This window comes from Elephas maximus, chromosome 6, assembly GCF_024166365.1.
Source record: "Elephas maximus indicus isolate mEleMax1 chromosome 6, mEleMax1 primary haplotype, whole genome shotgun sequence".
Classification (NCBI taxonomy): Eukaryota; Metazoa; Chordata; class Mammalia; order Proboscidea; family Elephantidae; genus Elephas; species Elephas maximus.
Window position 1 is genome coordinate 119,445,168 of NC_064824.1, and position 72,089 is coordinate 119,517,256.

Sequence of the window (72,089 nt, forward strand, 5' to 3'; positions counted from 1 at the left end):
TTGACTGGGTTGCGCTTAAAGTTTTATAAGACTATGTAAAATTTTCTATTCTACTTACTGTTCAAGAGTACAGAGAAATGACTTAATTATTCACATATTTACAGAGTTGACCCTATTTTGTAATTCACCAAGAAATATTAAAGCCAAGTGTTTGTTATCATCTATTAAAATTTTGTGTTTGTGTGTGTAAAAGATGGTTCTCTTGATTTCTTTAGATGTTCTCCTAACATTTAATGAGCCAATTGGTATACTAGTGCTGTAGAAACTGGTGTTAAGCACTCCACATAAAAAAAATCTATTGATAACCTTAAAATATTATTATAAAACCGTTTCTCCCAGTTTTGAACTAAAATACCAATATGGTCAATAAGTTGTCATTATATGTTACAAAGTTGGAAAATATAGTTGAACAAACACATTTTAATAGGCTATACTTACTTATTTGAAATAAACAACTGCCTATATTTTTTTTTATATATGTTATGAGTGATGAGGCCACAAGGATATTTGGTTCCCCAAAATATAATTAATTTGCAGCAGCCAGGGAGATAGCATTCATTTTAAAGTTTCTTTTTAAGAATAGAGCAGAGTGCAAGAGCCAAGGACAAAAAGACAATTATGTTTGGAAGACAGAGGCTTTGAAAAATATGATTCCAGGGTATGTGAGAAAGAAGAGAAGGTGGGTATGCAGGAGGCCGTTGCCTGCCTCTCAGTTTTGTCAATGCTGATCTTACCTTTTACAATATTTAGGAGCCACTTAATTTTTTAGTCATCACTTACCTTCAAGGGTTCAATTGCCTTGATGGGGTTCAATTTCTTCTTAAAGATGTTATCGTTATGGCGAAACATTTTCATGTACATTTCATGGCTCTCCATCAGGCAACATGTGACTTGTTTAGAAATTAAAGCCATCATTTTCATGTGAGTTAAACTTGGTGACATCTCAAACTAATTTTGAAGATTCATTGAAAGGACTCGAGATCATAGCAAATTTCCACACTTATTTTGTAAATCACAAATGTATTTATAGGTATTATCAAGAATATTTGGGCAGACAAAGTTATGAGATTAAAACAAAAGGTTAGAGTATTTTCTTACCGGGTATTATCTGTATTTTCAAATTAGAGTCTAGAATGATTTAGAAAATGCATGAACTGTTTTTTATTTCTTAAATAAATTTAGTGAAAACTGAGTATAAATCTACAATTGGGATGTGTTTTTGTTTGTGATCTTTTCTCTTCATTCAAAATCATATGATTAAGGATAGGACTGAAATTGGAACCAAAAATATATCACATAGAATTCTAAACTAATATATTTTTGGTTCCAATTTCAGTCCTATTCATTTCCTTTATTACAAATAATGTAGGTGTTCTTGGTTAACATGAAAATGTTGCCCTTTCCTACACAACATGGTACAAAAGAGAATTTATTAATTATGTTTGTTCTTGGCACTTCGAAGAATACTAACCACTAGCAATGAATGAATGTGCTTTATTTTGGGAAGGTGAGCTTTTTCCTCTTCACTATTTTCTGGATGCTAAAGCATTACAAGTTCAAATGGCAGGGGTTTCAAGAGCCCCATCACAGACATTTTACACAGCCACTGCAGATGAAAATTGTATAAGCTTTCTATTGTTGCATAAAAAGTTACCCCAAAACTTAGCAGCTTAAAATAAGAAACATCTATTATATCACACACTTTCTGAAGTTCAGGAATCCAGGTGCAACTTAGCTGGATGGTTCTGACTTTGAGCCTCTCATGGTGCTGCAGTGAAGATATTAGCCAGAGCTGCAGTCATTTGAAGGTTTGCCTGGGGCTGGAACACTCGCTTCTAAGAGGCTAACTCACGGGACTGTCTGGAGACCTCAGCTCCTCACTGACTGTTGGCTGCAGGTCTCAGTTCCCGGTCACATGGGTTTCTCCACAGAGATACTTGAGTGTCCTCAAGACATGACCACTAGCTTCTCCTAGCCCTCCCAGAGAGAGGAAGGCAAGTGGCACAAAGTCTTTTATGACCTATCCTCAGAAACACCCATGCCATCACTTATGCCAGGTTGTACTGGTCACTCAACAAATCCTGATACAATGTGGGAAAGAACTACACAAAGGCATGAATACCAGGAGATAGAGATCATTCGATGTCATCTTGGAGGCTGGGCACCAAAAAACTAAGGATAAACTCAGTGTGAAAGCATTGGCCTGGCATATAATTTCTTCTTCTCCTTCTCCTCCTCCTCCTCATTTGTCTTCTTTTTCTTCTAATTTATAAGACACACAGATGTTGTAATCACCATCAGTCATGCCCTAACCACAAACCTAATGACACATATACATACCTGTATGTAGAAATGGGCCAAGAGGTAAATGGACCTATTCACCTGCAATTTAGCCTGTGGAAGTTTCCCATGCACAAAACAATTAAAAAAAGAGACAAGAAAACTTGATTCAGAGTCAAAAAGAATCCCTATGTAAAAAAATATCACATAATTTTACGGAATAAAAATCAGTCTGGCAATCTTTTTTAAATTAGTAGTAACTTTTTCCTTAATCGTTCTAATATTTATTCATTTGGTTAACTTAATAGTTTCTGAATGCCATAAATGACTTTAAAATTTGTTTTAAGAAAATAAAGATTTCTTTGCATTTGTGCAAGTCTTTTCTGCTAACTTGCAAATGAATAAGCTCATTTTAAAAAGGCCAAACCTGTTTCTATCGAGTCAATTTTGACTCATGTCAACCTCATGGGTGTCAGAGTAGAACCATGCTCCATAACATGTTCAGTGGCTGTGGCCTTTTGGAAGCAGATTTCCGGGCCTTTCTTCTGAGGTGCCTCTGGGTGGGCTCTAACCACCGACCTCTCTGTTAGTAGCTGATTAGTAGCTGAGTGCTTAAACGTTTGTTCCACCAGGGAGTCCTGCATAAATAAGCTCATAGTAGATAATAAAGGAGGAGCCCTGGTGGCAAAGATTGAATGAAGTCATTCTATATTCTTCATATAGAAACTTCCACACGTTTGTGTTTTGAAGGGTTCATAATGAAACGGGTATTTCACATATTTTTCAAAGTGTGACTCATGAATCAATGGCATCAGAGTCACTCAGAGTGCTTATAACAAATGTGGGATTCTTGGGCCTCACCCAGTGCCTACTGAATCAGAATTTCTGGAGTTGGGCTTGATAAGTCTTATGCATATTAAAGTGGCCAACCTGCTGTTCTTCCTTATACATGTTCCAGATTTTGCAAAACCCAGACCCGTTCCTCGCATTTGCTCTAGGCATACCCTTTGGGTACTAGATTTTCCTCTCCTATGCTGGGGCCCCGTTTTACTGTGTAACCATAACATGGAATCCCAGTATAGAAAAACAGGATGTGTTTCCCCACCTGGGCAGGATCTCAGGATCACAGGCCTGTCTATCCCATATGAACCCTGGTCGGTCGGTGAGAGGGGGACAACTGAAAGCTGGGACTCTGTTGCTGGTCTAAATCCAATGCAAGCCTCAGTGTTATGTGTCCTTTTAAAATATTCTTACATTGTAAGATTTTTTTTTTTTAATTTTTCTTTAGTGGAAATAATAAAGTGCCTTTGAATACACAGTTTTCTCTGTTTCAGAAAGTTGTGTGTTTATCTGAGTGTGGCAAATCAATGGATTCCAAAAGGTTTATAATTTTTTTTAACTCCTATGGGGCAATCAAAGGCTAAATTCTAAAGGATTTGGAAATGTCAACTTGTAATACAAACTAGAGTGGCCCAGGGCCTGGGATCAGAACCATAACTCACCGTGTTTACAAATTATATCATCTGGTCTAGCGTGCTAACTATAAACTCAGCGATAATTATAGTACACAATGAATTACAGTCAGCTGCTTTTCTTTTTTTTCCTGGTGTCTGAACTGTCATGACATATGGATTCTTCATCAGCCCTCAGATCACCCAGAGGGCCTCCCTAGAAGCTAGTCTTGAAATCAATAGGCGGCGAGGCTTTCAAATGAAATACGGAATTGCTATAGACTTTTTAAGGGGGACAGCAAAGGGTTTTACTAAATGAATCCCTTGTATTATTCCAGGCAGATGTACACATATCTGTAATCTTTCATAGGAAGGATACAAATATTACATTCTGTGAGGTAACGTACACATTTGAAAAGTCACCCTTTTCTTCAGGCTATTGGCTTTCTCTTTGTTCCTTCTCAGCCAGTTCTCTCCCTTTGTGCTCAGAAAGGCACCTTTGTGCACCCTTCTGAGAAAAGAAGGAAGATACTTTGCTTCTCAATTCCATCTTCCCCCTTCTCTGTCTCTGCCATCCTCCCTCACCTCCTTTTTTCCATCTGTCCGTTTTCTCTCCCAACTAGTTTAGCTTCCAAAGTTGTGTTATATGTATATATATTTTCCCCTTTGGTCAAAACAAGACATGCTGACTTTAAGACCTTGAAACCAAGAGGAAGCTGAGTATCTTGTGGTTCTTCCTGATTGGCTGCTGTCCATTGCCAAGCTGAGAAGCCCAGGAAATGCATAAGTCTTTAGTCACTTCAACATAGTAAAGGATCACCCCTTATCCACTAAGAGCCCAACAGCCTAAAAGAGGCAATAGATTTACTTTGGACATTTGCTTTGGATTATATTGGCACAGATACACACATAGATATGAGTACCTCCATTTTTGGAATTAAGAGAAATTATTAAGTTATTAAGAGAAATTCAGGGATAAAGAGAAACAAGGATAAATCAGATACATATACTTTTATTCTAATGACTATGTTAGCAAACATGTTAGAAAGTCCTCGCATGTGTGTTAGTGCCTACCTTTGAAAACTTGCTTTTTTGCCAATAGGTGTGGAGAAGCACCTCTCATCATTTTTCTGGGTAGCCACAATTGATCTATACCTGCCATTATGGGCAAAGTCCTGTTAGACATTGTAAACCCTGTTTACAAAGAAAAAAAAAAAAGCAAGGAGGACATAAAAAATGGTGAGAGTTTGGGGAAAAATGCTCTTACATTTTAAAGTATAAGTAATGTTCACCTTGTTAAAAGTTCTTGGAAAGTCATACACTATGGGGGTCATTTGAATAATATGTAATATTTAGAAAGTGGGGAAACAAGTTATTGCAAGGAACCAAGTTTCAAATTTTTTCTTCCTGTAATCCCAAAATTCTGTGGACTTGCTCATCAGTTGATGAGACGGTCGGAGCCATCTGGGAAAAGTCAATAGGGAGGGCAGCCATTCTTAGGACCTAGCAAGTCAGATTTCTCGGAGTTCCTTCTTTCTTTATCCAGCTGCCATAGGAGCTAAAGGGTTAACAGTGGCCCAGGAAAGCAGCCAGATGGGAAAAAACAGCTCCTGTCAGGTTTTGCTTTGGAGCTCAAACACATAGTCCTAAACATTGACCATTTGCCACGGCCGAGAGCTGAGTTCTGCTCCCTCACTTCTAGACATACATTTTATGATTTATTTTCTTCCTCAGGGAACCCACCTAGTATTCATTATAATTTGACATAATATACAAAAATTGTGATAGTTCTTGGCCCCAAACATTTTCCAAAAGTGTGGTAATTGTCCTATAGGGTCGCTATGAGTCGGAATCGACTCAACGGCACTGGGTTTTTTTTTTTATATGTAACATAAGTAAAAGAATGGTGACATCATCACATTTTAGAATGGCATTTATTTATGTGAGGGGCAATGCTGATACGCATTATTAAAATAATTTATCTCAAGGTTACCCACTGGTAAATTTTCTTTCTCAGGCTGACACTATTTCTTATTTGATTATCAGCTTGGTTTTTTAAAATACTACAAATCTCCCTGAATTCAATTTTGCTCTATTACTTTGGCTTCCTTTTTTCATCTACTGAAATAAAAAACGAGATGGCAATTCTCTATCAGAACATTCTATGAATATTGATATTTCTTAAAAGTATGCTCTTATTCTCCAGGCCTACTGTAATGAAAATATGGAAAGAGCTTCTGGTTTCTTTGGAAAAAAAAAAAAATCAATGGAAATATCAAGACAAGGCATAATGTCAAGCAAGTCCAATAATCAGACAACAGCTAATGGCTGAAAAAATCATGAGGCGGCAAAAATGAAGTTTTATGTCTATTCAGGTTAGTAAACAAAGGGTTGACTGATCTTTCACCAAAGTGAAAATAATCTAGAATTTATTGTACACTCCATCATGCTTCCTGAAAGGTCAACTAATTAACATTTTGCATTAACTCTACTCTTCACCTTGACCCCAAAACACCAAAAATATGCTGCGGCGTAGTTTACTTGAGATTCATAGTGATTGTGAATACAAATGAAAGCTTGAAAACTCAGTAAGCAGGGGAAACCTCTTTCTTTTACATTAGGGACAACAAGAAAGACAAGGACACTGAGACGATAGCTGGACATTGAGGTGAGGACAAGGCAGAGGCTAGAGAGTGAGCCACATACCTTGATAGAAAGACAGATTAGTTCTAGAGTATTTAAACAGGAATCATCAGACACCCAAAGCTGGGCTACTCTCAGGACAAATGCAATCCTAAATCTTGATTATATGAAATCTCTTTAGGCCTGTTTTAAGAGTTGGCTGCACAAATGGATTGGAAAAAAAAATGATTATATTAGAGAATATAGATACCCAGATGAAATATATTCTCAAGTCTGCTTATTGTGGTGGTCCGGATTCCACCACTATTGATTACTTTCTGAAATGCTGAGTTGCTACAAATAGTAAGAGGCTGGGTGGGGTGTACAGAAAGGGGAAGATACATAAAAGGTTGATTAAAAAGTCAGTGGAATATTTAATAAGCACCTACTACTTCAACATATTTGTGTTGAAGGAGGAGGGGGAGATATAATGTTGAATTTATTTATTCTTCCAGCAAACACTTGCTGAGTACCCAGTATGCACCATGCATTGTGTTAGTGGCTGGAGTGATCAAACGATAAGACATAACTCCAGCCTTAGAAAGCTTGAAGCTTCAGAATTCTTTTCCAATTTCCATACTGAGATGACAAATGAGCACAATATATGATTCCTCTATAATCACTAATTACTTTCTCAAATGTTAGCAGAAGGGCCCCATTTCCTGCCCCTCTCTCCCCATCAGCCCCTCACACACATATTCCTTTGAGTCTGAAGAAGCAAAGCATGTGCCTTCCAGTATTCCCAGTGGCCACCTGCTCACTACTTTGAGACTTTTATCAAGATTTTCTTCTAAGATCTGTATCTATCTTTATTATAGAAAGGGATAGAGGGTAGGGTTTGAACAAAGATGGAAGTGAGGTGTGCCACTAGCTTTCCCCTTCAGCATCTCCTCCCTTTGGGCTGCTATCTCTTAACCTTTCTGCTGTCATTTCTATGTGGTTACACCCATCCACCGCTTTCAATGTGGAAGCAGCATTACAGAAGAGAATCTATTCTGAGCCAGAGTCCACCTTCTAAATATTTAGAAAGTAGAATCATTATCATGCCTTCCCATCCCCAACCATACAATGCACCACCTAGGCAGCAATTTCACTGACAGACGCTTGAAGCTTCCTAGGAGGAGAGAGGGGGTAATGATGAGTCAAGAGCAGCTTAATAGTGTCCTTCCAGGCAGAGTAGAAAGTTACGTACCTTATTAGGTATAACAGTAGAAGTGTTGATTTCAAAGTCTACACATGGCCAATTGATGAGCAGAGTTACTTCATCAGTGATCATCCCACACTCCTCACGAACCGCTACCACAAAGAGGGTCGCTTGTAACATCAATGTAAGTTACCAATCAACCATGGGCATCCAGTACAGTGTAAGTGCCTTGTAAATTGTAAAGTTGTACCAAAAGATTAACATGGTTATTAAATTCACAGAAGGAACCAAGAAGAATTTTTACCCTGTAGAGAGGAGACATAACCACTTCAAAAAAACAATTGTTCCCTTGCAAATAATAGAATACAGGGTTAGAGACACAACATAATGGATTGAACTTAAAAAAAAATAATAAAAAGAAACCAAACTCTATGAGCCATCATACAAAAGTGAAGATGACCAAAGACTTGCCCTCTAGGTAACTGTGCTGAGTCATTCTTCAATCTCCATGACAAAAACCTTGCAATTCAATAGGGGACAGTCTTCATCCCTTATGTGCAAAGGAGTTAATCCCAATTAAAATTAAGATCCACCTGAGAAAATGTAATTCATTCACATATTAGCCAAGGTGAACAATGGGGAAGTGTGGCCCTTGCACTTGGCCTTTCTTCCCAGGTCAGTGCAAGACCTCTATGTACAGGGATAGCGTGGGCAGGGATAAAGAGGAATGTGCATGGAAATGTTTGTTAGTTTCTCATGAGTGGGCTCTGATTTATGGAGACCCCATGTACAACAGAATGAAATGTTGCCCAGTCCTGTGCTAGCTTCATGATCATTGGTATGTCCCAGTCCTTTGTTGTGGCCACTGTGTACTTGGAGTGCCTTCCAGCCTAGTGGACTGATCTTTTAGCCCTGTATTCTGTTATGGTTCATAGGGTTTTAATTGGCTACTTTTCAGAAGTATATCACCAGGCCTTTCTTCCTAGTGTGTCTTAGTCTGGAAGCTCCACTGAAACCTGTCCACCGTAGGTGCTCCTGCTGGTATTTGAAATACCAGTGGCATAGCTTCTGATTTCATAACAACATGCAAGCCACCAATGTACAACAAACTGACAGAGGAGTTGTAGACAGGTATATTGAAAAAATAAAATAAAAAATTTATTTATTTATTATTTAAAAAAAATAATAATAAATAATATTGAGGCTCCTACAAATGCAGAGAAGAGTGTGGGGACTTAAAAAGGACAGGGGACATGAAGGATAGGATAATTTCTGCATAAAAAGAACACAGTGTCTTAGGGGATATGGACCCAGAAAAATTGGACAATGATATTTTATGTTGTCACTGCGTTTTCTTGTGAATGTTAGCAAATGATGAATGAGGAAATAAGTCAATGAGTGTTAGCATTTATATAATTTCTTGGTCCCAGAAGCTCTTCTTCTAGAATTTGTTTTTATATTAGTCAGTCCATTTGCAAAATTCAATGTGTCAAGTGTTTTGGCATTTTTCTTAGTGGGCTCTTTATCACCTTTAATTTTTTTCATTTGGCAAGTACTTCTGTAAGCTACCTGTGGTAGAAATGGTCACTTGCCCTTTCCTAGTGAAGAGCTTTGCCAGGAAGTGGCTCTCCTCTCAGGGACTACATGTCCAATCCCCACACCTTGCAGCTGATAGGGCTATGTGACTGAGTTTTGGTCAATGAAATGTGGGCAGAATCAATGTTCATCATTTATAGGCCTGGACCATGTGAAAAACAACTACCTATACAATGCTGGAGCCCTTGTGGTACAGTGATTAAGAGCTCGGTTGCTAACCAAAACATTGGTAGTTTGAATCCATCAGCTGCTCCTTGGAAGCCCTAGGAGGCAGTTCTACTCTGTCCTGTAGGGTCTCTATGAGTTGGAATCAACTCACCTACAAAGGGTTTTTTTTTTGGCTACGCAATGCTCTATGCTCTTCCTTGCCTTCCAACTGTGTGTTACCTTCAGGGCATCTAACAGGTTTGTTCAGGTTTGAGCCCCTCCTGAGAATTTGCATTTCTAACAAGTTTCCTGGAGATGCTAATACTGCTGGTTACGGAACAATTCTGAGAACCACTAGTAAAGCAGTGGTTCTCAAAATTTATTATACATAAAAATCATCTGGGCATCTTGTTAAACTGTAGACTCTCATTCAGTATATCTAGAGTGGAAATGCAAATTCTCAGCAGGGGTTTGAACTAAAACGAACCAGTTCAAAGCCTGATTACCTCCCAGGATAACCTCTGGAACCATGCCTTGATGATTATGTTTCAATCAGCCAGAATTCCTCTGTCCCCCACTCAAGCTGCCAACAGGACTTTGTGTCAGCAAGGAATAAATCTCTATTTGAAACCATTTTGGACCTGCATGTGATATGACATTTTATCTTATACAAGCTGATAGTGCCTTAGCCCACAATGGAATCTATTTCTATTTCTTCACTTTTTTAGGGAAATGGGAGGGAAATCTTCAGGGTCTAAATCTTCCATCAGGGCTTCTAGTATCATTCTTCCCTCCCCAAATATTCAACCCAGCTCTTCGTGATCTGAAGAGCTAACACGTTCTGTTTTGTCTGCTAAGAAACGTGGAAATAGCTTCCAGTGAATTGTATGCATCTGGTCTCAGATTCCTTCACAGAGGTAGGAGGCTGATAGACTTTGAAAGAGGATCTTAACAAACTCGGCACTCATATGATGAGATCTGGTCCTTAATAGAGAATGGGGAATTCAGCTTCAAGAAGATCCTGACTATAATAAATGTTTTCTAATTGTCAGGCACAGAAGGTGGTGGTACTCATGATGAAATTATACCGTAACTATAATGGGACTCTAAGGGAAGCATGAAATCACTGGGTGGTGCCAAGAGTTAAGGCACTTGACTGCTGACCTAAAGGTTGAAGATTTGAGCCCACCCACAGGTGCCTCAGAAGAAAGGCCTGGTGATCTGCTGCCCAAAAAATCAGCTACCAAAAACCCTATGGAGCACAGTTCTGCCAGACACACATGGGGTGGCCAGGAGTTGGAGTCAATTCAATGGCAACTGGTTTTAAGACAAACACACAAATGAAGCAGTGTTTTTGTTTTTGTTTTTTAATATTACATATTTTTCCCCCTAAGCTTTAAAGAAAGAGCAAGGGCTTGCACTTATCTGAATATTCTGAACAGCATGGGTCATGGCAACAGCATGAACTGGCATAGCTGAAAAGAAAGGTTTTACTCAAATAAGTATCTATTGCAAAAAGATACACCACCAACAAATACTGCCAGCCACAGCTTGTTTTCTGATCACGAACAATGAAATACATTTAGGAGAAGATATTGAAATCATCAACTTCATAGCGACTGAATGACAATGTTCAGTCAAATAGAATAAATGTAAACTAAGGGATTGCTCAAATCAAGAAGAAATTGCATAAATCACTGCTGAGGTTCTATTTTTGCAAGGTAATTAAACCAGTTTAAGGAAATGATGAGATTAAAAGACAGAAATTGGAGGTCATCTAATCCAACAATTTTTCAAAAGCCAGTCCTCTGATCTGTGCTGATTTAAGATAATGTTTTCACAGCTAATGGCCAAATGAAATAAATTAGGAACATGAGCGAGATCTTTAATAAAGTATTCAACATAAACTATTGTCCTTTATTATACAACCACATGCTTCCTAATTTTTATGTAGAAACATTGTTTCTTTAAAGGAATTTTAGTTGTGATACATTTTGTTTCTTGGTTTTGTTTTTTAGTATCTTTAACCAAACAATAAAGCAAGTCTTTGTCCTTCGATTTTTTTTTTATTTAAATTTTATTGGTTTCTGAAACTCTAGAAGCCATTCATCTAATTCCCTCCCTCTAAAACATAGGGGCCTACATCATATTTTTCCAGAAATGGAAACAATTTTATAACATCCCTGGGTAATACTTGTCTATACTAAAGAAATTATGCCGTTACAAATACTTTCTTACATCTTATTTATCCCCTCAAAGAAGGGTTAAATTACTCACAGATTTTTTTCTTTTTTTTTTCTGACCAATATTACAACTTTAAGGGAGCCCTGCTGGTGCAATGGTTACGTTCTCAGCCGCTAACCAAAAGGTTGGTGATTCAAACCCGTGCAGGTACCCCATGGGAGAAAGAAAGACCTGGCGATATGCTTCGGTGAAGATTACAGCCTAAGTAATCCTATGGGTCAGTTCTACGCTGTCACATGGGGTCATTATGATTCGAAAATTGACTCAGCTGCACCCCACAACATCAGAACATTAGAGCTAGCTAACCAAAACCAGACCAAACCAAACCTGTTGCCGTCGAGTTGATTTTGACTCATAGAGACAATAAAGGACAGGGTAGAACTGCACCATAGGCTTTCCAAGGAGCACGTGGGAGATTTGAACTGCTGACCTTTTGGTTACCAGTCATAGCTCTTAATCACTATGCCACCAGGGTTTCCTGGAGCTAGGTAGGATGCTTAAAAAATCTAGTTGAACTTCTTCCTTTATGTGGAAATGAAGAAGTGGAGGTACATAGCTGTGAAATGATTAGGCCGGTATTATATGACCAGGTAAATTGTAGAAATATGTCTTTTTGAACTCATCTACATGTTCCTCTTTATTCCATATGGGCTCCTAAATAAAAAAGATCCCACTTGCTGGGAAAAAACTTAGCAAATTTTGGCAACCCTTGGTTTAATCTGAGTTTTACCTATACCATGTCTGTGTTATAAATACAATAATGCCTAACAGAAACATCATGTCATTTAAACATTGAATTAATTGTGTGCTCAAAACATATCCAATGTAGAGAAAGCCTTCATATGGCAAAATGATTGCCAAAATGATTGTCTAACATGCCAATGAAGGTCTCCATGAGTCAGAATCGACTGTCTTGCAACTAACAACAACAGAGTTGTGACAGTTGTGTGTCTTAGTTATCTAGTGCTGCTATAACAGAAATACTACAAGTGGATAGCTTTAACAAACAGAAATTTATTCTCTCACAGTTTAGGAGGCTAGAGGTCTGCATTCAGTGTGCCAGCTCCAGGGGAAGGATTTCTCTTTTAGCTATGGGGGAAGGTTCTTGTCATCAATCTTCCCCTGATGTAGGAGCTTCTTACTGTAGGGACCCTGGGTCCAAAGGACATGCTCTGCTCCCAGCTCTTCTTCCCTGGTGGTAGGCTGTCCCCCATCTCTCTTTGCTTCTCTCTCCTTTTCTCTCTTATAAAATGAAAGGTGATACAGGCCACATACCGGAGAAACTTCTCGCACATTGGTTCAAGGATGGAACTTGAGTAAGGGTGTTGCATCGCACCCTAATCCCTTTAAACACAACCTAATCTTACCTCAATAACCATAGGCAGAGATTAGAATTTAAAATACGTAGGAAAATTACATCAGATCACAAAATGGAGGATAAACACATAATACCAGGAATCATGACCTAGCCAAGTTGACGCACATTTTTAGGGGATACTATTCAACCCATTGATTGAGGCTGTCAAGGATTTCATTTTACTTGGATCCACAATCAACACCCATGGAAGCAGGGGTCGAGAAATCAAAAGACACGTTGCTTTGGGCAAATCGGCTATAAGAGATCTCTTTAAAGTGTTAAAAAGCAAAGATGTCACCTTGAGGACTAAGGTGTGCCTGACACAAGCCATGGTGTTTTGCCATCACCTCATAGGTATTTGAAAGCTGGACGATGAATAAGGAAGACTGAAGAAGATTTGACACCTGTGAATTGTGGTGTTGGTGAAGAATATTGAATATACGATGGACTGCTAAAAGAACGAAAAAATATGTCTTGGAAGAAGTACAACCAGAATGCTCCTTAGAAGTGAGGATGGTAAGACCATGTCTCACATACTTTGGACATGTTATCAGAAGGCGATGGGCATCATGCTTGGTAGAGTAGAAGCTCACGGAAAAAGAGAAAGACCTTCAATGAAATAGATTGACACGGTGGCCGCAACCATGTGCTCAAGCATAAGAGCTGTTGTACCACTCCATCTCTGATACTGGCCTCTCCGCCTTCCCTCAGCACTCTTTCCTCCACCATTTTGGTTAGGTAATTCAATGTAATATCTCAGAGAACTCATGAACTGTATTTACAGTTAGGTGGTTTATTAAGGAACAGTGTATAACTCGGGGTCAGGATAAACAGGCTACAACTCAGGATCAAGGTCAGGAAGCATGTAGGCAAAGTCTCCCCTCTTCAGTGTAGGACGGCTCTCTCAGCTCCTCTGGACCATGTAGGCTTCTTCTCGGTCCCTTGAGGATAGGCTCCTCTCAGCCCCTTGAGGACAGTCTCATCTTGGTCCCCTCAGGATAGGCTCCTTTTGGCCTTGGCTTCTGTTACTGCCAGCTTTGCTGCTGGGCCTCTTCAGGCCTATTGTCGCCAGTATGCCTCTGTGCCCCTTCTGAGCCTGTTGCTGTCTTCAGTGTTACAGGCCTCGATTCATGTTACAGCTCTTTTAGAACCCTTGCCTCCTGTCTCTCTCTCTGTTTCTTCTTCCTGCTACTTCTCATCCTGCTTCTTTCTGTCTTCAACACTTCTGTGGAGTTAGCTGCTTATATACACAACTCCTTGTCAATTTTAAGGCATGTCCCCTCCCAGTGGGGGAGGGGCACAAACTGACCAATCCCCTCTTGGTAGGCCACAAATACTTCATTTGCATAGGAGGATATAGTCACCTCATTTGCATAGTCTATTGACCAATCCCTTCGGGGTACATACCAATCACAGGACAGGCTGTAGCCCACCCAGAACCAAACAAAAAGTATCAAACCAAGTTGCTTACAGCTTACCCAAGAAATATCTATCAACCTGAATAAAAGTAACAAACGCCCTAGAGTAGGAAACTAGGGCAAAGGTAACTCCTCAGGACTTAGGGGGAAAATCTCTCAAGCTGTTTTTCCAAAAAACCAAGGCAAAAGGCTACATAAAGGAATTCATTTCACCACAGGAGTCAATAAAAGTGAATAGATATTTTCCAAAGCTTATTCTTGTTGTGTGCCATCAAGTCAATTTCCACTCCTAGTGACCCTATAGGACAGAGTACAACTGCTCCATAGGGCTTCCAACGCTGTAATCTGTACAGAAGCAGACTGCCGCATGTTTCTCCGGAAGAGCAGCTGGTGGGTTTGAACCACCAATCTTCCCATTAGCAGCTGAGCACTTATCCTCTGCTCCACCACGGCTCTTTTTAAAACCTAAAGCTGATTAATGGCAGAACTCATACTTTAACCCAGATATCCTGACCTCTAGTCCAATTCTATTTCTCAACATCAGAATTAGAGATTTGATCCTTTAAAACAGACATTGTTTCCTCAGGATTCGTCATGGAAATGTTATTATTTACTTTAATGGCCATAATACTTATTAATTACAAACATCTTAAAGTCAATTAGTTTATTCCAGTCATAAGAATTGTTTCATTTAATTAACAAATAATGGTATGATTATGTATTATTTTTAGCCCTAGCCCTATTTTGCAGATTAGGAAACTATTAAAAATTTAGAGATAATATCGTCTCCAAACTTACAAAGGCAGTAAATTGGTCTGGAGTAAGTCCAGTTGGTCTCTAATTGGTCTTGTCTGACTTATGGTCTACCATATAATACAATTTCCTTTTTGTAAATTTATTTATATAAAATATTATAAATGTAATAAAAATAAGGTCATCTTTAGTGACCAAATCTTGTTTATTTAAAGGAATAATATTGCATGTTACACAATTCATCCTGGAATTTATGGGATGTGTTGTATACAGAAACCAAACTTCTTGCCTTAGAATTGATTTGGACTCGTGGTGACCCCATGCCTCACAGGGTAGAACTGTTCCATTGGGTTTCCTTGTCTGTAATCTTCCATGGCACCACTGGGTGGGTTTGAACTGCCAATCTTTAGGTTAGTAGCAGAGAACAAATATTTTGTGCCACCCAGGCACCTTGATATATACGTGTTGTTGTTGTTAGATTATGTCAAGTAGATTTCAACTCATTACAATCCCTTGTGACAGAGCAGAACTGCCCCCATAGGGTTTTCTAGGCTGTAATCTTTATGGAGAGAATCCTGGTGGTTAAGCTGCTAACTGAAAGGCCAGCTGTTGGAACTGCTCTGTCAAAGAAAGATGTGGTTATCTGCTTCCATAAAGATTACAGCCTAGGAAACCCTATAAGGCAGTTCTACCGTGTCCTATAGGGTCTCTATGAGTTGAAATGAACTCAATGAACAGAACATCAACAGGAGTCTTTATGGGAACAAATCACTAGGCCTCTCTCCTGTGGAGCCATTGGGTAGGTTGTTAACAGCTGAGCACTTAATTGCCACGCTACCAAGGCTCCTTGATAAGTACATTTGTTGTTTTTGTTGTTGTGTGCAGTCGAGTTGATTCCGACTCATAATGACCTTAAAGGACAGAGTAGAGCTGCCACATAAGGTTTGCAAGGCTGTAAATCTTTACAGGAGCAGATCACCAGGCCCTTTTCTCCTGTGGAGCAGCTAGTGGGTTTGAACCACTGACCTTTGGTTAGCAGCCAAGCACTTAACTACTACACCACCAAGGCTCCTTGATATATACATTAACAAACAAATGAAAAACCAAACCAGTTGCCAACTCCTATTCATAACGATTCTATGGCAGAGTAGAACTGCCCCGTAGGGTTTCTAAAGCTGTGAACCTTTACCAAAGCAGACTACTACATCTTTCTCCCTTGGAGCAGCTGGTAGGTTCGAACTGCCAACCTTTTGTTTATCACCTAGCACTTAACCACTGCACTACCAGGGCTCCTTGATATATACATAGGGACCCAATAAATATGCATGGAAAAAATGAGTGATACCATCATCTTTACCCTTATCCTCATCAGCACTAACATTTTTGAAACGTTTATTATGTGTCAGGGACTGTTCTAACCTCTTCCTGTGCATTTTCTTTTATAATTCTTACAGTGAGCTTTCTGTTTAATATAAGATGTGCAAATTGAGGCACGAAGAAATAGAGTAACTTTCCCAGCAAAATTAGTAAGTAGTGTAGCTGGGGCAGAAACCTAGGCAGCTATGGAACTGTTTTTAGAGGGTTTTGAAAGAAGAGCATATGTCAGTGCTTTTTCAGTGTAGTGAGGAAATATCTGTAAAGAGAGATTTCATTTAGTAACAGATCATTAGGGACCAGTTGACATTTGTTATCACTTCATTATTTAGTTTTTCAATTTCCACACTCCCACCTCCCGCCATCTTAGCTACAGTTACAAAAATGGCGGCAGCATGAGGACTCAATCCTAGCTTCTAACCTTTCTCACTTAATCATGAATATTTTTATTCTTTTTTTTTAATTTTAATTGAAAACAGAACTATTTTGAATAGATTAAATGAGCATTTAACAAGTGTTTTTAAAGATAGTTCAGGGAAGAAAAAAAACTTTTCAAAAACAAAATAGACATGGTAGAATTTTGTGTCCTTACATAGCATCCCCCATTTCCTTTACCAGTTTACCCAGCATCCGTCTCTCATGGCCAACATGAAGCCTAACCCAGAGTGAAAGCTTTTCTCTCAATAGCTGGGCTCTCTGCATTTCAAAATAAATGGCATATATCCTCTGCATTGGCCTTCCCAATTGTCCTGTTCTATGAAATTCTAGTTCCTTTTTTAAACAAATTAAAAAGAAAAAGAACCTTTTGAAGGTCTGAGGACTATGTGTTATTCCTCTTTGTATTCACTGTATATTTTACCCTCAATCCACTCAATGCATTTCTTGCTTAATGAATGAATGGAGTCCCTGGATGTTGCAAAAGGTTAACTTGTGCTTGCCTGCTAAGCGAAAGGTTGGAGGTTGAGAGTCCACCCAGAAATGCTTTGAAGAAAGGCTTGGAGACCCTGCTTCCAAAAAATCAGCCATTACTCCCTATGGAGCAGAGTTCTACTATGACACACACGGGGTAGCTAGAGGTTGCAATGGATTTGACAGCAACTTTTTTTTTAATGAATGAATGAAGAAAACCCCTAGCAGGGTTATCACAGCATCAATAAACATTCAACTAAAACAAAAGAGCTAGAGAAATTACAGAAAATATTCTACCTACTTTTCCTTACTCTTGTGCAAATTTTTTTCTTCTAAAGAGAGGAACTCTTCAGCTTTTCTCTTTCTAGTCCTCAGTTTCTCTCCTTTACTCGTAATATCTTCTTTAACTTGGCTCAGCAGGAAAATGAGTGGCATTTAACTCTTGTTTTCTTCTTTGTTGCCTCCCTTTGGCTTCCCATTGTCAAATACTTCTTCAAAATAATTCTCTCAAACAACCTCTTTCTTACAAGAACCAAATATTTTAAACAAACTTTAAACATGGCTTTTAACAGCTGTTTAGTTCAAGGTCATGATTATCTCAAGCGAATTTTGAGAAAGCAATACTTTGACGAGGAAAGTAACATGAACTATCTACTTGAGTAATTGCAGTTTCAGAAACAACAATTTGTTGCAAGTGAGACCATAATTTTGTTTATCATGATGTCTGTGGATATAAAAGAAAAACCGTTAACAGGTAAAGTAACACGTGAATTAATATCTTTCTTAAAATGAATTTATTTCATCGGCACTAAATGAAATAAAATTTAAAAGGCCTTCGTTTCTGAAAGCCTACATGCTCATTATACTAGCGAGATGCAATGTCTTATAAGCAATTATTTGCTGATTTATAAGACAGGTGTAAAGTTAACTTGGTTTGGACTCTGTGCCACTCTCCTCTGAATGTGTTTGGTGACATACGTGTGAGTTAAAGATGGGAAAGATTTTAAATGAGCCCCTTCAAGTCCTCTGAAACAATTCAACTCATTTCTGTATCTCATTTAAATTCATGTTGGGCTTGTGAGTGCTTAGACTTGAAAGCAGCTAGTTCCGGACAAAGTTGTCACCCTCTGTGGTGGGCTTCATGAAACAAAATAAATAGGGAAGTCCCCAGCTGTGTGCATGTCCCTGACAAACCAATTGCCCTCCAGTTGATTCCGATTTCTGGCAACATAGTTGCACTGCCACATAGGGTCTCCTAGGCTGTAATCTTAACAGAAGCAGACTGCCACATCTTTCTCCTTTGTAGCGACTGGTGGGTTGGAACCACCCACCTTCCAGTTAGCAGCTGAGAGCTTTAACCACTGCACCACCAGGGCTCCTCTGTCACGTGACTAGTGAACCTCGAAAGTAGAGTAACTGATGAGAAAGAAAGATGTAATTTCGTATGTTTAAAACAAAGTAGCCTGCACAGGGTAGAGAGTAGGGAAATGGTGAAATATAGGATAAAAAACAGGCTTACAGGTGTGGCGGAGGCTGGAAAGAAAATGCCTTGCTTGTTTCCCAAATAGAAAAAGGAGAGAGCACCAAGCAACAGAAGATTCTTAAAGGTCTGGATACAGGCCACAGATCCCTGAGGCTGGGACTATTTCAGGCCAATAATGAGCTTTTGGCCTTGTGGAGTCATTTATTGGGCTCTGCAGCCTGGAGCCCAAGGGTGCTTTTCATTAGGAAGCAGGAATTTTACCTAAGGGGTATATGTGTTGGTCTTTCTTGCCAGAATGAATAGTTCATTAGCATCTGAGAGAAATCCACCCTCTTACTCTCTGCAGATAAAGGGTTCAAAATAAAATTCGTTGATTGGGGTCACGGTGAGCAAAGGAAACAAGGATATTCAGTAGAGCTTGCTAAGCCCCTTTTATGATGGTTGAGGGAAAAATAAGTCGGTGTAGCATCAATAAATCCCAAACCATAGCATGACTAACCTCATTTTATCATTAAAATAGCAACTTAGTCCTATGTTATGGTTTGGAAACCCTAGTGGCATAGTGGTTAAGTGCTATGGCTACTAACCAAAAGGTTGGCAGTTCGAGTCCACCAGGCACTCCTTGGAAACTCTGTGAGGCAGTTCTACTCTGTCTTATAGGGTTGCTATGGGTCAGAATCAACTCGATAGCAACAGGCAAAATGTTGTGGTTCAGTTATTTGGGTTGACTTAATGACATACTTGGATCAAAAAAAAAAAAAAAAAAAACCAAGTGGTAATTCGACTGCCAACGCAAGCTATCCAACTGTTAGTCTCATTACGCCTCACCTCTGTTCCATGGACTGGTACCAGTTACCAGCTGCCATGAGTCCTCCCTGGTATTTCAGAAGTAGATGATCAGGTCCTTCTTCTAAGCGACTTCTGGGTGAACACAAACTACCAACCTTGGGTTAGCAGCAGAGCTTGTCAACCATTTGTGACCCCTAGGGGCTTCATACTATGAATCTAAGAAATTTTCTTGCACTGTGGACACACCTAGAGGTGGCTAAGTAGAGCAGAGAGTTCTGGGATTTGGAGTTCTAAAGTCCTTAGTAGATATAGCAGCTACGTGAGACGTCTTTCTTGTCCTGAGTGATGTTATAGTATACAGATCCTTTGATTTTTACTAGAGGAGTTAGGATTAATAGCATTTTAGGAGTGATGATTCCTTTTCTTTGAGGAACCTTTGTCAGTAGTGGCATGTAAATAAACATGTTTCTTTGTTTCTCAAGGATCCCTGCTGGTGCAGTGGTTAAAATGCTGGGCTACTAACCAAAAGATCAGCAGTTCGAACCCACCAGCCATCCACAGGAAAGAGACGTGACAGTCTGCTTCCATAAGTATTTACGGCCTTGGCAACCCAGTGGGGCAGTTCTACTCTGCCGATAGTGTCACTATGAGTCAGAATCGACTGCAGGGCAATGAGTTTGCTTTGGGCTTCTTTATTTCTCCCATTACTGAAATTCTCCAGAAAGCAATTTGGAGAGTAGAAAATGCATGTAGCCTGGAGACTATAATAAGAGAATTAAAAAAATAAAAAGAAACAAAATGAAATAACCAAAAATAAGCTTTCTTTCCAGATGGATATTTCATAGCCTGGAATGGGGTACACAGAAAGTTTTACATACCTGATTAGTGACAGGAACTCTCAGAAACAAAATCTGAGCTACGGGAAGGTTGCTGCCCGTGATACACGTGATATAAACTTGACTAACAGTTTCCTAAAGGGTGAAAGCAATTGGCTGCCGCAAATCAGAAAACCAACTTTGTCCCAAAGGTTCCTTTTAATTGAGGCTAACTGCTATGTTGCCTTAATTACTGTGTGTTTCCTTAGTACTTCTAGTAAAATACTCCATTGGCGCTGATTGTGATAATATCCACTGAAATGTAGTAAAATTAGCAGAGACTGAAAAATGGAGCAGCCCATTAAGATAGCCCCTTAAAGACTGGATAGTTCTTTAGAGGGCTTAATGTGAATGATTTCTCAGAAAACAGCTGTGGTCATTTAAGTAGAACACATCACCCCCTCCCCCGGTATAGTCAGCATATGTGGAAAGTATAGATGCTCTTATACCCTAACATGGCAAGTTAGTAACTGCTCGTTAGCTGCCCTCTGTTTCTCTCCCTGTCTACTATACTAAGGAGCCCAGGTGGCACAGTGGTTAAGGTGACTGCTAACCTAGCTGAGAGGTGGGTGGTTTGAAGCCACCAGAGGCTCTTCAGGAGGAAGGCAAGGCAGTCTGCTTCTGAAACCCGACCAGTGGGTCCATGCCCAGTGTGCAAGAAGCCAAACTCTCAGGCGCTGGTTTTGAGAGGAAAAAAAAGAGTTTATTTCGCAGGCTAGCAAGCGGGAACTCAGAGGTATCAACCTCAGACTGAGTTCTCCAATCTGAGTGAGCAATGCACAATTTATACTGCGGAGGAAAACGGTAGCAGGATCAGAGGTGTTACCTATTCATAGTTTCTACTGATTATTTATTACCAGGTGGGCTAAGACTCTGCAGGGAAGGGGCCGGAGGACCAAACGCTTTGAAATGGGCTCGACTATTGTCAGTGATGCATTTCCGGTGTTTTTGGTTCCTTGGCATGTGTCTTTTGGTTCCTTCACAAAAGTTCTCTTGCGTTACTGAGCATGTGTGGCGTTTGTCGGTCATCGTGGTCTGCTCTGCTCATGTCAGGCTCCTCAGAGCCAGTGAGATCTGGACTCTCCAGGGCTGTCCGGAGGGTCAGAAAAACAACTTAGAGGAAGTGAGTGACCTAGTGGGGAGGTGACCAGGAGTGGCCTGATACCTGGTGGAGTACTAATTAGTTAGGTGGCTTCAGTGTCTTCGGCCTCTAGAGTCCACTAATAATAATACTAATGCAGAGATTTATAGCCTTGAGAACCCTATGGGGTCACTAGGAGTCAGAATTGACTGGACAGCAGTGGGTTGGGTTTGGTTTTTGGTCTGCTATGTTGTCCCTTATTTTTAGGAAGAAAGTTCTCTCCCCACCAAATCTACCAGAGAATGAGAATCTCAAACCCTTAAGCTATTTGTGGATTTACTAAGAAATCAGGAGTGCCAATGTGAAAGTCCATGGTACCTACCAGCTGCATTAACATTTTGTAGGAGCATCTGCCGCTCTGGCTTTTGATGTTGATGTAGTCCAGTACCTTGCTTCAAGTGAAAAGTCCTCGGTCTGCCCCAGGTCCAAATGAATCTTTTCCAATGAACAATACAGCTATTATAAATCTCGGAAAGTGTGAAGATTTGTGAATGCACCATAGTCAATTATTTTTTGGTCAATTTTGCTATCCCTCATCTGTTTTACTTGGTTTAAAGGAAACCAAGCTACCAGTGCCAAGCTCAGCAATTGGGATTGAGCACCGACAGAGTTAGACTAAAGAAATGAGAAAACGATAGGCATTTCCTCCAAAGCGAATGTTTGATATCTGCTTCACAACTTTCCATGTCATGTATTAAATTAACTAATGAGCTATGACTCAGCAAGCCTTATTGTTTAACCTTGTTACTATTTTCAGTCACATATTTCCTGGACTAGGTTACGCCTTCCTGATATTGGCAGTACATAACTTTTGTTTGGATTTTCATTTTAAAAGACAGTGTTTCGATCATTTGAACGTGTTACAGGCTGGGGTTTCGCATTGATTTCTTTTCACCAGGGGCATTTTCTTAGAACACTGATTTCCCGACTACTTTATGTAGTCTCTGGGAAACTGCCATTTATTGATTTCATATGAGGTATTCAAAAACTGACAGTTTTGCAGCGAATTAATAAGGAATTCCCATAAAGAATATACCATCGAGCAAACCATGACTCTTCATCCGTCTACACCATTTTAATACTTACCAACGTAAGGAATGGAAGGAGGAGATAGCAGATTTATACATTTTTAATCTAGTAAACATGATAAAATATAAAAAGATGACGATAGTATTAAAATTCTCATCTACCCACTAACCAGTTTTAAAAATTATGAAATATCTTGTCATTGTTGCTTGTGTATATATTTTTAAAGGAAAAATAATATTAAAGAAACACAAGATACCATTTAGCCTCTTCCTCAAACACTTTCACCATTTTTCTTGCCCAGAAATGATACTACCAGATACTTGAATACTTGTCTGTCTTTCCAGTTCAATATTGTGTCTGTGAAACATTATACGTTTATTCTGCCAAAATGTTATCACACCACATATGACATCCTTTATCTTGCTTTTTCCTTTTTTCACTAAACATAGTGTTCTTGAGACCTATGTGCGGAAGCCTATAGATCTAACTTGTTCATTTTAACCACTATGTAGTATTTTATTATAGTCCACAACATATGTGTCTATTTTCTTATTGATGGATATTTACGTGATTTCTGTTCTCTTGGCCATCATAAGCCAAGCTTTAAGGGACGTTCTTGACAAGTGTCCTGGTGCACACATGTAAGAATTTCTCTGTAATGTGTATCTGGAATTGGAATTGTGAGTCCTAGACAAACACATTTTTAACTTACTAAATATTGCCAAATTCTTCTCCAATGTGGTAATAACAAGTTACTCTCATGGTACCAGTGAATGACGGCTCTTGGTTCTCAACATATTCGGCAACTTTTAGGATTTTTCTACTTAAAAATAAAAGTTTTGCCAAACGAATAGTTCTGAAATTTTTTTTTTTAAAAGTATGAATTTGCATTTTTCTTATACCTTGTGAGATTATTTATCCTTTCATCAATTATTTACCTTTGGGCTGCCTGTTTTTGTGAATTGCTTGTATGAGTCATTTACCATTTCCCTACAGGGTTATTTATTTTTTGCTGGTGGTGTATAGAATTTCTTGCAACTTTTGATACTAACCTTTCATTTTACTTATTGTAAGTATTTTCTTCCATTTTTTTTTTTGTGTGTGTTTTGTTAAACTTTTTCCATTCTCACTTTTTATGGGAAGGTTGTTTGCATTTTTATGCCATCCCAAGCATCTATTTTTTTTTTTCTGAGTTGTGCTTTTTAAGTTTTTATCTAAGAGATACTCTCTTATCAAGAGCTCATGAAGAGTTTCTATTAAACATTTCTCTAATGATAGTAAATTTGGTTTTTCATATTTTGGTCTTTAATCTCCTGTAATTAATTTTGGGGTATACTATGAAGCAGATATCTCATTTAACTTTTTTGCTATGTAGAAAATCAGTTGGCCTAATAGTATCCTTCACTGAGCTGTAACACTATGTGTTTGCTATGTTATATACCAAATTCTTTTTATGGGCTGTCAATTCTATTGCACTGAGTTCATCTCTTCCTTTGCTAGTACCACACTGTTTTAATTACTATATCTTTATAATAATTCTTGTTCTCAGGTAGAATACATCGCTCATTCTTATTGGCACTTTAAAACTCTTGGCCGCTCTTGGACCTTTATTCCTCAATACGAATTTCTATAACAGTTTTCCTAGTTCCATCAAAAACATGATTGAGATTTTTATGGAATATATGAATATGTAGATGAATATAGGGAGAGTTGGCATTTTATGACATTAAGTCTCTCTACCCACAAACACGATATTCCTCCCTATTTAGGCAAGGGTTCTTTAGAACCTTTCAATTACGTTTTATACTTTTCTCTGTTCTTGCTCATGTTTCATTTGGTTTATTGTTAGGTAGCTTTTAGTTTTTGTTGATATTGTTTAATTGTATTAGTTTAAACATATTTTAATCGATTGCTGTATAATTGACTTTTCTATGTTGATATTAAATCGACCAACCCTGATGAACAATCTTATTAAATTTTAATAATTTGGTTTAGTTTCTTTTGGATTTTCTTTGTAGACAATTTTCTGTGTGCCTGTAAAAATGTACTTGCTCATTTCTTTTATCTTATTATTACCTTGGTAAGCTTGTGCAGGAAAATATTGTCTAGTAGAGGTGATGGTAAGTGTCCTTATCTTATTCCTGATTTTATAGGAACTGCCTCTGATCTGCCACCATTGAGCACTATTTGATGTAGATAAAATGTACTAGGGAAAGGAAGTGTCTTTCTATTAATAACTTGCTAAGCATTTTATCAGGAGTGAGTACTGAATGGAGCAATTGCTTTTCCTACCACTATTGAGATGATGACCTTATGTTTTCTACTTCCTAATCTGCTAAAGTGGTGAATTACATTAATATAGTGCCATGTAATAACATTCTTTAAAAAAAAAAAATCCTACTTGGTTATAATGCATTATTCTTTTATAAGTGGTTGAATTTGATTTTCTAGTATTTTATTTCAATTTTTGCATTTATATTCATAATGAGATTGGTCTGTATTATACTGCCCTCATCTATATTCTACTGTCTGTATTTGATTTGGAGCCCTGGTGGCATAATAGTTAAAGTGCTTGGCTGTATTAACCAATCCAAAAGGTTGGCAGTTTGAACTCACCAGCTGCTACTGTAAAGATTTGCAGCCTTGGAGACCCTATGGGGCAGTTCTACTTTGTCCTATAGGGTCGCTATGAGTAAGAATCGACTCGATAGCAATGGATTTTTTTATTTTGGTACTTGATTTAGGTATCGAAGATATACTAGACTCATACTTTTGAAAGAATGGGTCTCTCTTATTTTCTCTTCTTTGAAGCAGCTTGAAGAAGGTAGAAATTATGTGCTCCTTGAAAGTTTAGTGAAAACTTGCCAGTAAAATAGTCTAAAATGGGTATTTTTTTGTAGCGTATGTGTGCATGTGTATGTGTGTGTGTGTATAGAAGAAATACGTACTATATGGGAGGTAACATTTTACTTTCAATTTAATTCCTCTTATGGTATTATTTATCTAAGAGGTTCTTATGTATATGTGGCTGCTACAATAGGCTTAAATATAGCAATGATTGTGAGGATGGTGAAGGATCTGGCAATGGTTTGTTCTCTTTCTCGACGATTTTTAACTTGTTTACATCACAGTCAGAAAACATAATATCAATTATTTGGACTTTTTGAGGCATTCTTTGGGGTCTCATACTAGGTTAATTTCTGTATGTTCCATATAGTCTTTAAAGATACATGAATATTCTTTATGCTGTCGACTTCAGATCAAGTTTGTCATTTTTGTAGCTAAAAATCTGGTTTATCCTAATTCTTTTACTGATTACCTTATAGTTTCTGAGGTGCTTTTCTTATAAGTATTTGGCCATTTTTACATCACATATCTTCTTGATTGAGCTTTCCTTTAGTCACTATGTTGTGTCCAATTTTATCACTATTAGTGTTTTTTTTTTTTCCGCCTTCAACTATGTGTTGTAGGATACTCATATTGTTTCATTAGTTTTCTTTCGGTGAATATTTTGCCTCCTATATCTGTATCTTTTGATTCTAGGCCTCTTGCAACCATATATGGTTGCATTTTCTTCTTTCCCATGTAATTGTTTCTCTTTTAAGCTGAATTTAATCCATTATAATTTATTGTGATTACTGATGCATTTAAACTTTTTGTTGCCATATTTTATTTTGTATTGTTCATGATTTTTATTGCTTTCCCCCTCCTTTTCTGCTTTATGCTGGATTATTCCGAATTACTTTTCATCTCTGTTTCTACAGTCTACTAATTTGAAAATTAAACTAGTATTCTATTCTTTTGATAGGCACTTAAATTTTTATTTTTTCTATTTTGAAACAATCCCAAGCTAACTTCAAATTTTCATGTATAGTACAAATAACTTTTTTTTCTGAACCATTTGAGAATAAGTTGCTGACCTGATATCTCATCACCACTGACTACATTAGTGTGTACTTCCTGCAAACAATGACATCCTTCTACATATATCAAATATAACCCTCACAATTATTCATGATTTGCCAATTGTCTCAATAATGTTCCTTATAGCAAGAGGATCCAGGAGAAGCTTTTCAGTTTCTTTTGACCTGGAACATTTCCTGGACTTTAATGACCTTGACAATTTTGAAGAGTACAGGCCAATTATTTTATAGAATGTGTCTCAATTTAGGTTTGCTTCATGAGGTAGACAAATTCTAATATGATCTCCAATTATCCTCACCTTCTGTTGTTCACAGCCATGTGTAACGCCCTTTCCTTTTCCGAGTGAGATCTTTGACTTGCTTCTAACCAAGAGAATGCAGCATAATTGATGAGATCTTACTTTTACGATTGTATTACCTAACAATATAGCTTCTATCTTGTTAGCAGACCCTTCCCCTTAATGGTTTTGATAAACTCAATTGCTATGTTGGAGAGGCCCACATGGGAAGGTACTATTGGTGGCCTCCAGCCAACAGCTAGCAAAGAATAGAAAGTTCTTCTCTCTTCCTTGTGTTCAAGGGTCCCCTACTCTACCCTTTCAAAATATGAGAGATCATGGAAGGTTTCTATGACCTTGTTCATGCTGACTGGAAATTACTCAACAGGATTAAAGCCATGGTTTTTCCTAGGGATACTTACAGTTGATGTGTCACACAAAAGGATGGATTAGAAGATTGGATTTGAAGTGGTAAGATTTTCAGCCCAGCCAGGTGATGACACATTTGTAGATTCAGACATATCTTAATAGCTTCCCTAAAAATATGTAATATAAATGATTGCCTCTGACCAAAGGCCAGCCTTACCACAAATAAATATAAAACTTTGTAACAAGTCTTATCTCCAAAAATATTTTGCTAATACATTTTGAGTTTTTATAGACTATGATTAAAATACTTGTCTGTCAGTTTGTCATAAAGTCCACAAGAACCAAAGTACAACCTTGAGTATACAGTGCCTGAATTTAGAGACTACCTCAAGAATAGATTTGATGCATTGAACACTAATGACCAAAGATCAGAAGAGTTGTGGGAGGACATCATACATGAAGAATGCAAAAGGTAACTAAAAGACAAGAAAGAAAGAGAAAAGACCAAAAGGGATGTCAGAAGAGATTCTGAAACTTTCTCTTGAACATAGCTAAAGCAAATGGAAGAAATGATTACATGAAAGAGTGGAACAGAAGACTTCAAGAGGTGGCTCAAGAAGACAAAGAAAAGTTTTATAATGAAATTTGCAAAGACCTGGACTTAGAAAACCAAAAGGGAAGAACATGTTTGGCATTTCTGAAGCTGAAAGAATTGAAGAAAAAATTCAAGGCTAGGGTTGTAATTTCGAAGGATTCTATAGGCAAAAAATTGAATGACGCAGAAAGCATCAAAAGAAGGTGGAAAGAATACACAGAGTGACTGAAACAAAAATAATTGGTTGATGTTCAACCATTTTAGGAGGTAGCATATGATCAAGAACCAATGGTATTGCAGGAAGATGTCCAAGCTGCACTGAAGGCATTGACCAAAAGCAAGGCTCAAGGAATTGACCAATTGGAACAAAATGGATGCAATACTAGAAGCACTCATTCATCAGTTCCAGGAAATCTGGAAGACAGCTGCCTGGCCACTGATTGGAAGAGTCCATATATGTACCCATTCCAGTGAGAGGTGATCCAAAAGAATGTGGAAATTATCGAAAAGAATCAATATTGTCACATGCAAGTATAATTTTGCTGAAGTTAATTCAAGAATAGCTGTAGCAGCACATTGACAGAAAACTGCCAGAAATTCAAGCTGAATTCAGAAGAGAACCTGGAATGAGGGATATTATTGTTGATGTCAGATGGATCTTGGCTGAACGCAGAGGATACCAGAAAGATGTTTACCTGTGCTTTATTGATGGCACAAAGGTTCTGTGGATCATAACAAGTTATGGATAGAATTGCAAAGAATGGGAATTCCAGAACACTTAATTGTGTCCACGAGGAGCCTTACATAGACCAAGAAGCAGTCACCGAAACAGAACAAGGGGATACTGTGTGGTTTAAAATCAGAAAAGGCGGGTATCATGGTTGTAGCCTTTCACCATACTTATTCATTCTACATTCTGAGCAAATAATCTGAGAAGCTGGACTATATGAAGAAGAATGCTGCATCAGGATTGGAGGAAAACTCATTAATGAACAGTGATATACAGATGACACAACTTTGCTTGCTGACAGTAAAGAAGACTTGAAGCATTTACAGATGAAGTTCAAAGACTACAGCCTTCAGTATGAATTGCACCTCAAAAAAAAAAAAAAAAATCCTTACAATTGCACCAATGAGTAACATCACGATAAATGGAGAAGATTTTGAAGTTGTCAATCAAGGATTTCGTTTTACTTGGATCCAGGATTAACACCCATGGAAGCAGCAGTCAAGAAATCAAACTACATATTGCATTGGGCAAATCTGCTTCAAAAGACCTCTTTAAAGTGTTAAAAAGCAAAGATGTCTCATTGAGAACTAAGGTGCACCTGATGAAGCCAGGGCATTTTTAATAGCCTCATATGCATGCAAAAGCTGGACTAGGAATTGGGAAAACCAAAGAAGAATAGATGCCTTTGAATTATGATGTTGGTGAAGAATAATGGATAGATCATGGATTGACAAAAGAACCAACAAATCTGTTTTGGAAGAAGTACCACCAGAATGCTCCTTAGAAGCAAGGATGGTGAGACTTCATCTCACATACTATGAATATGTTATTAGGAGGGACTAATCTCTGAAGAAGGATGTCATGGTTGGTAAATTAGAAGGTCAGCAAAAAAGAAGACGCTCAGAGAGATAGAATGACACAGTGGCTCCAACGGTGGGCTCAAATACAGCAGCAATTGGGGGAATGGCGCAGGACAGGGCAGCTTTTCTCTCCGTTGTAGGCAGGGTCACTATGAACCAACTTGACAGGACCTAAAAACAACAACAACATAACTTCATTGTGTATCTTCTAAGTAATCAAGTAGGTAGTAAAGAAACATAAATACTGAATTATACGGTGCAATCGTACAACAGAGATTCTTATCAGAGTTTCTTAACTTTGGTTGAGTTTATTACCTCTTTGTGAATCTAAGAAAATTTAGCAATTTTCCAAGATGAGGGTGGGGCGGAATGGGGGGCTTTACGTAAAGTTTGAAGATACTGATCCAAAAGACCAAATCAGAACCCAGTTCATAATCTCTGACTCTAAACCATCCAAATTTTTGTAGTATACACGTAAAACTCATATTGAACCATCTTGGGAATAGATTGGTTAACTTTCATTGTAAGGTAACAGTATCTTTTTCTTCCCATGCTTTCTGCAATCAGATGTGTGATATCAGTGGTATCAATTGTAATCCCAGGCCTCTCAGCTAAACGAAGAAATAAAAATAGCAGATGCCTTCTTTATACAAAACACAAAATTGCTAATTTATACTGGAGAGACAGTTTTCTTCCCTTGGTTTCCTTACCCTTATGTCTCTCACATAAATCCTTTTGCCACCCACTTGTACCCACAAGGATTAGATTCAACATTCTATGAGATTTTTTAAAAAAAATCCCTTTTTCACTATTGGATTCATGAAATTTTGGAGTCAAATAGACTGCAGGGACATAAAGTCATTCTGTAAAATAAACTTTAGATGTATTTCTGGTGACTAGTGACCCCAAAGCAAACTTAGCCCTTTTTTCTACTTTCCAAAACTTACACAGAAAAATATCCTATTTAGTCCATTCTCATTTTTAAAAATTAAAAGAGTAGGGTATGTTGTAGATTTGTTTTTTTAAAGGAAGAGTATAGGGAAGAATTTCTAGAAACCTTTTAAGATAACTGAAGATTGCTCATAGGTGGGGAGAATCACTGCTTTTCCTATGCATGTATTCCTATTGAACAAGGCCTTCTGGAATATTGTTTGTTGTAAATTAATACCATTTTGTAATCCCCTAATACTTCCAGAATAGTATGACATTTTTATAAATCAGAATAACCTATCTCTGAGTGGCGTCTGTGGTCTTAAAAGCTAGCAAGTGACCATCTTTTTCCCATTCCCACTGCCATCAAATCAATTCTGACTCATAGCGACCCTATAGGACAGAGTAGAACTGCCCTGTAGAGTTTCCAAGGAGTGTCTGGTGGATTCAAACTGCCGACCTTTTGGTTAGTAGCTATAGCACTTAACCATTATTCCACCAGGGTTTCCATCTAAGATGTATCAATTGTTCCCAACCCACCTGGAGCAAAGGAGAATGAAGAACACAAAAGACACAAGGTGATTATGAGCCCAAGAGACAGAAGGGGCCACATAATCCAGAGATTCCATCAGCCTGAGACTAGAGGAACTAGATGGCGCCCAGCTACCACCAATGACTGCCCTGACAGGGAACACTATACAGAGTCCCTGAAGGAGCAGGAGAAAATAGAATGCAGAACTCATATTCTAATAAAAGACCAGACTTAATGATCTGACTGAGACTGGAGGGACCCCAGAGGACATGGCCCCCAGACTCTCTGTTAGCCCAAAACTAAAACCATTCCCAAAGCCAACTCTTCAGACAAAGATTAGACTGGACTATAAGACACAAAATGATACTGGTGAGGAGTGTGCTTCTTAGCTCAAGTAGACACACGAGACTATGTGGGCAGCTCCTGTCTAGAGGTGAGATGAGAAGGCAGAGGGGGCAGGAGCTGGTTGAATGGACATGGGAAACACAGGGTGGAGAGGAGAGTGTGCTGTCATATCATGAGGAGAGCAACTAGGGTCATATAACAGTGTATGTATAAGATTTAGTATAAGAAGCTGACTTGAATTGTAAACTTTCACTTAAAGCACAATTAAAAAAAGGGGGGGGTGGAGAATAAACCCACCTCTATGTATTAGATAAGGTCCCCTGATGGTGTAGTGGTTAAAGAGATCGACTGCTAACCAAATGGTAGGCAGTTCAAAACCACCATCGGCTCTGCAGGAGAAAGATGTAGCAGTCTGATTCCACAGAGATTTACAGCCTTGGAAACCCTATGGGGTTGCTGTGAGTTGAATTCGACTTGACAACAGGGGTTTTGTTTTTTTTTAGGTGTGAATCAAATAGTTTATTTTATTCATTAAATAGTAACGATTAAGTTAAAAGTGATGTTCACTATAATCTAATCATTTGACTTAAAAAAGTTATTAAAACCTATGTAAGAAAGGGAGAAACAAACTTTGAAGTTTCCAAACAAAATTTTATTTAACTTAACGAGCTATGGAAATTAACGTTATCGTTCATGAGACATTCTTGAAGGATATTCTAATTCAAGGATATACTAGAGTTCATGAGTTTCAATTTAAGAGAAAGAAAGCTCTACTTTTCATATAAATATCTTGATAATCATTACAATAATCATTTAAATAATCTCCTAAATTGAAGGATTGTATTATAGTTAATGAAGCTTGTATTTAACAGTACATCATTAAGAAAAAGCAAATTTGTTCACTTACAAGATTTCCTAGGCTGGTAAGAGATGCGGCATTGATTAAACTGTTGAAGCTGCTTGCTGAGAAGTAGAGCCTGGCTTATGGCCATTGTCCAATGTGAAAGATGTATATGCATTATGTTAGTGCAGGTTCTAGAAGACCACCAACAGTTCCTTTTGGGGACTGAAATAAACTGAAATTTACTATATATTGATTCCGCCACCTGTCTCTCAGTTTGTTATACTGTGGTGGCTTGTGTGTTGCTGTGATGCTGGAAACCATGCCACCAATATTTCAAATACCACTAGGGTCATCCATGGTGGACAGGTTTCAGCTGAGCTTCCAGACTAAAGCAGGCTGGGAAGAAAGACCTGGAAATCTACTTCTGAAAATTAGTCCATGAGAACCCCTTGGATCACAGGATATTGTCTGAGACTCTGACTCACTTACTTGGGTGTGTAATCATCAGGAGAAACGGATCGCTGGAGAAGGACATCAGGTTTGGTAAAGTGAAGGGCCAACCAAAGTGAGGGAAACCGTCAATGAGTTGGGTTGATACAATGGTCACAACAACGGATTCAAACATACCAACAATTATAGAGATGGCACAGGACCAGGGGACGTTTTATTACGTTATACATGGAGTGGTCTCCGGTCAGAGCTGATTTGACGGCAACTAACGACAATATATTGGTTAGCTCAGCCTTGCTGGTATTGAGCTCAAAGTTTGAATAAAGCAAAGTAACTAGCTCAGGCAGGCTGTAGTTCATTCTGCCATATATTTAAAATATGCCTTAATTCTGCCAAAAGCACAGTAATTTTTCATAGTCTATGAAATGTGTTTGTGTGTTTGTGTCTGTGTCTTGTCTTATATGGTAGTTATTTATACTCATGACTGACCTTCTCTACCTGACCTCTGCTGCCATGAAGCTCACAGGCTGTGTAATAAAACTTCTCAGTCCTGTATGCAATTCTGCTACTTACTACCTGTGTGACCTTGGACAAGTTTCCTAAATTCTCTAAGCCTCAGCTTCCGCATATATACAAAGGGTAGGCTGACCAACTGTCTCAATTTTCCAAGGACTGAGAGGATTCTCTGGACACAAGTTTTTCACCAGTAGAACCAGGAAAGTCCCAGGAACCAGAATGAATTGATGAGCATAGCATAAAGAGCCTGGTGGCACAAATGTTTAAGCATGTGATTGCTAACCAAAAGTTTGGCAGTTCAAACCCACCCAGCAGCTCCTTAGGAGAAAGACCTGACAATCTGCTTCCATGAAGATTACAGCCAAGAAAACTCTGTGAGGAAGTTCTACTTGGTCACATGGGGTCACTATGACTTGGAATCAGTTCAACAGCACATAACAACAGCATAAACCTGTTGCCATAAAGACGATTCTAACTCATGGCAACCCTGTAGGATGGAGTAGAACTGCCCCATAGGGTTTTCTAGAGGTGGCTGATGGATTCAAACTGCTGACTTTTTGGTTGGCAGCTGAACTCTTAACTACTACCCCACCAGGTCTCCAACAAAAACACAGGGAAAAATAAAAGTACCTACCACCAGTGGGGAAACCCCGATGACATGGTTGTTAAGTGCTACAGCTGCTAACCAAAGGGTCTGTAGTTCGAATCTGCCAGGCGCTCCTTGGAAACTCTATGGGGCAGCTCTACTCTGTCCTATAGGGTTGCTATGAGTCGGAATCAACTCGATGGCACTGGGTTTGGTTTGGTTTTTGATTTGACCAACAGTGGTGTGCTGGGACTAGTTTCTAACAACTATGAGAGTCAAATGTTAAGTAGTCAGGTATGTGGTGAGCCAATTTTTATATTTCAAAAATTTTTTCAGTCCTTGGTAGCTAGAAATCATCCATGGTAGAAATATTTACACTAATGGTAATCAGCAAACGAGGGGCACTGGGTGGCAAAAATGATTAAGCACTTGACTACTAGTCAAAAAAGGTTAGCAGTTCGAACCTATCCAAAAGCACCTCAGAAGAAAGATGTAATGGTCTGCTTCCAAAAGTTCACAGCCTTGAAAGCCCTGTGGAGAGCAGCTCTTCTCTGCAAGACATGGGGCCGTCATGAGTTCAAATCGACTGGAAGGCAACTGGTTTGTTAATCAGCAAATACAGTAAATTACGGAATGTTTTTTAGGCCCCTAGAAAGCCAGTTGGAGGAGTTCCAGTGGTGCAATGGTTAAGGGCTCAGATGCTAACCAAAAGGTCAGAGGTTCGAATCCACCTTTACTCTGATCTCCAACATGCTAGAAATTTCTATTCTTTGTCTTTGAGTTAGAGAGTTTAAGACAGCTTTTAAGTACAAATCTGTTACTTGGGAAAGATAACACATTGACTCATCAACATAGTGCAAATTGGTTTATCGAGTTAGCTCTAGCAAAGATCCAGGCTTTAAGGAAGTTGGCCCAGGTGCATGGTGAGAGGAACATTTTGGAGCTTGGGAAGTTACACGAGAGGGCAGCTTTGGGTGGGGAAAAGACTATAGACAACTATAGGCAACACTGGAGAGTGCTGGTCCCTTGAAGAATAGAAATCCACATGGGGAGGGAGATCATGCAAGAACAAAGATAAAGGGAAATAAAGGCAAATTCACATCTCAGATTCTTGAGATCTAAGAAGGATTATTCAAGCAAACCTCTGCATTTTCCAGTAGGAGAGAGAAGCTTTTTAACTGGAGTCAAGTGAGGTAAAATAGTATCAACCCCATCATAGTGCTATTGGGGACAACGTAAATCTTCAAGCATAAAAAATGTATGCCTAATAGCGTCCCTGGCTGGTACAAACATTTAAGCATTCTTGGCTACTAACCAAAAGGTTGGTGGTTCAGATCTACCCCGAGGTACCTCTAGAGAAAGACTTGATGGTCTACTTTGAAAAGATCATAACTATTGGAAACTCTGTGGAGCACAGTTCTACTCTGAAACACCTGGGGTCCCCATGGCAACAACAGTAATTTTACTTCCGGTTCATTATGAAGCCTAAGGCACTCAAACGGAGACGCTTTGCTTGGACCAATGTAAGACAAAAGCATCCTAATCCCAATGTGTTAGCTTTATCACGGAGGGGAGGTGGTTGTTCTGTCTTTGGCTCCGACCAGTTGAAGCCAGTAGGCATTCTTTTCACTGGAGTAACAGATCAGTCTCTTAGGATGGGGAGGTGTGTTCGAGCTGAAGAGCCTACTGGTCTCCTCAGCCAGACGTTCCAAGGAGAAGCAGTGTGTGCACTTGCCCGTTCTCTCTAGGTGTTGGGGGACTTCCAGCTGATCTCGCTGATTGCTCTTGTATAGATAATATAACTTCATAAAAGGGGAGTGTCTGTAGCAATTTACTTGCAATCAAAGGCTGCCTGTGGCTCTCCAGTATTCCCTGATGTGATGCTAGTTTCGGTGCTCTGTCAAGTTTAAGAGAGAAAAGGAAAGGAGAACTGAAGGTACAGGGAAATTTCTGTACAGAGCAAGGCATTCAAAAACTGGAGTAGAAAAAGGGGCAGACTGGAAACAGGAGCAGCCAGGGCACCCCCAGAACACAGAGACTCATTAGACACTCTGGACCCACTTTTTCAAAGGTTCAACCTCTGTATTGAGCCAGATGTTCTTTCCTGTGTCTGTCTTTTCTCTCTCTCTTCAATGGTCCCTTAGCTTTTAAAACTATTGACTGAAAGCTTCCTCCTTTCTCAAGTCAATGCACTTTAGAAAAGTATATACTCCTGTGTACCCAGCAGCATACCCCCATACTACAGAGAAACCAGAAAGAGACCTAAAACTTAGTCTATGCACTTTAGGAACTTCTGTTACAGATGAGTATTCACAATACATTAAAAAAAAAAAAAAAGTAACAGACCTCTTTAAAGTGTTGAAGAGTAAAGATGTCATCTTGAAGACAAAGGTGCGCCTGACCCAAGCCATGGTATTTTCAATCACATCATACACATGTGAAAGCTGGACAATGAATAAGGAAGACCGAAGAAGAGTTGACGCCTTTGAATTGTGGTGTTCATGAAAAAATATTGAATATACCATGGACTGCCAAAAGAATGAACAAATCTGTCTTGGAAGAAGTACAACCAGAATGCTCCTTAGAGGCAAGGTTGGCGAGACTGCTTCTTACTTACTTTGGACATGTTGTCAGGAGGGACCAGTCTCTGGAGAAGGACATCATGCTTGGCAGAGTACAGGGTCAGCGGAAAAGAGGAAGACCCTCAATGAGGGGTATTAACATAGTGGCTGCAACAATGGGCTCAAGCATAACAATGATTATGAGTATGGTGCAGGACTGGGCAGTGTTTTGTTGTGCATAGGGTCACTATGAGTTGGAACCAACTTGATGGCATCTAACAAAAACAACAACAGTTGATTATTATTACAAAGTCATACATGACTTCAGTAAAGAGAGTTCACTGGGAGTAAATAGTTGATATGGGTGTTCCCTGTGGAAGTGCAGCTAACTATAAAATAAAAATAATAAAATAGGAGACCACAATTTTAGGCAAGGGAAACCAGATCATGAAAAGCAGAGTTTGGAATAGACAGTGTGTTGTGTTTGTGTGGAGTTTCTGGATGGTGCAAATGATTCACACACTGATTTGTTAACCGAAAGGTTGGAGGTTTGAGTCCACCCACAGTCACCTGGTAAGAAAGGCCTGGCAATCTACCGTATTTTTACTCAAATAATGCACATCTTCTACCTTTGTTTGCCTACTGTTCCCCCCCACAAGGCATTTTCATAGGTGTATTAAGCTAATTTTTATAGCAATATATAAAAAAAACTGGCATAGTGCACTTCTGAAAATACCTCGAGGGGAGATGGAGTGATTGGCAAACAAATGTAGAAGGTGTGTATTATTTGCACAAAAATACAGTACTGGCAAAAAATCAGACATTAAAACCTTATGGAACAGAGTTCTACTCTGACACACATGGGGTTGCCATTCGTAGGAACTGATTGACAACAACTGGTGTGTTTCTATAACGCTTGTTCTTTCACACAACAAATATTACAGAGCTCCTATTATAAGACCAACACTCCCAACACTGTTAGAGGAACTGGGGCTTCATCCTTGAAAACAATAATTACTACTTTCCTTTAATTGACATTCTAGTGAAGTCAATAATAAAATGAATAATTAAACAGAATAGTCTCAATTAGAGGTTAGTATAGTTGAGAAAATAATAGAAGATAAAGTGGTAGAAAGTGCCTGGAGATGAGGCTCTTGGAGTTAGGATGGTCAGGGAAGACCTCTCTGAGGGGGTGATGACTTTACTGTGACCTGAAGAATGAACAAAAACAGGCATGTATTATGGATTGATTTGTGTCCCCCTAAAAGTTATGTTTAAATCCTAACCCTTGTACCTGTGAATGTGACCTTGTTAGGAGGAAAGAGGGTCTTTGCAGACATTATCAGTTAACAAATTTATGCCAGACTAAAAAGGTGGGTATTAATCCCTTCTGAGTAGTGTCTTATAAAAGGGGAGAATAGACATGGAGAAATCAATAGTAGTCACTACTAAAATATTCCTGGTAATGACTTTAATCAAAATATAGAACAGTTCTTACAAGAACGATAATAGTTCAGCTGGGCTGTACTCAGCTTGGGACATTTCATATTAAAAATCGTTAGTATAGAATTGAATAGTGTCCTCCCAAAAATCCATGTCTACCCAGAACTTGTGAATGTGACTTGATTTGGAAATATGGCTTTTGAAGATGTAATCAAGTTAAGATGAGGTCATATTAGATTAGGGTGAGCCTTAAGTCCAATATGAATGATGCCTTTCTAAGAGGGGAATTTGGATGCAGAGACACAGACATACAGTGAGGAGAACACCATGTGAAGACAGAGATGGAATAAGGCATCTACAAACTAAGGGATGCCAAGGATTGCTGGCAACACCTGAAGGTAGAAGAAGGCAAGGTAGGCTTCTTTCCTAGGGCCTTTGGGAGGAGCATGTCCCTGTCAACATTTCAGACTTAGACTTCTGAGCTGTGGGAGAATATATTTTTGTTGTTTTAAGCCACCTGTTTGTGGTAATTTATTACAACGACTGTAGGAAACTAAGAGAGATATGCGAGAGGGCATTCAGAGAAGAATGACCAGGAAAGTGGGGTTCTTCTTTTCCCAAGTCTAAAGAGGAATGGTTGAATGATTCAGGAATAATTTTCTTAAGGGAGTGAGTACTCAGGCAGTCAGGGTAACTGTCTTCAAATTTTGAATCAATGCCATTTGGAAGAGGAATTTAATGTATTCCAACTAGCACAAATGAATAGAAGCTTTGTGATAGAATTTTCCTTCAGTCTAATAAAATCTTTCCATAGTCAGAACCATGTGAGATGGAGTAGACTACCCTAGGTAGTAGTGGACTTGCTATCCTCAGAGATGACCAGGCATAGAATGTACTGCCAGTTGGAAGGAATGGTGTTGAAGTGATTAAAATATGTAAAGGATTTTTGGTAAGATGACTGTTTACAGGCCTGGAGTCTATACTTTTGCTATCTTATGCCTTATTACAAATGAACAAATTTTTGGAGAGTTTTTGTGAAGTAAACCAAATTAGGTATCTCAAGGATTCTGTGGGTCTGGTTTGTAATCATTGCTTCCTCGGAAAACCCAATACGCCATAGGGCATGTGTGATTGCACTTTGGTGTCATGGTCAATCTGAACCCACTCCCAGATTCTACAGCACGTTTTTAACACCAAAGGAAGGGATCAGGAGATATTATCAGAGGTAGTATTTGAATAACCAAGCTTAAATTCTTTTACTGTTTTTACTGTTGCTGTTAGGTGCCATTGAGTCAGTTCCGACTCATGGTGCTTCGTACGTACAACAGAACAAAACACTACCCAGCCCTGTGCCATCCTCACAAGCGTTGTTATGCTTCAGCCCATTGTTGCAGCCACTGTGCCAATCCATCCCATTGACAGTCTTCCTGTTTTTCACTGACCCGCAGCTTTACCAAGCATGATGTCCTTCTCTAGTGACTGATCCCTCTGATAACACGTCCAAAGTATATGAGACATAATTTCGCCATCTTTGCTTCTAAAGAGCATTCTGGTTCTACTTCTTCCAAGACAGAGTTGTTTCTACTACTGTGCATTTATTAAGACCTTTTTAGCCTTTCCTTTGCAACTCATTTTATCCTCTTAACAACCCCATGAGGTGGTTACGCCTTCAACACCTACTTAACACTTGAGGAAAGGTTAAGTAAGGCCCCAAGTCAGAGCTAGAAAAGGAACATGGGTCTCTCTAAGACCCAAGAACCCTTGGGTGAATAGTTTAGCCCGTCTGAAAGTTACTTTTTGTGTTTGTGAAATGATACTACTTTGAATTTGGCAGTTCGTCCTGAGCCTCATCATGAAACGGGCACCCGTGTGTGAACTTCTTTGTAAATCGTTAAATGCATATAACACTATAAAAAACATATGAGGAATCATGGAAATAGACCCTCAATGTATTTTTCTATGGCTACATGAGAAAGAGGCAGAAGAAGACATCTTGTTTTTGAGTTGAGAGTGATTTAAAATCTTTCATATTTCTGTGCTACACTCTAGGAATAATGAAGTGGTGGATTAGAAGGGCAAACTGCTATGCAGGCAAATTTCAGTATTTAAAAATCAAGCCTGTAATGGGATAAGCAATTGTCTCCATGTGAGATCTGGCAATTTAAATGCTAAAGGTGTAAAGACTGAAAAAAATAATAATATTTACACTTTAAAGCAATAGTCAACCAAATGGCCCTTCATCTTTAAAATAACCAGGAGGTCTGATTTTTTTAAATATAAAAATACAAATTACATCTTATTTTTTCCAATAAGAGTGGTATGTATTAATAGTGAGAATGTACTAAAGCCACTGTTAACTCACAAATTCATTGTAACTAAAATTAACCAACTATTTACAGTCATTATTAAATATGTATGTTTCATTGAAAAACATCATATTCTGTTTTTCAGATACACATATCCTTTAACCAAGCTTCTTAGAAAATGAGGTCCTCATTTCATTTTATTTACACACAAACTAGACAGGTAATTCAAAGTAGTATTTGGGAGTTAAAATATCAAGCTGACAATGGTACACACACACACACACACACACACACACACACACACATATATACAAAAGGTCAGCAGTTCAAATCCACCAGGCGTTCCTTGGAAACTCTATGGGGCAGTTCTGCTCTGTTTTATAGGGTCACTATGAGTCGGAATTGACTCGACAGCAACAGATTTATTTATATATATATATAGTTTTTAAATTTTTATATATATATATAACCCAAACCCACTGCCGTCGAGTCTATTCTGACTCATAGCGACCCTATAGGACAGAATAGAACTGCCCCATAGAGTTTCCAAGCAGCGCCTGGTGGATTTGAACTTTATATATATATGTGTATGTATGTATACTGGAGCTCTGGTGGTGTAGTGGTGGTGTAGTGGTTAAAACCCCCATAGGGTTTCCAAGGAGTAGCTGGTGGATTTGAACTACCAACCTTTTGGTTAGCAGCCTGAGCTGTTAACCACTACACTACCAGAGCTCCAGTATACATGCATAAAAAAAATACATGCATATATATATAAAGTTCAAATCCGCCAGGCACTCCTTGGAAACTCTATGGGGCAGTTCTACTCTGTCTATAACGTCACTATGAGTTCGAATTGACTCAATGGCACAGAACAAGAAATCATATATACATACACAAATGTGTGTGTGTGTATATATATATATATATACACATATATATATAGAGAGGGAGAGAGTGCTTTGTCTGGGTGGTACAAATAATTAACTGAAAGGTTGGAAGGTTCAAGCCTACCCAGAAGCTCCTGGAAAGAAAGGCCTGTTTATTCCTTGGAAAATCAGCCACTGAAAACCCTATGGAGCACTGTTCTACTCTGACTTGGAATTGCTATGAGTTGGAACCAACTGGAGGGCGACTAGTTTTTGTGTGTGTGTGTGTGTGTGTGTTTGTGGGCATGCATATGAACATATTTTAGCATACTAGATTTATAAGATATCATGCTTGTTCCTTTTGTTGTACCCTTACTTATTTTATTTCCTTCCATCTTAAATTTTTTGCCTCTGTTCAGTCGTATCCATGGGTTAGTCTTATCCATGGGTCAGTTTATCTGTCCCCTTTACAAAGCCTGCATCAAACACTGGGGTTTGATTCCTGTCCTATTTTTACAGCAATTACTGTCTATGTTATTACTGAAACACTTGCTGTAAGTCAAGATACTCAACTTTTTTCCCCTTTCAGCAGAATACATTTGTGAAAGAGAAGGCTTAAATGGATGCCTGATGTGGTTAAGTGTTTGGCTGCTAACCAAAATGTCGGTAGTTTGTATATACCAGCGGCTCCTTGGAAACACTCTGGGCAGTTTTATTGTGTCCTGGAGGGTCACTATGAGTCAGAATCGACTCTACAGCAGCAAGTTTGGTAAGAATTTAGCAGAGGCTTAGTTTGCACCAGGGCTCAAACTGTTTCTTCCTGATTCAATCATAGCCAAGGAAGTGACACCAGAGCAGACCCAAAGTTTTAAAATTCGAGCGAACCGGAACTATAGCTGGTACAGGAAACATTACAGGTTGAAGCCCTGCTAGAAAATCTCCTCTTAGAAAACATTGGCAGCATACACATATAGCAACCAAATCTCTTGCCCGTCTGATTTTGCACAGTCAGAAACAGCTGTGCCTCATTCCAAGATGGCAGCCAACCACACAGCTTTGAATGTATGTCACTCTCTTTAGTCCTGGCAAAAATCCAGTCTGATGCAGCAGGCTCCTGAAAGGGCTCACTCTGCCTCTTCAGAGTCTCCCATTCCAGGGCTTTGACCCATAATCTTTCCTGTTCCTGTTATGGTTTCAGATCACCCAAATTAAAAAAAAAAAAAAATCGGGTCTGTTCTGGTTTCACGTTGTCAGTCCTGACTGAACTGGTTCAAACCGATTTGAAGCCCTGGGTAGAAGCCAGTGGACCTGACTTAAGAAGCCCTCTGTAACTCACCTGCTGAGACCTCCCATCAGAACTACTAAGATTACACATAGAATAAACTGATATGCACTAGGGAAGAGGTTGCAAACCCCAATTTTGACAGGGGTAAGGCAGGTAATATAAAAAGGGGAGATGGATTGGTGGTGCCTGGAGTGCATAGGGAGGTGTTTGCTTAGTCTAAAGGGGCAGCTACTTCTCAGCTCTTGAATATTGGTGTCAGGTGGAACTGAATGCCCAGCCTCTCCAGATTATATAATCATACAAGAGAATACAGACATCCAAATTTCTTAAGTTTTATATAAAACAATGGACAGGCCAAATAAAGCACATACGCTAGTAAAAGATGCCCTTAAAACTACCAGATAATAACCTCTTGTCTTAGTCATCTAGTGCTGCTATAACAGAAATACCACAAGTGGATGGCTTTAACAAAGAGAAATTTATTTTCTCACAGTCTTTTTTTTTTTTTTTAGTAGGCTAGATGTCCAAATTCAGGGCGTCAGCTCCGGGGGATGGCTTTCTCTCTGTTGGCTCAGGAGGAAGGTCTTTCTTGTCAATCTTCTCTTGGACTAGGAGCTTCTCTGCTCAGGAACCCTGGGTCTAAAGGATGTGCTCTGCTCCCAGTGCTTCTTTATTGGTGGTATGAAGTCCCCAACTCTCTGCTAGCTTCCCTTTCCTTTTATCTCTTGAGAGACAAAAGGTGGCGCAGGCCACACCCCAGAGAAACTCCCTTTGCATTGGATCAAGAATGTGACATGGGCAAGGGTGGTGTTACAATCCCACCCTAACGCTTTTTAACATAAAATTACAATCACAAAATGGAGGGCAACCACACAATACTGGGAATCGTAGCCTAACCAAGTTGACACATATTTTTGGGAGGACACAATTCAATCCGTGACACCTCTGCATCCTCGAATGTAGACCCCAGGGAGGAAAAGGTCACATTTATTAGATTATTGATCTTTAGAACCTAGCACAACCTCTGATACAGAGCAGGTATCCAATTTTTTTTTTTTTAATGAAAGAATAAATTATGAATGAATAGATTAAATAGTCTCCAATAGTATCATTGTTTCCCGAATTAAATAAAGCAATGTATTGTAACACAAAGCACCTGTCTAGAGGAGAGAAGGTATGTTTTGTAGGTCTAAATCTGCCTATTCCTGTCTATGAGGTCTTAGGCAATTTAGTTTTCTCATCTATAAAATACTGAGATTGGATTATACCGTTCATTTTCGAACACTGTCTTAAAAACCTTGAGGATTTTAGGGGAGGAATGATTCCAGGGGCTTCTGAGGGATGAGCTGGGTTACTAATAAGCAGTGAGTCTTCAGAACTTAGGAATTCAGAGTTAAGATTAACATTGACCTTTTGGTAAATGATGATAGAGTAAACATAAACAGAATTATTTGTCTGCCTCCTCCCAGAACCCTGCTAAAATATCAAGAAAGATTTTTTTTTTTAAGGTGTAAAAACTTGTGGACCAATAGACCAAAGAACAATACAAGAGCACAAAGAAATTAGAAACTGGGAAATTTAGCAGACTCAAGAATGCTTAATAGTAATCTACCTGCTATTTTTACACTAAATCTTACAGAACTATTTGAGTCTCCTGTCTATGTCCATGTACGACCTCTAAAATATATATTAAAAAGGATATATTTGAACAAAAAGGCCTAATGCTAAAAAGAATGTTTTTAAAAGGCCTTCCTAGTATTAACATTCAATGATTAGATGCTTGAAAGTAGGCTGTATTGTATAGAGCTGTGGCTATTGTACATTCCCCCAAGTCCTAGCACAATGGTGAACCCACAGCAGCTAATCCATAAAGGCTTCTTGTCTTGAATGAAATTCAAGACCACATTTCTCTGGCATCTTTACCACCAAAGTCAAAAGTGAAGTCAGGAAAGAAACATAGCGCCCTCTCTAGTAATGAGTTCCATGAAATTTGATGCTCTTTAAGTCCGATTTTGTCAAATCTTCCACTTATGCAATGTGGGCACAAGTTATTTGTCATAGTAATTCATTAATTAGCATTTCAGAGCTAAGGCAACAAGTATGTCCAAAGAACCATTTCCAATGAGATTAGCAAGAGCAGAGCTGAAGCAATCTCATTCTAGAAAACATCCACTTGGAGCACCCTCGTTGATATGTTTCAGATTTTTTCACAGCCTCAAACCTAATGGGCAGAACTGGGCTTCCTTGAGGTAGCATTTCAGCGAAACAGTTTTTAATTCATTTTACACAGCTCTTATTAGATTTGTAAGAAGATACACACTGTATAAGCACTCCATGGTCACTTGAGAGGAGAGTAGTTACGTGACTCATTTAACAGGCAATTACCTGTTTAAAAAAGAGACAAATATCCTGTGTCTGACAGAGGCTTTGCCTGCATGACACGAACCAAATGTCTGAGGCTGTTAGCAATCCTACACTGGGGTTGATTCTGAGCTCCTTTACAGAGCTCACCGATCTTTGGCTAGTTAAAAACAGTAAGTGTTTGATGGAACAGTCTGTATTTGACATCTTGACTGTTGTGGTGGTATATTGAATATTTGAATAAACAAGTTAAAATTATTTTATTACTTCTATTAAAAAACCCACTGCTGTTGAGTCCATTCTGACTCATAGTGACCCTATAGGACAGAGTAGAACAGCCCCGTGGAGTTTCCAAGGAGTGCCTGGTGGATTCAAGCTGCTGACCTCTTGGTTAGCAGCCATAGCACTTAACCACTACACCACCAGGGTTTCCATTACTTCTATTACTTAGCATTTATTAAGCTTCTACCAGGTATCAATTTCTATAAAAATGCATAGAACTAGGTATACACACACACAGATAAGGTACATGTAAAATGTAAAATCTGACTAAGGTTGGTGGGTTGCATCAATGCCAATATCCTGGTTGTGATATTTTACTATAGTGATGCAAGATGTTACCATGTATGAAGGGTATATGGTATCTCTATTGTTTCTTACAACTGTGTACACATGTAAAATTATTTCAAGAAATTTAAAAAATAGCATTGTTGACTGTGTCTATTGATTTACTGACTATCACTAACTTTATCTGAAGGCTTTTACTGTCATCCCACTTATGTGTACTGCCAGATAAGGGCGTACGCTGGCTGATGGGTGAATAGGATTTACATAGAAGTAAACCCCCCAAAAGGATTATGTATTTCAAGAATGCCATTTGCAGATAGTAGAATGTTGGTTAAGAAGTGATTCTCCTGGTGTATGCAGCTTAGTATTAGGGATCAAGAGAGTTGAAACAATAACCTGCATTTATTCTCTAGGAGTACACTATGGTGTGAAACGCTGGTGGGTTTGTTTAGCTCTGGATAGGGTGGATGAAGAAATTGGAAGTGGTAACCTGACAGATGGGTCATTTGACTCAACTCCTGAAAGTATCTTTGTGGAAAAAAAAAAAAAAACACACACACACATTGCGGTCAAGTCAATTCCGACTTATAGCAACCCTATAGGACATAGTAGAACTGCCTTGTAGAGTTTCCAAGGAGCACCTGGTGGATTTGAACTGCTGACCTTTTGGTTAGCAGCTGTAGTATTTAACCACTACATCACCAGGGTTTCCAGATTGAATTAATGGCCTTTGTCCATGTCCTTTGCCATGTGGCTTTGTAGTGTCTCCCTCTACAAATGGGGCTTTGTTCCTACCCCTGGCTCTGGGCTTGGCCTTGTGGCTTGATTTGGGCAATGAGTTGTCAGGATACCTGAGCAAGCAGAAGCTTAAAAAAATACTTGTGTGGTTGAGCTTGCTCTTTTGTACTTATGCCATTCCCAGGACAAAGACACGCCTAGACTAACTACTAATACAAGGAGAAGGATGAGAGAAACAGGGAGCGAGCTGCTTGGTTAAACTGCTTTGGCAAGCCCAACCAAAAGCAGAGTCCTTGGCTGACCTGCAGATTCAGGAGTGAGCCCAGCCTAAATGATCTGCCCCATGGACACATGAGTTCTGATAATAGCTGATTGTTGAATGAAGCCACTGGGTTGTGAGGTGGTTTTATATGCAGCAACAGTTGGTAATCACTATAATTGTGATGTATGACCTATTGTATTTCAGACATGTGGCTGATGTCTGGAAGACTGTGATCGAGGGGCAGCAGGGAGGTCTATGGAAGAAGTTGTCAGGCAGGTGGTTTTAGCTTCCATCTAAATCAGGAGTCAGTGATATTTTTCTGTAATGGGTCATAAAGTAAATATTTTAGGTTTGTGGGCTATATAGTCTCTGTTACATGTCTGTTGCAGCCAAAAAAGCAACCATAGACAACAAGTAAATAAATGACTGTGACTGTGTTCCAATAAAACTTTATTTCCAAAAATACTGGGGAAGTCGGCATAACTTGACCAAGGTAAGGTCATAGATGCTTCATAGACATGTCTAAACACCTTGAGGGATCGATTACTGGGCCGAGGGCTGGGGACTATGGTCTCAGAGGACATCTAGCTCAAAAAAATACAAGGAACTTTATTTCCAAAAATAGGTGGTAGGTGGGAATTGGCCCACAGACTTTATAGTTTGTTAACCCCTGACCTAGATTCTTGTACTAGTACTGTATTATTTAATAAAACATTAAGGTTCCTTGTGAAAATTTAAGATAAAGATGGCAAATATATGGCATGAATGCCTGAAATGTTCTCTCTAACCTGTCGTGGAACCCTTTGCCCAGCTTGGAAATGGCCTCTGAATTCTTCATATCACAGCAATCCAGGCAGTTATTATTATTCTTTCATTACTTTATGTAGCTGGTAAGGTACATAAACAAAAATAAATACTTCCTAACCTTAATTCAAGGCCTTCTCTTCTATCAGTCATGCAAAAATATCACAACTTTAGAAAATAATTGTGAATTTAAGGGCAACTCTTCTGACAAGAAATTGGAGGTAACTAAACTGTAGTAGAATAGGAAACCCTGGTAGCATAGTGGTTAAGTGGTACGGCTGCTAACCAAAAGGGTGGCAGTTTGAATCCACCAGATGCTCCTTGGAAACTCTATGGGGCAGTTCTACTCTGCCCTATAGGCTCACTATGAGTTGGGATCGACTTGATGGCAATGGGTTTGGCTTTTTTTTTTTTTTGGTAGTAGAATAAAAAAATGAAGTTGTAAGAATTGGTTAAGTTATATTAAGTCAATGCATTTGCTTTCAAAGTACATATTTATGCTTTTGAAACTGTGAAATTTGAATTGAGAACCTAGAAAGGTACAAGCAGACTCATATTAGGGAACATCTGGTTAAGGAATCTCCTGAAATCCAGACTTGTAAATAGGAGAGGCAGTGGGAGAGGAGGGTTTTCTTGCAAAATCAGGTAGGTTCTTTGGTGGGGTGCTCCATACTTTTAGTTAGACCATGCACATGTGGACAATAAGGCATGATGATGAAACAGGATGGGTAAGAATCTTGTTAACAAATTCCCTAAACTCAACCGAGGTGAATGCAAAGTCTTTGTCGCATAGCTGTAATGGCTGCAGATGAAAGATTTGAGGAGGGACTATGAGCACTGCAAGCTAGTTTGTGGAGTCTGTCAAAATTGAAAACTGTTTTTTCCCTAATGGTCCAACAAATCCAATTAGGATGATTGATCATGGTGTTTGGTGGTTTCACCTACTGTCATAGATTGAATTATGTCCCCCCTGCCAAAATGTGTCTATCAACTTGGTTAGGCCATGATTCCCAGTATTGTGTGTTTGTCCTCCATTTTGTGATGGTAATTTTATGTTAAGAGAATTAGGGTGGGACTATAACACCACCCTTACTCAGGTCACCTCCCTGAGCCAATATAAATGGAATTTCCCTAGGGTGTGGCCTGCACCACCTTTTATCTCTTAAGAGATAAAAGGAAAGAGAAGCAAGCAGAAAGTAGGTGACCTCATACCACCAAGAAAGCAGCACCAGGAGCAGAGCACATCCTTTGGCCATGGGGTTCCTGTGCCTGAGAAGCTCCTTGACCAGGGAAAGATTGAGGACAAGGACCTTCCTCCAGAGCTGGGAGAGAGAGAAAGCTTTTCCCTGGAGTGATGCCCTGAATTCGGACTTGTAACCTACTAGACTGTGAGAGAATAAATTTCTCTTTGTTAAAGCCATCCACTTGTGGTATTTCTGTTACAGCAGCACTAGATAACCAAGACACCTACATTGAGCCCAAGCCATCATGTACATGCTGACTCCTGCCATGGTGGTTTATCTTCAAAATCAATTAAAACAAAATCAATTCCAAGGCACCATATTTTCTAGCCAAGGCTTCTTTGCTAACAGGCCTGAAGGTGCTGCCTCTGGTGGGACTAATAAGATGTGACACTGGCCTTCTGGACTAACCATGGAATTTCCTCATTGAATCCTTTCTTTATCGAGCAGTCATCCCTTGGTAATGACTTGTGAACAGCTTGAACTCTGCCGTCAATTCTTGACGAACCAATCCCTCCACACTTCAGTAAAGGAGGCCACCCTGGAAACCTGCAATTAATCATACAATTTGATCTGTCCTCTTGGGCTAGGGAATTCTTCTAACACTGTCACTTGAGAGGAGGTAGTAGCACTAGGTACGACCTGCAGGGTAAGTAGTTCAGGCCACCTACAGTTCCGAGTCATTTAATGTCACAAACTCCGAAACATGGAATGAAAGATTGGGGGATACTGCATGTGTGGTGAAATAATTAAACATATAGAGTTATTCTTGGAAAAGAGTCTCCCCAAAAGGCTTGGAAGAAGTAAACATTGTAGGGCTATAAGGCCACAAAATTTTATGATCCCTGCCATAGCAGAAAGATCTTTAAACCATCAAGTTGGGGATCATTTTTTAGTGAGGAGTTACTGGTGCCATCGAGTCACATGGGGATTGGTGGCTAGCAAAGTTGTGACTTGAATTGCATGCCCCCAAACACATGATCAACTGAAAGACAGGGATTCAGGGAGCATTTGATGCTAATCATCCTGAGCTGGGGTTTGCTGGCATTTCCATCTACCTCCACTTATTCTTTGACACTTCTCCTATCTCCACATCCCCATGCAGAGACTTGAGCATGAGAATAGGGAAAGGAGAAAGGACTTCTCTCTAATTTCTTTCTGTTCTAAACCTTGACCTTCCTGTTCAAAATAACTGCTTAGATCAGTCATGGGTGAAGCTGAACCTAACAGTGGCCAGTGCCTATAAATTACTCTGCTGTCTTGTCCATTAACTGCCAAGGAGAAAATATCTGTCTAAAGTACAGACATCCCTAGTATGTCAAGACCTTAAGTTTATAGACAGAATTTGGAGGGGTCTCCAGGACACTCCTTTGACCCTATTCCCCTGATCCTTTACTTCTAATATTCCTCTCTCCAATCTGAATCCCTTGAGAAGGGAACAAAGTAGAGAGTTCAGAGCTATGGGGCCAAGAGTTAGGAAAGGGATAAAGAAGAACAAAGAGCACGCATGTGTGAGACTTCTGGAGAATTCACAAAAACTGGATTTTATTTGTCATAAAGGCTTTTGGTAATTATGTCCCTCATATGATTCAGGCACTTGCAGTCTGGGCAGCTAACAAAACATCTGTTTATAGAAAAGTGCTGAAATATGCAAAGCACCACGGCTAATTGTGTTTTCTACTCTATCCCTTTCATTTTCTGTCCAGACTGGAAGCTCAGGAGCTTTCCTCATTCTTTTATTAAGAAGAAAACAATCAGAAAGGGAAAAACATGAAATTCACAGAGCCCAAACAAATGAAATGCAAAGAAAAAAAAAATATTGTGGTGAAATTGTCTACCTAATCAATAACATTGCTAAATTGAACGTCAGAGTCTGCTTTGACAGCTGACTCAATATAACCCAAATATGAAGACGATAAAGCTTGTCTGAGGAAGCTCATTTTAAAATTTATTAATGTTATTTTTCTCAGCCCATACACCTGCTGGTGAGTCATTTTGTTGCCAATAATAGGATCCTACAGACCGCTTATAGGCTGTGTCACCTACCTTATGGTCCCCTTGCATTATTATAGGAGTGGCACATGTTATATCCCTGTCCAGGGACATTATCTGATGAATGATACAGCTGAATAGATGGACCAGCCACTTTTTATAATGAATTTCTGTGCATAGAAATTTGTGCAGAAAATATTCTGAAATCTTAAAAAGCCACGTATTAACATGCTCATCATGATCATATAGTGTTTCTCTAAAATCCTATAACTGTGCATTTTAACATAGTTTAAGTACAGTGTATACATATGGTTTTGTGTCTTTGCTTTCCTCTCCTAACATACCATATTTCCATAATAGATTACACAATACAATTTTAAAGACCACAGACGGTTCAACATATTGATGTATTTAGTGAATATTTTAATGTGTCTTCTCTGTTCTGAAGCTAGTACCCTAACATCTGCCAACTGGAAATAATTTTTAACTGAATTAAATATGTATGTACTCCAGTCCCAATACACACAAGCCTGAAAGATGCAAGATAAAGTGTTTATGCTTCTCACTAAGACTAGCCATTAGCTTTTGACACCCCGTGTATAATTCTGGACCCTTAGCCCCAAGTTCCTCCCTTGTGATGGCAGAATCCTTTGATGGTTCACACATGTTCTTGGGAAGCCATTGTCATTTCTCTTTTGTGCCCCCATATGGCTTTTTGTTTACTGCACACTCAGGGCACTTAGTTTCTTCCTACCATCCCTTCACTGCCTTACTGACTTTGTGAATACTGGTCTTTCTTTCATTGGTGTGGCCCTGGCTGGGGTAACACTTTGAAATTTGATGTGCTGAAGTGGGGCAAGGAGTCTCTTTCCACCATTGATAGAATTATTTTATTGGTTCTCAGCTTAGGGCAGGATTTTATCCATTTACTTGTTCGTTCAGTAGCTATACTTCTTCTGGCTTTGGTCCTGTGCATGGCACTGGAGTAATAATGGTGAACATACAGACATGGTCTCTCCCTCATGGAGCTGGCAGTCATGTGATTGTCTTTTATTGCTTGGCACTGTTGATGTTGTTATTAGGTACCATCGTGTTGGTTCTGACTCATAGCAAGCCTAAGTACAACAGAACCAAACACTACCCAGTCCCACGCCGTCTTCACAATCGTTGTTATGTTTGAGCCCATTTCTGCAGTCACTGTGTCAATTCCTCTCATTGAGGGTCTTCCTCTTTTTTGCTGACCCTCTACTTTACCAAGCATGATATTTTTCTCCAGGGACCGGTTCCTCCTGATAATGATGTCCAAGGTATGTGAGACGAAGTCTCACCATTCTTGCTTCTAAGGAGCACTCTGGCTGTACTTCTTCCGAAACGAATTTGTTCGTACTTGATGTTAAGAGGATCTTTTTTCATCTGACATGGTTTATCAACTAAATATTATCCCCACCTCCCATTCTAGTGAACTTGTCTGATAGTGACTATACACACAGCACTGATACCTAATCTATCTCTGCAACAACATAGAGCACTTTACCCCTACAAATAAAATCTTTCCTCAACTGATGTGTTCAGTGAGAGGTTAAGGATGGTTCCTCCACTCCTTCTGTGCCCCATTTGAAAGCATCAGTCTGTCATATCCATTTGCTGTCTCATTCATAGACTCTAGAATAATGAGCGTCTGTGGAGACATGCACCCCCAATACTTGTATATAAATCTTTGTACCTTAAAAAACATATAGGGTACCTCAATTTGAGTATAAGTAACATAGGCCCATGTGTTTGACTTGTTAATATAAATGTAATATGTTAAAATGCCTAAAAATGAGTGCTATAGAAATAAAATTACTGGTTATATTCAGGACTTCTGAGGCAGGTGACAGTATCCCAGAAATGGCCACCTGTTCCTTAAAGCAATTTAAATTAGATGTTGATTGGTCAAGGAGAAGGCAGACAGAGTGAAGTGGGAAATCAACCACTGAAAACCCCAGGAGGAAAGGCTTCTATGGGCTTAAAATGATGTACTGGGCCCTGCTTGCCCATAAATGTCTCCACTATAAAACAGAGGAGAGGGCTTGGTGAAATTTCTTCACTCTAGCAGTCTCCTTCAACATTTTACACAATCTCTCCAGGGCAAAGAGGAGAGCCTGACTTCCCTGGACTCCTTCAAAGAGCCCTTCATTCCTTTGTGTATTTACTCAGTTTCCACCAGTGTGCTAGCTACTGCAGGGGTACAAAGACACATAGGATATACTAGACTGAGTCAAATGGGACTCAGTTTCTGTCTTTGACTTGAGCAGATGATCTTTCTTAACTTAACAAGAGAAAAAAAAAAATACCACCTCTCAGATTGATGACAGTACGTAAAAATAAAACACATTTAGAAGTGTCCTGCAACTGTTGTTGTTAGTTACTGCCAAGTCAGTTCAGGCTCAAAGTGACTGTATGTACAATAGAATGAAACGCTGCCCAGTCCTGCACCATCCTCACACTCTTTGCTATGTTTAAGCCTATTCCTGCAGCTACCACCCACCACCATGTCAGTATAGCCCTTGAGGGTCTTTCTCTTTATCGCTGACCCTCTACTTTACCAAGCATGACGTCCTTCTCCAGGGACTGGCCCTTCCTGATAACATGTCCAAAGCACGTAAGATGAAGTCTCACCGTTCTCCTTTCCAAGAAGCGTTCTGGTTCTACTTCCTCCAAGACAAATTTGTTTATTCCTCTGGCAGGACATGGAATATTCAAAATTCTTCACCAACATCATAATTCAAATTTATCAGTTATTCTTTTGTCATCCTTATTCATTGTCCAGTTTTCACATGTGTATGGGGCAAATGAAAATATCATGGTTTTAAAAAGGTCTTTTGCAGCAGATTTGCCCAATGCAATACGTAGTTTGACTTCTTGACTGCTGCTTCCATGGGCGTTGATTGTGGATCCAAGTCAAATGAAATCCTTGACAACTTCAATTTTTTCTCTGTTTATCATGATGTTGCTTATTGATCCAGTTGTGAGGATTTTTGTTTCCTTTATGTTTTTATGTTGAGGTATAATCCATACTGAAGACTGGGGTCTTTGATCTTCATCAGTAAGTTATTCAGGTCTCCTCACTTTCAGCAAGCAAGGCTGTGTCATCCGCATAATGCAGGTTGTTAATGAGTCTTCCTCCAATCCTGATGCCCCATTCTTCTTCATTTAGTTCAGCTTCTCAGATTATTTGCTCAGCACACAGATTGAATAAGCATGGTGAAAGGATACAACGCTGATGCATACCTTTCTTGATTTTAAACTATGCAGTATCCCCTTGTTCAGTTCAGACAACTGCTTCTTGGTCTATGTACAGGTCCCCCATGAGCACGATTAAGTGTTGTGAAATTTCCATTCTTCACAATGTATCCGTAATTTGTTATGATCCACACAGTCGAATGTCTTTGAATAGTTAATAAAACACAGGTAAATATCTTTCAGGTATTATCTGCTTTCAGCCAAGATCCATCTGACATTAGTAATGATATTCCTCGTTCCACGTCTTCTTCTGAATTCAGCTTGAATTTCTGGCTGTGTCCTGTACCTAGTCCTGGTAAATCATTAACCATTAATATAAGTTGATTCCTTTCTTCTTGTTTCTCTTTCTCATTTTCTCCTTCTTTCCCTAGAGATACCTTCTTTTTATTAATTTTTTTTTTTTTTTTTTTAACAGAGAGGAATTTATTTTCTCACAGTCTAGTAGGCTAGAACTCCAAATTCAGGGTGTCAACTCCAGGGAAGGCTTTCTCTGTGGGCTCTAGAGAAAGGTCCTTGTCACCAATCTTCTCCTTGACTAGGAGCTTCTCTGGACAGGAACCCTGGGTCCAAAGGACGCACTCTGCTCCTGGCACTGCTTTCTTGCTGGTATGAGGTCCCCCCTCTCTGCTTGCTTCCCTTTCATCTCTTGTAAGATAAAAAGGGGTGCAGGCCACACTCCAGGGGAACTCTCTTTACATTGGATCAGGGATATGACCTTAGTAAGGGTGTTACATACCACCTTAATTCTCTTTAACCACAGGTAGGGATTATGATTTGTAACACATAGGAAAATCACAAAATGGAGAACGACCACACAATACTGACAATCATGGCATAACGAAGATGACACATATTTTGGGGGGGGGACACAATTCAATCCATGACATTCTACTCTTTGGCCCCCCAAAATTCATGTCCTTGCCACGTGTAAAACATATTCAACCCATCGCATCACAGCAAAAGCCTTAAATTAACTCCAAGTCCAAAATCCAAAACTCTCTTCATCTATGGAATCTAGAATACAAGTTATCTGCTTCCAAAGTATGATGGCAGAACAGGCACAAATTAGACATTTCCATTACAAACAGGAAAAATTAGAGGGAAAGAAGGCATAACAGGCACCAAGCAAGTCAGCAGAACACATTACATTAGCCCTCAAGGCTCTGAAAATAATTCTCTGTTCTCTGAGACCATTTACACAATAGCCCTGCCCTCCAGACTCTAGGTTTGGCCACACTGTCCAGATTCTGAGTGGAGGCCCCTAGGCCTTGGGCTTTAGCTCCGCCTTCCAGGCCCACTGGAACAGCAACTCTGCTCCCTCTGCTTTAGACTCACCATTCTCCTACTCTATCTGAATGGCAACTTCACCCTTAGAAACACCAGAGGCCAAGGCTCCACCCTTTGAAACTCCACCAGGTCATGGCCATACCTTTTTAGACTGAGGCAGTTCTGCTTTCTGTGTTTGTTGGCCTTTCAGCCCTTGGGCCTTATGCCCACATCTGCGCTGCTGGGGCAAGCGTTCCAAAGCTCAGTAGCTCTGCTGATAAGTGCCTGGAGGCACCCCGCTCCTCCAGGAAGCCTCCTGTGCACAGGCACTCAGCTGTCTTGCTTTGCGTGTAGGCTCCAGCACTGTCTAGTGCTGGTCTCCTGGCTCTGCTGCTGCTGGTCCTCTGCTGCTCTTTCTCACCATCTGCACCTTCTCTGGTTTTAAAGAGTTCTCATCACTTCCTTCTGAGTCTTCTATCCATTCACAGTTTCAAAACCACCTCCACATTTTAGGTATCTATTAGAGCAGCACCGCACTCTCTTGGTACTAAATCCTGCCTTAGCCATCTAGTGCTGCTACAACAGAAATACCACAAATGGATGGCTTTAACAAAGAGAAATTTATTTTCTCACAGTCTAGTAGGCTAGAAGTTCAAATTCAGGGCATCAGCTCCAGGGGAAGTCTTTCTCTCTTTGTCAGCTCTGGAGGAAGGTCCTTGTCATCAGTATTCCCTTGGACTAGGAGCTTCTCCATGCAGGAACCCTGGGTCCAAAGGACACAGTCTGTCCCTGGCACTGCTTTCTTGGTGTTAGGAGGTCTCCTTGCTTTAATAATTTCATAATCTGTTTCTTAAGGTCAAAACTAATTTCAATGGTAAGCAGATTTTTGTATCCCAACATAAAAATAAAAAATATAATTATTTATGATTTCCTAAAGCCACCTAACTCTACAGAATCTGATAGTAAAAATTTAAAGTCAAACAACTCAATACTCATGATACCAAACCAAACCAAACAAACTCAGGGCCGTCAAGTCGATTCCGACTCATAGAGACCCTATACTCACGATAACAACAACAAAAACACAATAATATTTACAGGGGTTTACACATATATCATCTTTTCTGAGCCTCACTATAATTTTATGACACATATTTCTTTGTCTCCCTCACAAACATGCATGAATTTCAAGATATCTGCCAGAGTAAGACAGCTATGAGGTCTTAGAGGTGGTCTTTGAATCCACCTCTTCTGATTCTAAACCCTAGGTTCATTTTCCTAATCTCATATTTTAGACCACAAACTTAAAGAAGGCGCAGAAGTTTACACCGATGTTTATAGCAGAAGCTGTGGGTTTTCCTCACTACCCTTTCCCACCACACCATATCAGACACAGAGACACAAACACACACATTCACGTATACGCAGATGACAAATCTCACAGAATGGAGTCTTTACGCCTTTTGTTACAAGTACATGTTGTTACATATTTTTGTACGTATTTGTTTTTAGAGACACTTTCTAAACTCCTGAGATATTTCTATTCTAGTCCATTGGGAATTTTTTTTTAGAATAAGAAGACTTCTAAAATAATAAACTAGATTTTGAAAGTGAATTTATTCTCTCATTTTGAAGAAACAATTTAATCATCAACATTACATTTTTAATAATTATTTCTACTTATTTGATATGCATTAATTAAGCATGCTTGGAATTTCATAGTCTTAGCCAACATACTTTAATCCCTTTCATTATTAGCTTATTTCACACAAGTCATTAAGAATGACTCCAATACTTTCCTTGCATCTCAGTTGCCTTTTATCATCAAGGAAACTCTGCCACTGACTGTGGTAAATATAGATACATGAGTGTGTGCAATGGGAGTTGTGGTAATGGCAGAAAGAAAAGAAATGCACTCCACAAGGCAAATAGGGCAAAAGCTATACCAAGAAAGAAGGATTTGAGTGTTAGCAAGAGAACTAGATGAAATAATTTGAATTCTGGGTAGGGAAGGGGTCTATCTTCTCTTTTCACTTACCCCTTGTCTCTATCTGCAAACCGGAGCATGCCTGCTGTCTGATTTGGGCAAGCAGCTGGAATCTCCGGTGAAAGAATGTGGCCTCACCCTTGACAGATAAAGAGATGACCATGTAGCAAGTGATGAGAGAGAGAAGTGATCCCATGAAGCAGAGAAAAATCCCCAGGTCAGCAGGAAGTTCGGCCAAGGTCAAGGTCATGAGTAAGAGACTGTCAGCAGCAGTGAAGTGGGAACACTTGTGCCAGCAGCTTTAGGGGGAGAAAAAATGTCTAGGACTCTGCTATGAGTTGTCATGGGCCTCGAAGTGGAGTGAGCGCTTCAGAGATGACAGTATAGGAATCTTTAGGGCCAAGAATGATGTTGTTATGAGTCATACACATCTTTGACTAGAAAGTTTCCACCTTAATTGGTTAGATTGTATCTGGTAGAAATTAGATGAGTGTCCTCCTAGGTACACAGTTACCTGCAAACCCAGAGCAGAAGAAAGAAAACAAGGCTTTATTTTAGATTTACTCTCTAGAGCCAAGGCATTTTTCTTGAACTGTAATGCAAGTAAAAGTATAACACACATATTAAAAGGATATTCTTCAGAGCTTGTGAAAATGAGTTCAATTTATATGAAATGATCGAAAATGAAACCATCCAGATACCAGTACTCCCATTCTTCTCTGAAGCATAAAATGCCGCAGTTTAATAGGAACATTACAAATGAGCTACAAGGGAGAAAAGAAGAAAGAAAACCTTCAGATACACAGAGCGAGCCTTTTCTTTATTGTTACCCTGATAACATTATAATCTATCAAGAAAAATTACCATCATCACACATTCTGATCACCCATATCACAACCAGGGATGAGAAAGTAACGGCTAAGGACAAAGTTAAAAGATTTGCCTCATGTTATTACCACCACCATTGCATCTAGATGTACAAACATGAAATAACAATTACGTGGCAATCATTTATAAATTCTAAATTATACCAAATAGTATACATTCTTAGATACACTGAAGAAACATGAGAGATTTTATTAGGTAGCAACTGTCTCTGTCCATACGCTGGCCCATATTTTTCCTTGCCCATTACATTGTAATGGATCTAGAATATCTCCATGGCAACTTCTGGGCACATATCTATCTACATAACAGTATTTTTCATTAGTTCCACATATTATAAACATGGATCTGACTTGCCACATGACTGCATTTATATGAAAATTATACATGCACATATATACACATGTGTACAGACTTTTACACATCCAAATGTCCAAAAAGAATTTCAAATAATTTAGGAGAAATGAACTTTAACAGAGAAGTTAAGGTTAAAAAAATTAGATTGAAATAATTTATTGGAAGGGGAAAGATAATTGTTTCAGGAAAATGGGATAAAATACATAATTCTGATAGCCCTGTTAACCCGGGCAGAAAGGATAATACATTGTGTCATTATATAGTTCTAATCTGATAAAAAGGAAGAGACAAACTTCCTCTTCCTTATTTAAAACAGGAAGTCATTGTGTGTTATCTTACATAATAGGCATTGATATTGTGATAAAAAGACTCCTACTTTCTTGAGGACAGCATAGAAACATGTTCCATATGCCTATTTTGTTGCTTTATAGACTTGGATAAAAATCAAGGGACCGAGATGGTGATATACAGGTCTTTAATGGTTTTGTGGAGGTGACATGGTGACATATCAGAAGCTGCTAGGGGAGGTCAACCAAAGAGGACCTGGTTACCTAGTAAATTAGTAAGATGGTTCTGCTTCGGTATTCATTCATGTAATTTTCCTTCCTGCCACCCATTCAGATTCTCCTCTCTTCTCCACAACAAAACCTATTCCTAGGGAGGATTTGATAGTAACTTAATTGAGTCCATATTTGCTTCCAAATATGGGATAAGAGAATTTTGCATTTGTTATTCAGGCCTGGAGAAAGAAGAAGAGATTCATGGCGGGGGCGGGAGAGGGGGTGGGTTGGGGAGGTTGGAGATGAGAGGCCTTCCCAGTGGTTGCCTGTTCCTCAGATTGTCTTTCTATTCCAAGGTAACTTCCTCTGTGCATTCAATTATAAGGCACCTAAAACCCTGCCACAGACTATGGTAAAATATAGATACCTGAGATATAGAGAAGACAAGCAAATGATACATGTGCCCCATCTCCATGGATTAAATGCCTTACTCAGAAATTGGAAAAAAAAAAAAAAAAAAAAGGTATTTACATAAAATGACAAGATGCCTGATCATTTCTAAAACACAGTTTTGGCATGCTGCATAAGTGATCAAAGTTGGGGTGGAATAAAAATCATGAACCATTACTAGCTGATTTTATCAGATGAAGACATTTGGTTTAATGTCTGTAGATACATTAGAAACAGTTTAGTTGTGTCAACACTTATTTCAGTGCTGACTGGTGGATCACAGTGTGGTTCAAAGCACAGGCACTGGAAGCAGACGGCTTAAGGCTCATGTCCTGGCTATGTCATTTTTTTTTTTTTTATGATCATTACCAAGTTGCTTGAGCTCCCTAAGCATCAGCTTCCTCGTCTGTAAATCAAGATAAAGGTTTACCTTCAAGTTTGTATGGTAAATGCTTTAGATAACTTACACAATCACACAGTGATTAGCACTGTGCCTTGAATATAGGAATGGCTTCAAAACGTGGTAATTACCATCACCTCCACCTCTACAATTGTTACTATTTCCTGTATCTGCTCAAAACCCACAATAGACATGTAAGCATGAGAACTTTCTGATGTACAGTATAATATATAAAAAATAAGCAGAAATATTTCCTTTTTCATGGAGTTTGCATAGAAATCACCTAGTCCAACTGCCAGTGAACATGGAAAAATAGGGATGAATTTAAAAACTTAGGTAGAATTAAGATAATTTTCAGGTCCTGTGACAGAAACAGATAATTTTCGGGTCCTTTGACAGAAACAATGAGAGCATTTTTTAAAGTTTTATATTGCAAGACTCCATTAAATCAAAATGCTTTGAAACATTTTATTTAAAAAAATGCTAATTTGGAGATCTTAAAAAAGCACAAGATCTAGAAGATATCAGATGGCAGACCAAAAGAAAATTGGGCAAAGTCTTCAGAGAAATATTTTATACTCTGTCCTTTCTCATTTATTTTTGGATATGTTTCCATGGAGTTCTATCCTTGTGGGGTAATTGGACTATGTTCATATCTAAATAGCAAGAAAATGTTCTAGAAAACTAAGCCTGAAAGCTAACATAACTTTCCCCCATCAAATATTCAAGTGACACAGTACTTCTCACATTGACATTCAAGGGCTATCTTATGAGAATCAGCTTGGTGCTTCTTAAATATGCAGATTACCTCAACCAGGCACCCCCTAAGTCAGAATATTGGCCCCAAAATGTATATTTTCAGCATTCTACCCATATTGTTTAAAATCCATTGTGGTAAATATTGGATAAGTACATGTCTTCTTTGGATATTTTAGAGAAGAAAACTTCTTTCGTTAGTACTACTTTTCCATAAATGGTAATTATGACCAAGTTGCTTTATTATTGACATTCATTTTTGGCTTTCACCACATTGGTGAATATGGTCCTTATATATGGAAACATCTGAGAGATAGAAATCAGTCATCATAGCTTTAATGATTGAGCTCAAGAAGCCGTAGGCACAAAATAGTGCCTACATGAAGTTTCTCATGAAGTTTTGGTGTGGTTGTTTCACTCTTCATCTGTGTTCGTTTACAGCACCAGGCCATCTCTACTTAATTACAATATATCTGTTTAACTCAGTTTATGTAACACCTAAGGAGCCCTGGTGGTTCAGTGGTTAAGTGCTCAGCTGCTAACCAGAAGGTTGGTGGTTCGAACTCGAATCCGCCAGTTGTTCTGTGGGAGAAAGATGTGGCAGTCTGCTTCCATAAAGATTTCAGCCTTGAAAACTCTATGGGGCAGTTCTACTCTGTCCTATAGGGTCTCTATGAGCCAGAATTGACAAAATGACAATGGGTGGTTTTATATAACACCTAAAAACAGCACTACATACACAGGATAATCTCAGATAACAGACAGAAGAGACAGGGAGGACATTGGCTCTGTCTAAACCCTGGTGGCATAGCAGTTAAGTGCTATGGCTGCTAACCAAAGGGTCTGCAGTTTGAAAACTCTATGGGGCAGTTCTACTCTGTCCTATAGGGTTGCTATGAGTTGGAATTGACTCGATGGCACCAGGTTTGGTTTTTTGGTTTTATGCAAAAATTATCAAGTGAATTATAAAGTTAAACATTAAACCCAACCTTCAAAGCATAGAATATTTTTTAGTGTTCCCCACTGGTTGCATCTCATTATGCAATAGGCCTATTCATATAAATTAAAAGACGTATTCTGTAGAATCATAAAGTAGCATTTTCAAATGTGGTTTTAGAAGAATCTTAGAGAAAGAGAGACTAGATTTCAGAAAAATAATAAATAAAACAGTAAAAGGTACTAATCAAATTTCAGCTCTAAAATATGATTTCCTATATTTTCATCTGAGCATAAATTTAATAGCTCACCACCTAGAAGTAGTTCAGTTTCCTGCCAAATCCCTTTAATTTCTTTGCAACGGAAACCATAAAAGCAAAAGAGAGAGAAATAGACAGAGCGAGAGAGACTGTGCATTTGTGTGTGTCTGTGTGTGTGTGTAAACAGTTCAATGTTATAAACCCTCCTCTGAGGTAGCTTATGTCTGCTTGAAATTCTCTAATATGCTAATGAGCCAGAACCAAAGGAGGACTTGAAAAAAGAATTCCTATGAAATCAGCTGAGTTTATGACTGTCAATATGTTTGAGACCTGCCATTAAAAAAGGAGGCACTTGGGAGCCAAGATGGCAGAATAGATGGACGCTTCCGGCGAGCCCTCTTTACAACAAAGACCTGAAAAAACAAGTGAAACGAGTATATTTGTGACAAGCTGGGATCCCTGAGCATCAAAGGCAAGCTTAGACAACAAACTGAGGGGCAGGAGGAGGAAGAGACTGTTCAGAAGTGGAGAGGAGTTACTGGACCTGAATCGTGGGGAGCCCTCAGGCACCATTCTCAGAGCAGCAGTGGCAGCGGCAGTGGGGTGGTACTAGCATTCCGCCACAGTTTCCTGAGGGAGAAGCAGCCAACCGCACAGCCTACTCACACCTCCGGAACCTGAGGAGAACGGTGCTCTCTCCAAAAGCTAAGTACTTGCATATATTTTACCGCGCCCCACCCCCCCCACCCCCAAGCCGGCTTCAGCAGCTGAATCCCTGGGCCTGAGATAGACCCTGATGAGCACCTAGAGCCATCCTCCTGGCCTTAGAGAAGGAAAAAATTTGCCACTGGGGGGAAAAGATAATTTCTTAGCTCCATTAACCAGGGGAGCTCAGGACAGAAGCAGCTCCTGTACAGGAATAAACTGTCCATAGACCTTGAGCACCTTTCCCTTCTGCATGGATCTGTGTGGGCCTATTTCAGGAGAATAGGCCCTTGTTGGCTAACTCCAACCATTTCAGCTGTGTGGTGGAAAAGTGGGTATTTGATGTTTGACATTGCTTTGCCTATTAAACAAGGTCCTCACTTACCCACATCAGGGACCTAAGGACTGGTAGCTACACTCAGGGCCCCCAGCCACCAGTGACAGGGGTCCAAAGATAACTGGTACCTCCCACCCCTTACAACCAAAAACTTTGGGTGCCCATGGTCCACCTGCAGAACCCATCCACCACCATGCTCTAGGGAACAGGGACGTGTTTTCCTCAGAGACACTCAGGGATAGGTTCTCAGACCCCTGCCTTGTTCAGAGCATGACCTCCTGCTGCAATCAGATACCGGTATATATGCCAATCACCCCTGCCCCTGTAAGACTGTAGGACAGAGCCTGTACCACACACTTGTTGATCAGATACTTAGAAACCTAAGCTGAATTCATACAAGAAAACTGAATGGACTCCTAGACTGATATACCTGATAACAGCTCTGGCCAGCTGGGGACAGGACACCAGAGCTCCAAAGGTGAAAATAATCAAGCTAGCTCACTCAAGCAACCCATAGGGGCATACCAAAACAAAACAAAGCAAGCAGCTATGACACAGTAAACAAGCATAAACTAATACAATAACTTATAGATGGCTCGGAGACAACAGTTAATATCAAGTCACACAAAGAAACAGACCATGATCACCTCAACAGGCTCTCAAAACAAAGAATCCAGCGATCTTCTAGGTGGAAGTGCATTCCTGGAATTACCAGATGCAGAATACAAAAGTTAAATATACAAAACCCTTCAAGACATCAGAAAGGAAATGAGGCAATACTCAGAACAAGCCGAGGAACAAACAGATAAAGCAAATGAAGAAAATAGAAAGATTATTCAGGAACATAATGAAAAGTTTAATAAGCTGGAAAAATCCATAGACAGACAGCAATCAGAAATTCAGAAGATTAACAATAAAATTACAGAATTAGATAACTCAGTAGAAAGTCAGAGGATTAGACCTGAGTAAGTAGAAGCTAGAATTTCTGAACTTGGAGATAAATCACTTGGCACTAATATATTTGAAAAAATCTGATGAAAGAATTAAAAAAAATGAAGAAACCTTAAGAATCATGTGGGACTCTATCAAGAGAAATAACGTACGAGTGATTGGAGCACCAGAACAGGGAGGGATAACAGAAAATACAGAGAGAATTGTTGAAGATTTGTTGGCAGAAAACTTCCCTGATATTGTGAAAGATGAGAAGATATCTATCCAAGATGCTCATCGAACTTGCCATAAGGTAGATGTTAAAAGAAAGTCACCAAGACATATTATAATCAAACTTGCCAAAACCAAAGATAAAGAGAGAATTATAAGAGCAGCGAGGGATAAACAAAAAGTCACCTACAAAGGAGAGCCAAAAAGAATAAGCTCAGACTACTCGGCAGAAACCATGCAGGCAAGAAGACAATGGGATGACATATTTAAAAAATTGAAGGAAAAAAAAATTGCCTGCCAAGAATCATATATCCATCAAAACTGTCTCTTAAATATGAAGGTGAACTTAAGACACTTCCAGATAAACAAAAGTTCAGGGAATTAGTAAAAACCAAGCCAAAACAGTGGGAAATACTAAAGGGAGTTCTTTGTTTAGAAAACCAATAATATCAGGCATCAGTACAAGACTAGAACACTGGGCAGAGCAACCAGAAGTCAACCCAGACAGGGAAATGCAAAAAAAAAAAAAAAAAAGCAAGATTATATAAAAAAAAAAAGGCCAACACAGGGTAACAGCAATGTTATTATATAAAAGATGACAACATTAAAATAATAAAGAGGGACTAAGAAATGTAATCATACACCTTCCATATGGAGAGGAAGATATAGCGATATAACAAAATAAAAGCTAGTTTCAAATATAGAAAAATAGGGGTAGATAATAAGGTAACCACAAAGGAGACAAACTATCCTACTCAACGAAGTAAAATACAAGGGAAAAATAGAGACTCAGTAGAAACAAAATCAATGACAACAAATATGAGGAAAGGGCAATATATAAAGAAAATCTACTCAGCACATAAAAGTAGGTGGGAAAAAGAAACTCTCAACAACACACACAAAAAAATCCAAATGATAGCACTAAATTCATACCTATCCATAATTACCCTGAATGTAAATGGACTAAATTCACCAATAAAGAGACAGAGAGTAGCAGAATGGATTAAAAATCAAGATCCGTCTATATGCTGCCTACAAGAGACTCACCTTAGACTTAGAGACACAAACAAACTAAAACTCAAAGGATGGAAAAAAATATATCAAGCTGCCCATCAACAGATGAATGGATAAATAAATTATGGTATATTCACACAACAACGGAATACTACGCATCGATAAAGAACAGTGAGGAATCTGTGAACCATTTCATAACATGGAGGAACCTGGAAGGCATTATGCTGAGTGAAATTAGTCAGTTGCAAAAGGACAGATATTGTATAAGACCACTATTATAAGAACTTGAGAAATAGTTTAAACTGAAAAGAAAACATTCTTTTGTGGTTACGAGAGCTGGGGAGAGAGAAAGGGTGGAAGAGACGCATTCGTTAATTAGAGAGTACATAAAAACTATTTTAGGTGAAGAGAAAGACAGCACACAATACAGGAGAGGTCAGCACAATTGGACTAAACCAAAAGCAAAAAAGTTTCCTGAATAAACTGAATGCTTCAAAGGTCAGTGTAACAGGGGCAGGGGTCTGGGGAACATGGTTACAGGGGAAGTCTAAGTCAATTGCCATAATAAAATCTATTAAGAAAACATTCTGCATCCCACTTTGAAGAGCGCCGTCTGGGGTCTTAAACGCCAGCAACCACCCATCTAAGATGCATCAATTGGTCTCAGCCCACCTGGATCAAAGGAGAATGAAGAACACCAACGACACAAGGTGATTATGAGCCCCAGAGACAGAAAGGGCCACATGAACCAGAGACTACATCATCCTGAGACCAGAAGAACAAGATGGTGCCTGGCTACAACCAATGACTGCCCTGACAGGGAACACAACAGAGAACCCCTGAGGGAGCAGGAGGGCAGTGGGATGCAGACCCCAAATTCTCATAGGACCAGACTTATTGGTCTGACTGAGACTGGAAGGACCCCGGTGGTCATGGCCCCCAGACCTTCTTTTGGCCCAGGACAGGAACCATTTCTAAAGCCAACTCTTCAGACATGGATTGGACTGGACAATGGGTTGGAGAGGGATGCTGGTGAGGAGTGAGCTTCTTGGATCAGGTGGACACTTGAGACTATGTTGGCATCTCCTGCCTGGAAGGGAGATGAGAGGGTGGAGGGGGTTAGAAGCTGGCAAAATGGACATGAAAAGAAAGAGTGGAGGGAGAGAGCGGGCTGTCTCATTAGGGGGAGAGTAATTGGGAGTGTGTAGCAAGGTGTATATGGGTTTTTGTGTGAGAGACTGACTTGATTTGTAAACCTTCACTTAAAGCACAATAAAAATTATAAATACATATATATATCAAGCAAACAACAATCAAAAAAGAGCAGGAGTGGCAATATTAATTTCTGACAAAATAGACTTTAAAGTTAAATCCATCAGAAAGGATAAGGAAGGACACTATATAAAGATTAAAGGGACAATATACCAGGAAGATATAACCTTATTAAATATTTATGCACCCAATTACAGGGCTGCAACATCCATTAAACAAACTCTATCAGCATTGAAAAGTGAGATAGACAGCTCCACAATAATAGTAGGAGACTTCAACACACCACATTCAGTGAAGGACAGCACATCCAGAAAGAAGCTCAATAAAGACACGGAAGACCTAAATGCCACAATCAACCAACCTGACCTTGTAGATATATACAGAACACTCCACCCAACAGCAACCAAGTATACTTTTTTTTCTAGTACACATGGAACATTCTCTAGAATAGACCACATATTAGGTCATAAAGCAAGCCTTAGAAGAATCCAAAACACTGAAATATTACAAAGCATCTTCTCTGACCAAAAGGCCATAAAAGTAGAAATCAATTACAGGAAAAGCAGGGAAAAGAAATCAAACACGTGGAAACTGAACAATACCTTACTCAAAAAAGACTGGATGATAGAAGACATTAAGGATGGAATAAAGAAATTCAGAGAATCCAATGAGAACGAAAACACTATCAGAACTTTGGGACTCAGCAAAAGTGGTGCTCAGAGGCCAATTTATGTCAATAAATACACACATCCAAAAAGAAGAAAGGGCCAAAATCAAAGAATTATCCCTACAACTTGAACAAATAGAAAGAGAGCAACAAAAGAAACCCACAGGCACCAGAAGAAAACAAATAATAAAAATTAGAGCTGAACTAAATGAAATAAGAAAACAGAAAAACAATTGAAAGAATTAACAAGACCAAAAGCTGGTTTTTTGAAAAAATCAACAAAATTGATAAACTACTGGCCAAACTGACAAAAGAAAAACAGGAGAGGAAGCAAATAATCCAAATAAGAAATGAGGTAGACAATATTACAACAGACCCAACTGAAATTAAAAGAATCATATCAGATTACTATGAAAAACTATACTCAAATTTGAAAACCTAGAAGAAATGCGTAAATTCCTAGAAACACACTACCTACCTAAACCAACACAAACAGAGGTGGAACAACTAAATAGACCCATAACAAAAGAAGAGATTGAAAAGGTAATCAAAAAACTCCCAACAAAAAAAGCCCTGGCCCGGACGGCTTCACTGCAGAGTTCTACCAAACTTTCAGAGAAGAGTTAACACCACTACTACTAAAGGTATTTCAGAGCATAGAAAAGGACAGAGTGGAATACAACCAAAGAAGAAAAATTCCTCAACATAACAAAGGGCATTTATACAAAGCCAACAGCCAACATCACCCAAAATGGAGAGAGCCAGAAAGCATTCCCACTGAGATTGGGAACCAGACAAAGATGCCCTTTATCACTGCTCTTATTCAACATTGTGTTGGAGGTCCTAGCCAGAGCAATTAGGCTAGATAAAGAAATAAAGGACATCCACATTGATAAGGAAGAAGTCAAAGTATCTCTATTTGCAGATGACATGATCTTATACACAGAAAACCCTAAGGAATCCTCAAGAAAACTATTGAAACTAATAGAAGAGTTCAGCAGAGTATCGGGAATCAGTTGGATTCTTTACACCAACAAAAAGAACATAGAAGAGGAAATCACCAAATCAATGCCATTTACAGTAGCCCCCAGGAAGATAAAATACTTAGGAATAAATCTTACCAGAGATGTAAAAAACTTATACAAAGAAAACTACAGTACACTTCTGCAAGAAACCAAAAGAGACTTACATAAGTGGAAAACATACCTTGCTCGGGGATAGGAAGACTTAACATTATAAAAATGTCTATTCTACCAGAAGCGATCTATACATTTAATGCAATACCAATCCAAATCCCAAGGACATTCTTTAATGAGATGGAGAAACAAATCACCAACTTCATATGGAAGGGAAAGAGGCCCCGGATAAATAGGGCATTACTGAAAAAGAAGAACAAAGTGGGAGGCCTTACTTTACCTGATTTTAGAAAGCATTATACTGCCACAGTAGTCGAAACAGCCTGGTACTGGTACAACAACAGATACATGGACCAATGGAACAGAACTGAGAATCCAGACATAAATCCATCCACATATGAGCAGTTGATATTTGACAAAGGCCCCAAAACAGTTAAATGAAGAAAAGACAGTCTTTTTAACAAACGGTGTTGGCATAACTCGATATCCATCTGCAAAAAAACGAAACAAGATCCATACCTCACACCATGCACAAAGACCTAAACATAAAATCTAAAACGATAAAGATTTTGGAAGAAAAAATAGGGACAACGTTAGGAGCCCTAATACACGACATAAACAGTATAGAAAACTTTATAAAGAATGCAGAAGAAAAACTAGATAACTGGGAGCTCCTAAAAATCAAACACCTATGCTCATCCAAAGACTTCACCAAAAGAGTAAAAAGACTACCTACAGACTGGGAAAAAGTTTTTAGCTGTGACATTTCTGATCAGAGCCTGATCTCTAAACTCTACATGATACTGCAAAAACTCAACTACAAAAAGACAAATAACCCAATTAAAAAATGGGCAAAATGTATGAAGAGACACTTCACTAAAGAAGACATTCAGGTAGCTAACAGATATATGAGGAAATGTTCACGATCATTAGCCATTAGAGAAATGCAGATCAAAACTACAATGAGACTTCTACTCACTCCAACAAGGCTGGCATTAATCCAAAAAACACAAAATAATAAATGTTGGAGAGGCTGCGGAGAGGTTGGAACACTTACACACTGCTGGTGGGAACGTCAAATGGTACAACCACTTTGGAACTGATTTGGTGCTTCCTTAAAAAGCTAGAAATAGAAGTACCATACAATCCAGCAATCCCACTCCTTGGAATATATCCTAGAGAAATAAGAGCCTTTACACGAACAGACGTATGCACACCCATGTTTATTGCAGCGCTGTTTACAGTAGCAAAAGATGGAAGCAACCAAGGTGCCCATCAATGGATGTATGGATAAATAAATTATGGTATATTCACACAATGGAATACTAGGCATCGATAAAGAACAGTGAGGAGTCTGTGAAACATTTCATAACAGGGAGGAACCTGGAAGGCATTATGCTGAGTGAAATTAGTCAGTTGCAAAAGGAGAACTATTGTATAAGACCACCACTATAAGGACTTGAGAAATAGTTTAAACTGAGAAGAAAACATTCTTTTGTGGTTAGGAGAGGGGGGAGGGAGGGAGGGTAGGAGAGGAGCACTCACTAATTAGATAGTAGATAAGAACTGCTTTAGGTGAAGGGAAAGATAGCACACAATACAGTGGAGGTCAGCACAACTGGACTAAACCAAGAGCAAAGAAGTTTCCTGAATAAACTGAATGCTTCAAAGGCCAGCGTAGCAGGGGCAGGGGTCTGGGGAACATGGTTTCAGGGGACGTCTAAGTCAATTGGCATAATAAAATCTATTAAGAAAACATTCTGCATCCCACATTTGAAGAGTGGTGTCTGGGGTCTTAAATGCTAGCAAGCAGCCATCTAAGATGCATCAATTGGTCTCAACCCCCCTGGATCAAAGGAAAATGAAGAACACCAAGGACACAAGGTGATTACAAGCCCCAGAGACAGAAAGGGCCACATGAACCAGAGACTACATCATCCTGAGACCAGAAGAACTAGATGGTGCCCGGCTACAACAAATGACTGCCCTGACAGGGAACACAACAGAGAACCCCTGAGGGTGCAGGAGGGCAGTGGGATGCAGACCCCAAATTCTCATAGGACCAGACTTAATGGTCTGAGACTGGAAGGACCCCAGTGGTCATGGCCCCCAGACCTTCTTTTGGCCCAGGACAGGAACCATTCCTGAAGCCAACTCTTCAGACATGGATTAGACTGGACAATGGGTTGGAGAGGGATGCTGGTGAGGAGTGAGCTTCTTGGATCAGTGGACACTTGAGACTATGTTGGCATCTACTGCCTGGAGGGGAGATGAGAGGGTGGAGGGGCTTAGAAGCCAGCGAAATGGACATGAAAAGAAAGAGTGGAGGAAGAGAGCGGGCTGTCTCATTAGGGGGAGAGTAATTGGGAGTGTGTAGCAAGGTGTATATGGGTTTTTATGTGAGAGACCAACTTGATTTATAAACTTTCACTTACAGCACAATTAAAAAAAAAAAGGAGGCACTCAGCACACACATTATATATAGTGTATGTGTGTGTGTGTCTGCTGACTGCCTGCTTTATATATATATATCATATATAAACAAAACAAAAAACCCACATATCTGTCATATACATATATGTATCATAGTAAATACATACACACGTCCCTTACTACTAAGAAATATCTGTCTGCAAAGGAAAAAAGACAAAGGTTTCAGGGTTCGAGGCAGCTTTTTTATTCAAATCTCATGGTATACTTTTGTTATTAAATGCTAAAAATTTCATTGCCTAATTTTCCTTTGTTTCTCTTATTCCTAATTTTGCTTTCTGGCCTTTGGAGAGGCATTTGGGTGGCAGCCAATAAGCACTGTATGCATATGGTAGTTTTAAAATTACTGGAAACCACACAGTTCCTCCTTGTTGCCAGCACAGTGGAGATACTTGTAATTGGACCTGCATTGTCTTCACTGTCCACCCCACTCTTGATTCTTGAGGAATTTGTATTCTTGACCCAGAACTGGATTTGTAGTTTTCCTGATGAATCCATAAGCCATGGAAACAACAATGTGATGGTTAAGATCTTTTGTTTTATACACAGCAGAACAGAAGTTGATGACTGATAATTACTACCGTGTTCTGATTTCCATTCCAGAATGTTTTGACATGTTAGATTAATATCTATTTTCGGCTGGGTTCAGTTGTGAAATCTTGACAATGAGAATGGACTTCTTTTTCAATCCATCATGGCTTCCTGGTAACTCTTGTAAATTCTCTGAAATGGGGCCCTCCATCCATCCAGTACATTATATCCCAGCGTCTGTTCTGGGCTGTTTGATCTTCTTTGTGGCCCTGATCCTTGCGGAATTTCATTTTTAGGCCAGTATTAGATTTTCCTTTCTGAATTTCACTACTTCTTAGTCAGTCATCCTCAGGATGTCTTCCATCATCTTAGAGACTTGGTGATCTGATCCATATTTCACTCTCAACATTCAAATGAGGAACTCTGTTTCTCCTAAGCTCTGCCTCACTTTTTAAATACAATCCCATTCATATTGTCAATCAACAAACAACTCCCAGACTTGGAACAATTGTGCTAACCCGTTCTCTTCTTCTTCTTGCTGCATGTCTTGGGTTCTCTCTCTTGTACAATATTTCTAGAATCTTCAGGTTATCTTCAAACATCTCAGCCAAGTCTTAAGCCATCTATACACACTACCAACCCATTCCCCCCCTCCTCCATCCCCACCCTAGTGTCATCTTTAAATTGCTTCTGCATGACCTGTACTGACTGGATTCAGGTGAGACTCTACCTCAAGAATTTTCTAGAATGTCATGAATTTATGAGAAGAATGTGAGAGAATCCAGAGGAAGAATACTTAACACCAAAGAAAACCAAACAATAGTTTTTAGATGATAGATGATGATATCTCATTAGCGAGATCCTAATGTTTTCTTAGGAGCCCTGATGGTGCAATGGTTAAGCCCTTGGGCTGCTAACTGAAAGGCTGGAAGTTGGAACTGACAAGCCACTCTGTTGAGAAAAGACCAGGCGATCTGCTCCTATAAAGATATACAGCCTTGGAAACCCTGTGGAGTAGTTCTACTCTGTTCTACAGTGTCCCTTGAGTTGGAATTGACTTAACGGAACACAACAACAACGATATTCTCCTAGACACACAGGGCTCCCAGGGTTTCTTATTGCTGCCACCACCATCATCTTATATTTGGTAGTGTTTTTTACTTTCTGAGGTGCTATCACCCCTCTTGTTCATTTAAGCTCACAACCACCCATCAGCTCTGGCATTTACTATAACACAGCCGTTCTTTAAACAGGATTAAGTATAAAATCAGCAGAGCAAACAAAAATTGTGTAGAGTCCAAACTACCCTTAAAACATCCCTTTAAAAGCTCGTGAAGTGTAGCATAAATAATTTTGTGTCCACTCAACCTTCTTCTCGGGGCCCATCAATCAGTTTGCCCTACTGCATTGAAAAAGAACACCATTCTTTAGTTGGGTATTAGATGAAGCAGTTTATATGTGTTTGGGGGTCTTGTATGAAAAGTAGTATTATTGTGTTGCCATTGTTTTTTCAATATGTATAGTTAAATTTGCTGAAGTCTTTCCATTTAAAAATAAGAACTATAGACCCAGAGAGATTAAGTAATTTGTCTAAAGTCACAACTAGATACCAATAGAAAAGAGTTTGTAACTCAGGTT